Genomic DNA, 52,903 nt, shown 5'->3' with positions numbered 1-52,903 from the left:
TGAGAAAAGAGTGGAAGACATGAGTGAGACCCTTAACACAGAGATAAGGCATAACAGAGCAGAGATAAAGGTCTCAATAAGCAAAATGAGAAACACAATTGGAATGAACAGCAGGATGGAAGAAGCAAAGGAACAAATTAGTGACCTAAGGAGACAGAGTAATGCAAAGTAACCAGGCTGAACAAAAGAGAGAAAAAAGAATTATGCAAAAGGAGAATAGACTTAGGGAACTCAGTGACTCCATCAAACATAGTAACATTCGTATTATAGGAGTCTCAGAAGAAGAGAGAGGAAAGAGGGCAGAAAACGTATTTGAAGAAATAATGGCTGAAAACCTCCCTAATCTGGGGAAGGAAACAGATATCCAGAAACAGAAGGCACAGAGAACTCCCATCAAAATCAACAAAAGCAGACCCACACCAAGAGATATTGTTATTAAATTGGCAAAATATAGTGATAAAGAATTTAAAAATTTTTTTTATTATGTTATGTTAGTCACCATACAGTACATCCTTAGTTTTTGATGTAGTGTTCCATGACTCATTGTTTTCGTATAACACACAGTGCTCCATGCAATACGTGCCCTCCTTAATACCCATCACTGGCCCAGCCCATTCCCCCACCCCCCTCCCCTATGAAACCCTCAGTTTGTTTCCCAGAGTCCATAGTCTGTCGTGGTTCGAATGAACCCCTTCTGTTTACCCCCCCTTCATTCTTCCCTTCCTTCTCCTACCGATCTCCCTGCTATTTCTTATGTTCCAGAAATGAGTGAAACCATATGATAATTGTCTTTCTCTGCTTCACTTATTTCCTTAGCATAATCTCCTCCAGTCCCGTCCATGTTGCTGCAAATGTTGGGTAATCGTTCCTTCTGATGGCTGAGTAATATTCCATTGTATATATGGACCACATCTTCGTAATCCATTCATCTGTTGAAGGGCATCTCAAATCCTTCCACAATGTAGCTATTGTGGAAAATGCTGCTATGAACACTGGGGTGCATATGGCCCTTCTCTTCACTACGTATGTACCTTTGGGGTAAATACCCAGTACTGCAATTGCTGGATCATAGGGTAGCTCTATTTTTAACTTTTTGAGGGACCTCAAAATTTTTCTTATTTATTTATTTCTCTTATACACAAATATATGTATGTTTAAAAAAGCAATATGCAAACCTATGGCAATTATCTGGAGACCATGAGAAATGAAACACATGGGTTCAGTCTCTGGCGATTAAGAAATCAACATTACGTTTTCCTTCACATACTCTAAGACTTTCATATATGCTATCACGTCTCATCCTCTATCAGAGACTTTTACCATGTTACATACAAGAACTCTGAGACCCAGAGAAATAAAAAACTTGTTGAAGGCTACTGAACTAGTTAATAAAGTCGGAGCTGGACCTCTGATTACACCTCACCACAATGCTGCTAATCACCTTTTGAGTTCCACATTTGGAGTTAGTGAAGGCTCTGTCACTTCTTAGATAACTTCAGTGGCTTACTATTCCCCAAGACTCAAGTTCCATCTCAGCGATATTTGAAAAATACTCCCAGTATTTTGTGAACATGTTGAATTTTGTATGTAAAGCACCTGGGCATTGATAAAGAGTAGCTATTACTGTTGTATGTATAAATAAAATGCTGGGCATCTCTGAACATTATATCCATACTGCTCCTGGGGTCACGTTCAAAAGGTTGACTTTTAGCATCTACTAAGGCTGAACACATGCATTCCCTATCATACAGCAATTCCACTCAGGTATATACCCCACGGAAATGCACATGAATGTTCATCAAAACACAGCTTCCTGAATGTTCATAGCACTATAGTCCCAATCTGAGAACGATCAAAAGCCCATTGGTAGTAACGTTGACAAACACTTGTCCTATCACAAAATGGAACACCACTTAGCAGTGATAATAAGTGATCTACCACTACACCCAACAATATACGTGAATCTCACAAACAATGTTGAGCGAAAGCAGAAAGACACTAGAGACGACACAGCGAAGGATTCACTTCCATAAAATAGCTCATTTTGTTGGAATAGGTTAGAGTACCTTTGGGGACAGGGGAAGTGCCTGGAGCAGGAATAAGGGTGGCTGCGGGAGTGCTGGTAATGAGGTTTCTGGATTCCCGTGCTTGGTTACACAGGTATGTTCCGGTTGTAAAAATTCACTGGACTGTACAATTCGGGGTTGCGCGCTTTTTTATGTATAGTTCACTAAAAGTTTAAAAAAGAAAAAAAGTTGCCCTTTTCAGGGAGGGGCTGGAATTCTAGGAATTTTGCCTAAACTCACTCAGTTCTGATTTCACCACGAATCCATTACCCAACTTTCACTCCAAGAACTGAGGCTGGCCTGAGGGAGACAAGCGTGCCGGAGGCGGGTTCCGCACCACAGCCCGTTTTCTGAACGCCCCGCGCGCCCCGCCAGGACTGGGAGAACGACCTGCTGCTTTTACCTCGGGCCGGTCCCAGGTGCGCAGGCCACGGGTCTGAAACGCCCAGACGCCTCCTGACGCGGCTCCGCCACCCACTGTTCCTGCGCCAGGGGACGCCTGACCCCGTCGGGCCTGCGAAGCGCTCTCCCCCGCCTGGACCGCACTTCAGCCGCTGGCGACCTCCGGCTTCCCCGCTCCAGGTCCAGAAGGCAGCGGCGCGCAGCCGGGATGCTGACGGTGATCCTGCAGCCCGCGGGCCGCTGCCGCTGGGACGAGCCCGTGCGCATCGCCGTGCGGGGCCTGGCGCCGGGACAGCCCGTCACACTGCGCGCCTCCCTGCGCGACGAGAAGGGCGCGCTCTTCCGGGCCCACGCGCGGTACCAAGCCGACGCCGACGGCCTCCTGGACCTGGAGCGCGCGCCCGCGCTGGGCGGCAGCTTCGTGGGGGTCGAGCCCATGGGGCTGCTGTGGGCCCTGGAGCCGGATAAGCCTCTCTGGCGGTTTGTGAAGCTGGACGTTCAGAAGCCCTTCGCCGTGGAGCTGGAGGTGCTCGACGGCCACGAGCCCGACGCCGGGCGTCTCCTGGGCCGGGCGGTGCACGAGCGCGACTTCCTGGGGCCCGGGGTGCGGCGGGAGCCGGTGCGCGCGGGCCGGGTGCGCGCCACGCTCTTCCTGCCCCCAGGTGAGTGTGGGGGGGCTACGGGGGCGCGCGTCTGGGGTCGGTGGCGGTCAGAGGTTTCCGGTACTGCTGCAGGCGGAGTTCAACTCCTCTGTAAGGAGGGAGAAGGTGACAATGACTAAGCCAGAGCCAACCAAAATGGAGTATTTTGACGTGTTGGGCTCTGTGTTACGCGTTTTGCTTGCATTATGTCATTTAATCGCCATAATATCTCAATGAAGTGAGGACTGTTATTCTGCAGATTAAAAAAAAAAAACCACAAGTGAGGGTCAGGATGGATAGGTATGTGGTCTGATTTGTCACTAAGAACTACTCTATAGATCTCATCAGCCCTATCCATCAAGGAAGCTATTGGAGTATCACCCTTCCGTAGTGCTGTGGGTACACTGGGCCTCTTCTCCACTTCTTCATGCCCCGTATGTACCACAGATGACACTTTAGACTCCACTGACTTTCTCACCTGAAGCCATCTCTGGATATTTTTCTTTCCTCTCTCTAAATAGACATCTGAAATATCAGTAGACACACACACAAAGCCAAGGGTAAATGCAACACAACATAAAGCATTATTTCAAGATTAATTTTATGTCCAATCCCCTAACAGAACACTATGAATCAACAGTCTAAAACATGAAATTCCTGGGGCGCCTGGGTGGCTCAGTCATTAAGCGTCTGCCTTCCCCTCAGGGCCTGATCCTAGGGTCCTGGGATTGAGCCCCACATCAGGCTCCTATGCTGGGAGCCTGATTCTTCCTCTGCCACTCCCCCTGCTTGTGTTCTCTCTCTTGCTGGCTGTCTCTCTGTCAAACAAATAAATAAAATCTTAAAAAAAAAAAAAAAACCCATGAAATTCCTCTTTGCATGATGTAGTCATTAGTGAAAGACTTTGTTACTCTCCGTGGTAACTAAAGCTTCTTAGAACCTTGTAGATAACTTAAAGAATCGTATGGAGGATAAACTCTTCAATGAGAAGGTACCTTGTAGGTTTTCCTTTCAAGGTACTTGTATTACTTTTGCCTAGTAACTCGGGAAGCTGGTTTTTTTTTTCCCTCTTTGATACATAGGAACCCACTAAATAGAAAGATCTCTAAAAGGAACGCAAATTGTTTAAATTGTATAATGCCTTTCCTTTATATTGTTCTCTTCTCTAGGACTTGGACCTTTCCCGGGGATCATTGACATCTTCGGAACCGGAGGGGGCCTTATGGAATATCGAGCCAGCCTTTTGGCAGGTCATGGCTTTGCCACTTTGGCTCTAGCTTATTATAATTTTGAAGATCTCCCCAAGGAAATTAACAGCATACACCTGGACTACTTTGAAGAAGCCCTGTGCTACATGCTTCAACACTCAGAGGTTCTCCTAATGTCCTTTATTATATCATTCTCTCTAGAAATACATCCAGAGAGGGTGTCACTTTGCACTCACCGGTGCCAGGTGCCTGGATGCTGCGATTCTTCTTTCACAGAGATTTCTTTTGGAGCCTTCCTTGGCTTTAGGTGCCTATTTACACTTTCTCTGTCAGATGGCTTAGTAAGGCAGAATTAATCGTAAAAATCCATGTGAGGTTTTATTTAAAGGAATTACTCAGGAATTTGCATTTGTTATGCAAAATGAGTTTCTAAATTGTTAGTTCTATATGTTTTTATTTTTTTCCAGATTGATTTATTCATTTGAGAGAGAAAGCATGAGCAGAGGGAAGAGGTAGAGGGAGAGGGAGAAGCAGACTCCCTGCTGAGCAGGGAACCCACTACATCCCAGGACTGTGAGATCATTACCAGAGCCCAAGGCAGACGCTTAACCAATGGAGCTACCCAGGCGCCCCTACATGCGTTTTTTTAATTAAGTTTTTTATTTTAATTCCAGAATAGTTAACATACAGTGTTATATTAGTTTCAGGTGTACAATACAGGGATTCAGCAGCTTATCACAAGTGCATTTCTTAAACCCATCACCTATTTAATCCATCCCCCTATTAACCTCCCCTCTGGTAACCATCAGTTTATTCTCTATAGTTAAGAGTCTGTTTCTTGATTTCTTTTTTTTCCCTTTCTTCATTTGCTTGTTTCTTAAATTCCATATATGAGTGAAATCATGATATTTGTCTTTCTTTAATTTCACTTAGCCTATCCTCTCTAGTTCTATCCATCTTGTTGCAAATGGTAAGATTTCATTCTTTTTTATGCCTGAATAATATTCCAGTGTGTGTGTGTGTGTGTGTGTGTGTGTGTGTGTGTATACACACATGTCACATCTTTATTCATTCATCTATTGATGCACACTTAGGCTGCTTCCATAATTTTGCTATTGTAAACAATGGTGCAATAAACATAGGGGTGCATGTATCCCTTTGAATTAGTGTTTTGTATTTTGGGGGTACATACCAAATAGTGTGATTACTGATTGTAGGGTAGTTCTATTTTTAACCTTTTGAGGAAGCTCCATACTGTTTTCCACAGTGGCTGCGTCAGTTTGCATTCCCACCATCAGTTCATGAGTGTTCCTTTTTCTTCACATCCTCACCAACACTTGTTTCTTGTGTTGTTGATTTTAGCCATTCTGATGGGTGAGAGGTACTATCTCATTGTACTTTTGATTTGCATTTCCCTGATGATGAGTGATGTTGAACATCTTTTATTTAAGATTTAAAAAAAAAATGAGAGAGAGTGCACACAGTATGAGCAGGGGGAGGAGCAGAGGGAGAGTGAGGAGCAGACTCCCCTTGAGCAGGGAGCCCAAGGCAGGGTTCAATCCCAGGACCCTAAGATCATGACCTGAGCCGAAACCAAGAGTTGGACACTTAACCCACTGAACCTCCCAGGTGCCTTGGGTGTTGAGTTTTATAAATTCTTTCTAAATTTTGGATACTAACCCTTTATCAGATATGTCATTTGCAAATATCTTTTCCCATTCCTTAGGTTGTCTTTTAGTTTTGTTGTTTACTTTTCTGTGCAGACTCTTTTTATTTTGATTTTTTAATCTTTAATTTCTGGTATCAGTGTGTTCTCAGATTTTGATCAGAACTTGCCCACGTATTTCAGAAGCTAAGAACTACTTAATTTGACTCTGAAGTCTTACGCTGTTTCTATAAAGTTAATCATTTGCCAGGGTATGTAGATGGGGTCTGATGAGTCACTCGCTTAGAACAGAACTTGGTTCCACACAATTAGGTACCTTGGCACACTGAGACTTAGGTCATGCCCACCTGAATGAGGACCTGAACTTGACAGGCTCCTTGACTCAGCATTCTCTAGTGGATGATAGTCTGGAACATTTGTAATCAAGACCCAGACTTGCCAGTGAGTTTACAATTTGTTTGCCACGTGTTCACCCAGATATTTTTTATGTGGATAGAAACTCTTGAGGGCTGAGGTTGATACTCTGTGGCCAACTCACAAATTAAAGTTAGCACCTCTAGTTATGTTTAAAAAAATGTTTTAATAGGTAATAACCTTTATTATTTTTTTTTTAACTAATCTCTGCCCAGTGTCGGGCTCGAAATCACAATCCTAAAATTAGGACTCATGTGTGCTACCAACTAAGCCAACCAGGAGCTCCATTTTCTTTTTTTTCTGTCAACCTCTAAAGGGACAGCTACTTCCCAGCCCCCATTTTCCCTCTACCCTCAGACCCAAAGTATCAACACTCACTAAGAAAACTGATGTTGATGAAAAATATTGCCATCATAGAACATTTTTCTATGAGATACGTTCTTGACTCCTCTTTCTTCTTCTCTTCTAGGTAAAGGGCCCAAGCATTGGACTTCTGGGCATTTCTTTAGGAGCTGATATTTGTCTTTCCATGGCCTCATTTTTGAAGAACATCTCAGCCACAGTTTCCATCAATGGATCTGGGTTCAGTGGAAAGAGAGGCATACACTACAAGCGGACGTGGATCCCATCATTGGGCCATGATCTTAGGAGAATCAAGGTAGCTTTCTCAGGCCTCCTGGATGTTGTGGATATACGGAATGATATTGTAGGAGGGCATGAGAACCCCAGCATGATTCCAATAGAGAAGGCCCAGGGACCCATCCTCTTCATCGTTGGTCAGGATGACCATAACTGGAGGAGTGAGTTATATGCCCAAATAGCCTCTCAACGGTTACAGGCGCATGGAAAGGAAAAACCCCAGATCATCTCTTATCCTGGGACTGGGCATTATATTGAGCCTCCTTACTTCCCCCTATGCCCAGCTTCTGTGCCGAAAATACTGAACAAACCTGTAATCTGGGGTGGGGAGCCCAGGGCTCATTCTAGGGCTCAGGAAGATGCTTGGAAACAAATTCTAACCTTTTTCTGTAAGCATCTTGGAGGTATCCAGAATATAGCTTCCCCTAAATTGTAATGCATTGGTCTATTATTGACATGAGAAAATCAAGGTCAGATTCTGGTGTTTAAGAATCATATGTGAATCCATTGTCCCCTCGATAATGTTAAATTTATGTCGTGGGTATTAATGACTCATTTTAGGTAACATTTTTAATACGTTATGTTTTCATTAATTTTACTAATGTAACACATGCCTATTATAGAAGATTCAATTAGAAGTATACAACACAAAAAGTAAAAAGCATCCCCTCTGTTAAAATTTGTATTTTCTTCTAGATTTTTTTTTACTTAACACTTTAAGCCATGGATGAAATTTAAAGTTGAACAAATACTAGCTTACTGTTTTTTTCTTTAATCACTGTGGGAGAATTGACATCCAGTGTTTGCTACTGGTTCAAAACTGGTGGCAGGATAGAATTTTCATTGGCCAAACATTACAGAGAGGTGTTGGTATAAGGAAGCCAGGCTGACCTTTTCATCTTGGAGATCAGAGAAGAAGCCTTTGGGAGGAGGAGTTGGGGTAAAGAAGGGGAGCATCTCTAGGATAGTTAAGTCCAAACTCTGTTTCAAGGATGAATGATTATGACTTATTTTCCTGCTTCCTGGCTTTAAGAATAGACTTTGGAAAACCATAGTGTGACATTCTTAGAGGCCTCACTCCTCAGTTTCTTTGACATCAGGGCTGCAAAGCATTGCATAAGTGTATCTGAAGAGAGAGTGGTTGAGAATGTTCCAAAACTGATAAAGACATCAAACCACATTTTCTAGAAGCACTATGTCTTAGCTTGAGTTGCTATAAAATGCCATTGACTGGTGGCTGAAACAACAGATAATCATTTTTTCTGGAGGCTGGGAAGTCCAAGATCAAGGTTCCAGCAGACTTAGTTCCTGGTAATGGCCTTTTTGTGGCTTACAGATGGCTGTCTTTTCCCCCATGTCTCCCTGTGGCAAAGAAAGAGAGCTCTGGTTTCTCTTCCTCTTTTTATAAGGGCACTAATTCCATCATGGGGGCCTTGCTCTCATGCCCTCACTTAAACCTAATAATATCCCAAAGGCCCCACCTTCAAATGCCACTGCATTGTGGTTTGGGATTTCAAAATATGAATTTTGAGGTGACACATTCAGTTCGTAACAACTATACACTTCAAACAAGGCAAGTATAAAGAATACCATATTATCACAGAAAAATTATCTGTGGCAGTTTTACAACATAGCCATAAATCCTTTGCCATTTCTCCCACTAAGAGGTGGAAGATCCATATTCTTTTCTCAAATCTGGATATGCTGCTGTGTCAGTCAGTTGTGTAGAGCATAACTGGTACTATGTAACTTCAGAGGCTAAATCATAAAAGCTACGAAGATCCCACCTTTTCTGCTGGGAACACTTGCTCTTGGAGCCCTGAGCCACCTTAAGGAGGTTGACTACTTTGAGGTTGTGATGATGTGAGGAAGCCAAAAATACATGGAGAGGCCAACTATAGACATTTCCTGTGATAGTCCCAATGGAGCCCAGCCTTCAAGTTATTTCCACCCAGGTACCAGATATGTGAGTGAAAAACCTCCAGATGATTTTAGCTCCTAGCCATTTAAAATCTTCCCAGCAAAGGCTTTGGATATCTGAAGCAGAGCAGAATTGTACCTGTTAAACCCTCTCCAAAACGTGTCTTTATAAGCAAAATGATTATTATTTCACATGACAATGTTTTGGGGTATGTTTCAGTTAGCGATTGCTATGTAAAAAACTCCCTCAAAAATATGGTGGCTTAAAACAGTAACCATATGGGGAGCCTGGGTGTCTCAGTCGGTTGAGCATCCAACTCTTGATTTCGGCTCAGGTCATGATCTCAGGGTGGTGAGATCAAGCCCAATGTTGGACTACACACCAAGCATGCAACCTACTTACCATTCTGTCTCCCTCTCCCTCTGCCCCTCCCCACTGTGCTCACACACTCTCTCTAAAAAGGGTGGGGGAATAGTAACCATTTATTTTTCTCACTCACATGGCAGGGAGGTTGGTAGTGGCCATCATCTGGGAATTCAGACAGTCCTATGGGTTAGGAGGATCTCCCAATTTCTCTCCACATGGGTCGTTCCACTGGCTACTTGGGCTTGGATCCAAGAGTGAGCATCCCAAGAGAGCAAGGCAAAATTGCACAGCATTCTTTTGACCTGTCTTGGAAACTACATAGCATCACTCTTGCCATACTCTGTTGGTCAAGGCAGTCCCAAAGCCCCACCCAAGGTCAAGGACAACATAGAGTTCACCTCTTAAAAGGAGTGCAGCAAGGTTCTAGAAGAATATAGGATGGGAAATATTGTAATCAATTTTTGAAAATCTGCCTTCTGGCCACAATGGTTCACATTCCTCCCACAGTTAGAATACATCCATTCCTCTTCCAAGGCCCCTCAAAAATCTCCTTCCATTATAGTCTAAGATTGAATCACCTGTATCACATCCAGGTACAGATGAGGCTCCTCTGGTATACTTCTTTGGGTACGGCTCCTAGAGTATCATTGTCAAAGTGAAGACCTGTGAACTAAAGAAACAACTGCACACACAGAGAATACAATGTGGGATAGGTGTAAGATAACTCTTACATTCTTGTTCAAAAATGGGGGAAGTGGGAGGCACACAACAGTCACTGGCCCCTAGCAATTTTGAAATCCAGCTGAGAACATGTTGCGAATTCTTTGGTGCTCAGTTAACCCTCTGTAAGTTGTTCTCTGTAGCTCTTGGTTCCACCCTCTGAGTGAAAACCTTTTTTTTTTCCATTAAAAAAAAAAAAAACTGAGTTAGCAACGCCAAAGTCTCCTCAGTCAGCTTCTTAGATGAAAAAGATCAGGAGTCCAAAGTTCTTTCCTTCTCTGCATTCTATTTCAGTTCACATTTGTACTGCTACCAGAACAATTCTCTTAAGAACTATGTGGGTTTTCTAAAAACCTTAATGAGGTTCACTTTATTAGGTAAAACACATCAATATAAGTCTATTTGAGGCAAGAACTTCTGTACCTGGGTCTCCCTGTGAGGATGCTGAGGGTAATACCCTTGAGATTCTAACAAGTCCTATTATTTAATAGTTAGGATCTGCTGGGGACACCTTAAAATCTTCAGAGGGCCTTCTGTCAGTCTGAAATGTTCTACCTTGAATCTTTCTGAGGTCTTTACGAAGGATCTCCCATAGACCCACTCTGGATTTGACTTTGGTCTGAGGTCCTGTCTTAATTAAAGACTAATTTGCCATATGGGGAGGCCGGGAAGGAGAAACAGTATTATTGTCAAACTTGGCAAGTCCTGGTTCCTTCACATGTAACAGGTCATTCTTTAGTTTAATTCTTTCTCTTGCATTTTATCATAGGCAGCAGCAGAAGCCAGCTGGCACTGTCAGTACTCTGTTGGGAAATGCCCTCAGCCAGATTATTGAATTCATTTAGGTGTATCTTCCATTTTTCACATTACTGCAAGGTCAGTGTTGCCTTCGGCTTCCAATAAGTTTTTGTTGCTTTCCTTTAGGCCCTCAATAATAGCCTCCATGGGGTCCTTTAGGCTTTCACTAACAGTCTCCTTAAAGCCCTTCCAACTTCCACCAGCTACCTAGTCCTAAAGGCAACTGTGGTTCCTGTGTATATGGGCATGTCCACAGACTGCTCGAGTTTTCTCACAGCATGATATCTGACCTGCAAAATGAATGTCCCAAGAGAGGATGGCAGAAATACGTGGCATTTTTTAGACCTAGCTTTGGAAGTCGCATAGCATCACTTCAACTGTACTCTATTGGTTGAGATAAACACAAAGATGTCAGTGCAAGGAAAGTGGCTACAGAATCTTACCTCCTGATAAGGGAACTGCAAGATTCCTAGAAGAACATCTGAGATGGGAGTTAATTGTTGCAGTGATCTTTGCAATCTGTCCACAGAATTGTTATGCAGGAACACTGCTGAAAAGAAAGCTAAAGATTAAAAAGCCTTCCCAGCAGCCACAGAAAAAAGACAACCTTCAAAGGAACAACAATAATCCAAAAACTAACGTAAAAACAGCAAAATGGAAATGGGAAGCCACTGGAATGATACCTTCAAAGCACTGACAGAAAATATGTGACAAAGTAGAAGCCTGGGCTAGCAAAAGAGATATTTAAATATGAAAGCATTTATTTTTTATAAAGCTTATTGAAAAAAATTAAATCGAAATAAAGTCATTTTCAGAAAAATATAAATTGAGATAATATAGCATATCTTTTTCTAAAGCAAAAACTAACGAGAATTCTTCAAACACAAGGAAAATGTCTCCAGGGGAGAGCATTTACACGAAGGAAGAAGTGGAATATAATGAAGAGGTTAAATGTGTATATGTGGGGGCGCCTGGGTGGCACAGCGGTTAAGCGTCTGCCTTCGGCTCAGGGCGTGATCCCTGCGTTGTGGGATCGAGCCCCACATCAGGCTCCTCCGATATGAGCGTGCTTCTTCCTCTCCCACTCCACCTGCTTGTGTTCCCTCTCTCGCTGGCTGTCTCTATCTCTGTCAAATAAATAAATAAAATCTTAAAAAAAATAAATGTGTATATGTGTATATAAATCTAAATAAATATATTTTTAAATATTTTATTTATTTGAGAGAGAGAGAGAGAACATAAGTGGGGGAGGGCAGGGCTAGGGAGATGGAGGCTCCCGGGTAAGCAGGGAGCCCAACATGGGGCTCGATCCCAGGATCATGACCTGAGCTGAAGGCACTTAACCAACTGAGCCACCCACATGCCCCAATAAATATTTACAAATAATATATTATGGAGTTTAAAATACACATAGAATTAAATAGCATATGTAGGAAGGAAACAAGTGCAGTGGAAATGTTCTAAAACCACTGCAGTTTTCACAAGGTGGTAAAAATATTAATTTTTATTTAATGTTAACGAATCAAGAGTTATTACCACAAGCTAATGCAGGAGGTAAATGGATTAATTTTTATATAGTTTTAATTTATTATTTAGAGAAAGAGAGAGCACATGTGAGTGGGGAGAGGGGCAGACGGAAAGGGACAAAGAGATTCTCAACCAGACTCCACGCTGAGCACAGAGCCTGACGCCGGGCTTGATCCCACCATCCTGAGATCATGACCTGAGCTGAAATCAAGAGTCAGCCACTTAACCAACTGAGCCCCCAGGCACCCTGAATAATTTTTAAAAAGCTAAAAGAAGATAAAAATATAGAATAAGCAGGATAGAAAATAACTAATAATTTAAACTCAGACAGATCAGTAATTACATTAAATGTAAATGGACTATACATTCTACCAAGGAACAAAATATCAGGTGGATTTTCCTAGTATGTTCAATTTTCTGCTCTACAAAATCAGTTTAGATCATATATAGTATTGATTTCCTGTCAGAGAGTAAGAGATGGACATTTTAACCTCAAGTGAGAGTAGGTGTATGTACAGGGTATAAAGTAAATGTAAAAAATAAATAACAGAATTATGACAGTTAAACCTTGTCCTAAGAATTTGTCATCGATGAATAATGAAATAAAATCTCACTGAAAATTAAAGTCAGTTTAACCAATCTGTGTAAACTCTGTATCTCCTATGTATATTCAAAGTGGATTTATGTTAGGTCTTAATTATATAGCATTTATTTTGTCAAGGTGAAAAAAACCTGCTGAGTACCTTTTTGAAAGGAACTCCAAAAGAAACAGAAAAGCTTTTATTTTCTGTTGTTGCTTCAGTATTCAACTTCACTCAACGAATATTTAGTAAAAGCCTGCTATGGGGTAGGCAATGTTCTAAGTTCCTGGCAAAGATGAACAAAGATAACAAAGTCTTTGCTGTCAAGAGCATTTATTCTAGTTTGGAAGTAAGAAAATAAAATGATAAATGCTGCAAAGAATAAAAAAAATAAGATCAGAGCATGATGAGAGAGGTGCTATTTTAAATATTTTAAATCTAAAATAGACTGGTGAGGGAAGACATATTTGAATAGGTAGTCTTTGAGCAGAAACCTGATTGAGGATGAGGAAATGAGTCAAACTTCAGGCTGAGGGAATTTAAATACGCAATACTTGTGAATAGTCATTTCCTCAAGAAAATATACAAATTGCCAATGAACACATGAGAAGATGCTCAGTATCATTAGGCACCAGGAAAATACAAATTAAAGCCACAATCAGATACCACTTCTTACCCACTAGAATTACTATAATGAAAAAGACAGAAGGACAACCAGCTGGCTCAGTTGGTAGAGCATATGACTCTTGATCTTGGGGTTGTGAGTTTGAGCCCCATGTTGGGCAGAGACTACTTTTAAAAAATAAAATAAAGGGGCGCCTGGGTGGCACAGCAGTTAAGCGTCTCCCTTCGGCTCAGGGCGTGATCCCAGCGTTGTGGGATCGAGCCCCACATCAGGCTCCTCTGCTATGAGCCTGCTTCTTCCTCTCCCACTCCCCCTGCTTGTGTTCCCTCTCTCGCTGGCTGTCTCTATCTCTGTCGAATAAATAAATAAAAATCTTTAACAAAAAAAAATAAAAAATAAAATAAACCAAGTTTTGGTGAGGATGTGGAGAAACTGGGTGCAGGGTTTCTTTTGGGGTGATAAAATTGTTCTGGAATTAGTAGTGCACAACCTTCTGAATATACTAAAACCACTGACCTCTACACTTTAAATAAGTAAGTTGTATGGTATGTAAATTAAATCATAGTACATAAAGATGTTTTTCCTTTTAAGTAGAATACACTTGTAAGATTTGCATTCAGCTAAATAAAAATGGTGATCAAGTAAAAAAAGTCAACGTTTTATGTAAGATTCAAAAATTGGTAAAAGTAAAAAAATATTGTTTAAAGGTACAAACATGGAGCCCCTGGGTGGCTCAGTCGGTTAAGCGTCCAACTCTTGCTTTCAGCTCAGGTCATGATCTCAGGATGATGACATCAAGCCCCTTGTCAGGCTCTGCATTCAGAGGGGAGTCTGCTTGGATTCCTCTCTCTCTCTCCATCTGCCCCCCGCCCCCATGCACACTATCTCTCTCTCTCAAATAAATAAAACTTTTTTGTACAGTATCTATTACCATTGCAATTCCTCTACATCTTCTCATTTATTTTATTTTTTTTTTAAGTAATCTCTACACCCAAAATGGGGCTCAAACTCACAACCCTGAGATCAAGAGCCACATGCTCTACTGACTGAACCAGCCACGTGCCCCTACATCTTCCAATTTTACTTCAAGATTTTATTTTCAAGTAATCTCTACACCCCATGTGGGGCTCAAACTCACAATCCGGAGATTCGAGAGTTGCATACTCTACCGACCAAGCCAGCCAGGCACCCATCTTCCCATTTGAATCTCATAAATACATGAAAGGGTGGTGCTCTTGATACAGAATGATTCTCTTGTCTTATGATGCTGTTCACTACTAATTTCCACACACACACACACACACACACACACACATACATACATATATGTGATACAATATCTTGCCCACTACAATTATAATTTCAGACCTTTAAATTTTATTTTTAAAAATTTTGTCCAAGACTTCATTGATTTGAGATAGAGAGAGAGAGAGAGAGAGCACAGGGAGTCAAAGGGGGAGAGGGAGAAGCAGACTCCCTGCTGAGCAGGGAGCCTGCCATGGGGGTCAATCTCAGAACCCTGGGATCAGTACCCGAGCTGAAGGCAGACACTTAACCCACTGAGCCACCCAGGTGCCCCGACACCTTTAAACTTTAATCACATAAAGACATGAGAAGGGATGATGGGGTTTTTCAGGAGTGTCTCCCATATTATGCCATCCCTTCTAAGATCTTCACTGATCACAGAAACGCCAATCAGTGTCTATATATCTACCTTACTTCACGCTCAGAAAAAAATGAAAAGGCTTTGGTCCACTCTAAGGTGAACTAACTATATATAATCTGCATGAAAATATCAAATTTTTTCTGGATTTTCTTCATAATCCCAGGATTCTGGCTATAGCTTTTATTTGGTCTCAGGTATGGCCAAAGCCTGGAACTCTATGAGCTTTGGCATTGGTAAAAGTAAATACTGCATCGTCACTGTGTATCATAAGCGAATACTGATGGTTCTACTAGTTCCCGGTAATTCTTGCTGGTAGGTCCAAGTGTGTACATGTTGTTCTTGATGATTTGCGCATAAGATATTCTTCTAAGACCCAGCAAATGCCATTCAGTTTATCCAAGGATAGTATCACCTCCTAGATAAGTTCAAGGTCCTATGATAGAGATTCCAGATGTCCTAATTAGAGACCACACTCAAGATGCAACAGACCACCAGTGGAAACAATGCGATGTAGTCTAAATCTATGTAGTCCATTGGGTAGGCCAGAATTAGTTTGTGCCACTGGAGGAAACACTGACAGGACATGAGGCAGGAAAGAAAACTCCAGTTAGCAGGACCTGAGTCTGACTGATACTGACAATAGGATAATAGAAAACTGTGATATTATGAGAGGAAAGTCTATCTGGGTAGGAGTCTTGGAGTTTAAAGCTTAGGGTAAAAAGATGAGGGGATGAGAGCACTGTCTCCTGGCTGTTTTTCCTGGGCTTTCAGGAAATCAGAATAGGCAGGGAGCATTCAGCTGGTCTCTTCCCCAGACCAGATTCTCTGACTTTTCTTCTCAGGATGTTGAAGGGCAAATTTATTTAGTCCTCCATAGAGCCCCTCAAACGTACCCAGTAACAGAGGTAAAAGAAGGCTTCTGAGGGCCAGTGAATAGACACACTATTGAGAAGAGACCAGTGACTCCCCAGAAATCCAGCTCTCACTGTAATATACAACCAGACTTCTGGAAAATCTATGTCGGCTCCTAGGATCATAGGATAAAGGCAGAGGACGTTCAGACTGACCAGGCTGAACTGGAGGAGAGGGGGTCTCACGGTGAGCACTCTCCTCTGAATATGATGTTCCAAGAGTTAGCTGCTGTCTCCGTGTGTGGTGAGATTATGCGGATGACCATGATCCTTCTCATGGGATGTGAGAGAGCAACTGCAGTCTTGGAGAATTAGAACGGGAGTCAGGAAAGATTAAGGAGGCCCTCTGAATCAGCCGGAGCCAGGCTGCCCCAGTTGCCCAAATAATCTACTTTTCACCAAAATGCAAAGAAACTGGCATTCCTATTTTCTCGAAGATTTACATCCTGCTCTTCCAAATAGTTGGAAGCAGAGCTGTCGCAGAGCATGGATGGTGTTGGTGGTAAATAGCCAGAGAATTGGGCAAACAGAAAATGGATTTCTGTGGGGTGCCTGGCTGGCTCAGTAGGTACAGCATGCAACTCTTGGGGTTGTAAGTTGGAGCCCAATGTTTGGTGTAGAGATTCCTGAAAAATAAAATGCTTTAAGGGTGCCTGGCTGGCTTAGTCAGTTAAGCGTCCGTCTTTGGCGCAGGTCATGATCCCAGGGTGCTGGGATCAAGTCCCACACCAGGCTCCCTGCTCAGGGGGCAATCCGCTTCTCCCTCTACCCTTTCCCCCTGCTCGTGATATTGCTCTCTCTCATGCTCTCTCTCTCTCAAATATATAAAAATCTTAAAAAATAAAATAAAATCCTTTAAAGAATTTGTTTTTGTGAGCCAGTGTTTCATTCTGTCCGTACAACTGGGTTTTTTTTTTTTAAGATTTTATTTATTTATTCGACAGAGATAGAGACAGCCAGCGAGAGAGGGAACACAAGCAGGGGGAGTGGGAGAGGAAGAAGCAGGCTCATAGCGGAGGAGCCTGATGTGGGGCTGGATCCCATAACGCCGGGATCACGCCCTGAGCCGAAGGCAGACGCTTAACCGCTGTGCCACCCAGGCGCCCCCGTACAAGTGTTTCTTTGTCACACCGTCTGGTCATTGCTTACTAGTGAGTTGATAAAATTACAGCAGTAAGTGATGTAGCACCTGAGAGACTTAACCTCTCAAACTCCCCAGTAACAGCTGCCACTAGGGTGACAGTCTTGGCAAACACTGAACATAACTTCTGTAATTCCGAGATCTGGGAACCCAGCCAGGAGCTGGCTCACCAGGCTAAGAGTAAAGCTGTTTTTGTATCCAGACAGCAAGTAGTTATTTTGAAAACTATGTTTTCCATTTAATGTCTCTGAACGTAGGGAACTTTTCCTTAAAGAATAAGGACAAGGCCCCTCAAAGGGAGAGACATGTGGCCCTGACGTCCTTTCTCTCTAGACCTTTTACACTATCAGATTCCTCTGGAGAAATCATATGCCTGAGTCCAGCTGCTCTGCACAAGGGAAATATTCAAGTATTTCAGGGGATTTAGATACAGGATCAGAGATAATGCAAAGTCTTGGAAACCTCAATCAAATGGGAAAGACTAAGTGTTCAAGGATATGGAGGAGGAAGGGTCTGAGGTGGACCGGTTTTACTAACTCCACAGGTGGGACAGAGATCAAAGGTATCCTTTGTGGTGATTTCATCACTGCCTAATACTGTTTTTTGTTTCAACCTTTTATTTTGAAATCATTTTAGACCCACAGAAATGTTGCAAAACTCGTACAGCATTCCCTATACCATTCATCCCCCTTTCTTAATGTTAGCACCTTACATAACCATATCACAAATATCGAAGTCTGGAAGTGACCATTGATAGGATACTATGTAACCAAGAGAGTATTACTGCGATTAAGTTATTGCTATCTTGGAGAAAGGACTTACTGAAATGGGATGTATACTGGCTGCTAAAAAATGGAATCAGGGAGCTCTCTTGTCCCACCAAAACTGTAAGCAGGAAATAGTACCAGGCCAGATCATGAGTGAAATCATAGCTCATACTGGAGTAACTGGGAATCCATCCCCACTTCCAACCTTTTCCCCTTCAACTCTCAGTTGGGTTACTGGAAAAGTAGATGGATCTCAGATGTCAACTGAGGATTACAGAAAACTAATGTAATGAATCTGTAAATGTTCTTCTATAGGAAGAGCCTTCTAAATCATCCCTGACTGGGGGGTGTCTGGGGGGGGGGCTCTGTTGGTTAAGTGTCTGCCTTTGGCTCAGGTCATGATCCCAGGGTCCTGGGATCAAGCCCTGCGTAGAGCCCCACGTGAGGCTCTCTGCTCACCAGGGAGTCTGCTTTTTCCTCTCCCTCTGCCTGCCGCTCTGCCTACTTGTGCAGTCAAATAAATAAAATCTTAAAAAAAAAAAAATCATCCCTGATTGGTATCCTTTTATTGATCTTACTAGGGCGTTGTTTTTAATCCCAATACTTTTTTTTCTTTCACATTTTAGACTTGAAGAACAGTTTGCTGTCACTTGGTGGCCTTTACAGTCTTGCCTCCAGGATATTTCAACTCTGTAACATCTGACATAATCTGTTAAATTGATATTTAAACAGCTGTCCTAAGCCTGATTCGGATAGTGAAATGACTCATTATATTGATGGCACACTGATCAGGTGACACTGAAGTAACTGTCTCTGAAGTTCAGCCTTTCCATATTGAGTTTATAACTAAAAGTCAGTGGGCTAGTAAGCATGGAAAAGTTCGGGGGCCTTCTCAAACAGAAACCTTTCCGGGAGTGTAATTATCTGGGGGTAACCAGAGAGATTCTACCAACGTCAGGCAAAGGATATCCATAAAGTCCCTACCCCTAAAACAGGGGCACAAAAATTAATTTTTATGTTTAATATTGGAGATAGTGTGCCAAATATCCAGCTACTTCATCAAGTCACTAAACAAACATCAGAATTTGTATGAAGCCACCCTCTTTCTTAGAGCAGCTGATTCTTTTTCACATCATGGGCAACCCACCCTGGTCTGTAAAGTACTTATTTCTCCAAAGGAGATCCTAAGTGCAGAACTCCCCACAGGAAGGCATTTTGAATGGCCCAGCCCGGGCCTCCTCCTCTTTTTTAAAGATTTTATTCATCCACTTAACAAAGACACAGCTCACGCAAGCAGGGGGAATGGCAGAAGGAGAGGGAGAAGCAGGCTCCTCGCTGAGCAGGGAGCCCGACATGGGGCTCGATCCCAGGACCCCCCAGGCCTCCTTAGCTGCTTTTCCCTCATGTGCCTGGGAGCCATTTCCGTGCCTCTTCACAGCAACCTGGGTATCAGGGAAGGGAGAGGGAGAAGCTATCTTTTTCTTCGCCTTTCTGAAATCTGAGTGCAGATTTCATTTTTCAAATTTATTTCTTTTCTTTCCTTCTCTCTCTTTCTTTCTTTAGGTGGGTGGCAGAGGGAGAGGGAGAATCTCAAGCAGGCACCACACTCAGCACAGAGTCTGATGCGGCGGCCTGAGGTCATGAGCCTGATCTCATGACCCTGAGATCATGACCTGAGGTGCCATCAAGACTCAGACACTCAAGCCACCCAGGCGCCCCTGAGCGCAGATGTCAGTTTGTGCTGGTGGCTACAGCAGCACAGGTAAATTCTGTTCAAGCTGAGTGCTCCTAGATTGACAACAGCCTGCAACACTTTATTTTTTATTTTTAAGATTTTGTTTATTTATTTGAGAAAGAACAAGAGAGAGAGCAAGAAGAGGGAGAGGGAAAGGGAGAAGCCGACTCCCTGCTGAGCACAGAGCCCAACCTGGAGCAAGATCCCAGAACCCTGGGATCATGACCTGAGCCTAAGGCGGATGCTTAACCAAGTGAGCCACCCACGTGCCCCAGCCTGCAACACTTTACACAACAGGTACTTTAAATAGCCCACAGCAGTTACTTCAGGAGGTAGAGTAGTCAAAGTTCCCTGAACTCTGAGATATGGGACCTAGTCTGGCTTCTTTATGCTCAGGTTATAAATACGTATTGAGCTTCCACTCGCTGGGTGTCTTCTGTGTGCTCCATCCACCTTGTTGTGTAACCAAGCAGGCAGACCTGAATGGCTGGGTCAGCTAAAGAAGGGCACTGGCAGAAATCTGAAGGGCAGGAGGAGAGTGAGGTCAAGGTATTTACTTGCTCCCCACTCCTTTCACACCAGGGATTGCTTTCCTCCCACCACCATGGCTACAGCCTCCTGCCAGGCAGCCCTTTGACCTTGAGCCTTCAGGGCCCAAGGTTCTGCACCCAACCTTGTTTGTTTTTTAACCTTGCCAATTCCTTTGGAAATAGTCCCTTTATGAAACTCCCCACAAATTACCCAATTGGAACGTGCCACTTGTTTCTTACCAGAACTCTGACAGAACTCAACACTGGCACTGCCAGTGACCAGATTTGTGACTTGAAAAGCAAAACTCTTGGGGCACCTGGGTGACTCAGTCGGTTAAGCATCTGCCTTTGGCTGGGGTCGTGATCCCAGGGTCTTGGGATCAAGGCCGGAATGGGGCTCCTGTCTCCTGGGGAAGTCAGCCTCTCCCCTGCCCTGTCTGCCACTTCCCCTGCTAGTGCTCTCAAGTGTGCTTTCTCTCTCTAAAAAATAAATAAATAAATAAATAAATAAATAATCAAAAGCGAACCTCTTACTGAGCACCTGCTATATAGCTTCACCAGTGCAGCGTTCTTACGTTAGCCCACGTAGCAGCACAATATGCTTTTTACAGACAAGAAGACTGGATCCACAGCCTTAATTACGTATCTTCCTAAGGATCACCAGGCTATTGCGGAGCAGGATCAGACCGGAATTCAGGTAGATCTCACTCCATAAATATCTACCTGCTCTGAAGCCACCCTTGGTATCCTTAGCTCTAGGAAAAAGGCTCGCTAAAGGATTGAGGCAAGGGAAGGATTAGGCTGTTTCTCCACTGATCATCTAATTATAATCACCTGGGAGCTTTAAATTTATAAGCTCCAGATTCTTGGAACTGCCAGTATCTTTCCCAATCTCAACAGTCTTTGTACCTCTCTTCCACACTTACTGCACCAGTTTGCAGAATTAATAATGAACTCTTAATTTAGCAGCTACTTTCTTCCGATCAGACCCTAGTGGATTGGCACAAACGCTAGGAGACCGCACACGGCGGCTTAGAGTGTCTCACGCGAGTCCAGGACTAGAAGCGCAAAGGTTCCAACTGCCACTGCTTCCCAGGGAGGTGGAGAGACGCCTGGCTGGACACGTGACTGGGAAGCCGCCCTCCCCTGTTCCGTAATCAGGATGGCGGCGAGGGTGATCCTGCGGCCCGCGGACCGCTGCCGCTGGGACGAGCCCGTGCGCATCGCCGTGCGGGGCCTGGCGCCGGGACAGCCCGTCACACTGCGCGCCTCCCTGCGCGACGAGAAGGGCGCGCTCTTCCGGGCCCACGCGCGGTACCAAGCCGACGCCGACGGCCTCCTGGACCTGGAGCGCGCGCCCGCGCTGGGCGGCAGCTTCGTGGGGGTCGAGCCCATGGGGCTGCTGTGGGCCCTGGAGCCCGAGAAGCCCCTGGATCGGCTAGTGAAGCGGGACGTGCAGACGCCCTTCGCCGTGGAGCTGGAGGTGCTCGACGGCCACGAGCCCGACGCCGGGCGTCTCCTGGGTCGGGCGGTGCACGAGCGCGACTTCCTGCGGCCCGGGGTGCGGCGGGAGCCGGTGCGCGCGGGCCGGGTGCGCGCCACGCTCTTCCTGCCCCCAGGTGAGCGCCCTGCGTCCCAGGCTGTTCTGGAGAACCGGGTGGAGTCCTGGGACCCCGGGCGGCCTCTTGCTTTCCTGTGGGTACCACATGATTATGGAACTTTCCTAAGCTCGTCCCCACGCTCCAGAGTCTATCATGGAGTCTGGACAGAAGTTCTTCTCTTAAGTTTCATGGCAGCACTTTCTAGAGTTACTGCCACTCCTTAGCTTCGTGCTGAAAAGTGCATTCAGCATACTCAAAACGTGCATTTATTTCAAGTGCCAGCCAGGCGGCTGTGTTTCAGATACCAGTATTAGGGAATGACTTCTGCTGTTGTGTGAGAGTGATCTTTTCCTCTTTTCACATCAAGCTTCCAAGGAAGCTGAAACCCACATAGGCAGTGCTCCATAATCCTAAAAAAACAGTTGATGGTCACCTGCTCTCATCATAAACAGTCTGTCAGTGATTCTTTTTTTTTTTTAAAGATTTTATTTATTTTTGAGAGAGAGAGTGTGCTCACCAGCAGGTGGGAGGGGCAGAGGGCGAAGCAGAGTACCTGCTGAAGAGGGAACCCAAAGATGTGGCACCCAGTCCCAGGACCCTGAGATCATGACCTAAGCCCCAGGCAGACCCTTAACCGACTTAGCTGTCCAGGCAACCCTCTGTCAGTGATTCTTAAACACTTTTTAAAAAATTTTTTTATTTATTTGACAGAGCACAAGTAGGGGGAGTGACAGGCAGAGGGAGAAGCAGGCTCCCCACTGAGCAGGGAGCCAGTGGAACTCAATCCCAGACCCTGGGATCATGACCTGAGCCAAAGGCAGATGCTTAACCAACTGAGCCACCCAGGCATCCCTGTCAGTGATTCTTAATCTGGCTCGATTTCCCCCCACCCCAGGGGACATTTGGCAATATCAGGAGATATTTGTGGTTGTCACAACTGCAGGGGTGGGGTGGGAGGATGTTATTGGCATCTAGTGGGTAGAGGCCAGAGATGTGGCTAAACATTCACAATGTGCAGGGCAGCCCACACAACAAAAAATGTCTTACTCAAAATGTCTATAGTGCTGCGGTTGAGAAACCCTAGTCTACGTAAAAAGGTGCTTACTAGGTAAAAGGGACCTGGAAACAAGACCCATGACCCAACTCTTAGAACCAAATTCCAGACTGAAACCCCTCCTCTATAGAAATGCTGGAGTTCCACATCTCACAGAATCCCTAAACAATTCCATCATTCTCTAAAACAAGAAGCCCTGCTTTATTCTTACAGCTCCTCAGCAATTCACAACCTTAACTAGGGGCTGCACACTCAGCTGTGAACTCCTGCACCTGGAATTGGATTGAACACATCTCTGTATGTCTGTACTCCTAGAGGCTTGCCCAGCGATGCAGGAGGAGCTCAGTAAGTCATACTGACCAATTCAATAAGAATTCCCCCCAGGGGCGCCTGGGTGGCTCAGTTCGTAAGTGACCAACTCTTGATTTTGGCTCAGGTCATGGTCTCAGGCTCCTGGGAAAGAGCCCCGCCTTGAGCTCTGCACTTAGCAGGGTGCCTGCTTGAGCTTCTCTCCCTCTCCTTCTGCCCCTTCCCCTGTTCCCTCGTGTGAGCACTCACTCACTCTCTGTCTCTAAAATAAATAAAAGCTTAAAAATTTTTAGAAAGAATCTCTCTCCAAAAATGCTTTCACCGCCCCCCATGGTATCTGATGTTCCAGTGAAGTCACTCTTCTGTTAACTATTTCAATGTCTACTATGTGGTCTGTTTAAAAATCGTTTTCTGTCTCAAAGAATTTTGTAAATAATGTGGAAGAGTTCAACCATTTAACAAATACGTATTAAGTCAAGGACCATGCTGCATATGGGATAGAACAGATACTCAAGTCAGACATGGTCCTCACTGTGCTTACAGCCTAATAGAGGACCCAGGTAACTTATACATGTGGCAAGTGCTGTGATAGGGGAAGTAGGGACCCAGGGTGTTGGTGGGAACACATAAAGGCTATCTGACTCAACTCAGCCTTGGAGAAGATCTGGGTAGTCTTCTGGGAAGGGAGGTCTAAACTTTGGTTTGAAAACTGACGGGTCAACCAGGTCATAAAAACTAGAGAGGGGAGGAGAATAGTGTATACCACATTCAGGAGCCAGTGAGAACAGAGCACATTTAGGGATGGTGGTATTTAAGGCCGGGGCAGAGAGTGCAAGGACATGGGGAGTATATCTAATAAACCCTTAAGTGTTTAGAACATTTGACAGCTCTCCAAGTATTCTCAAATTGATCCTTTTTGTTGCGGAAAATTTGTGGGAAATGTACATTTCATCATACGCTATTTCTAACTTTGTGTGTGTGTGTATATATATATACACGAAAATATGTGAAAAATTTTGGAAAAAGTAAAGCATTTGTTCCCCCTCCCTTCTCCCTGAAGATTACTAAAAGATAAAAAAAAAGGCAAAATTGTAGAAAGGGTCTTTTTTCCACCCACTCCCCCACCCCCAACCTTCCGTGCTTCAGAAACTTCTCTTTGCTGACTGCCAAAATCTGAAACTCGAGAATGTCTTTTGAGAGTCTAAAACGCCTTATGATTTGTGGTGCTTTCTAGGTGCAGGGCCCTTCCCTGGGATCATCGATCTGTTTGGAAGTGGTGGTGGCCTTTGTGAATACAGGGCCAGCCTCCTGGCCGGACATGGTTTTGCTGTGCTTGCTTTGGCTTATTTCAGATTTGAAGACCTCCCCGACTTTTTGGATGATATGCACCTGGAGTACTTTGAAGAAGCTGTAGACTTCATGCTGCAGCATCCAAAGGTGGGTTCTGGGGCTTTGCCTGAATGCAGAGGAGAGGGGCTAGAGCGGACACAGGACTGGACGCAAACACCCTAGCAGGACACTGGGTGCTAGGCCTATGTCACGAGACACCAAAGTTCCTTCAAAAGTTACTAGGATTATTTTTTTCATTTCTACCCATCTCTCTCCGATCTCTTAAGACTCAACTGTTTATTTCGCTGTAATTCTTGACCATAATTCAAAGAGCTCTACCGAAATGTTACTAACCTTAAATTCTGGTACTCCATCTACCAGCACGTGGCCTTATACTCCTGAATAAGGGAACTGCTTTCTCTGAGATTCCATTTTTCTCATTTATAAGGCTAATGTAAATGAATAGAGGGAAAAATCTGACTATTAAGAGACATTTTTGGGACATTTGAATAGGGACTGTCCGGGGCTTCTGTCCCGGACCTTTTGTTTTAGGTGGCCACACTCTGGGCTTCCTTTGGGCTGCATCCCTGCCCACAGGGTGAGGGGTCCAAGGGACCCAGGGAATGTATCCACCTGGAATTCACGTGCCTTACACACACATGCACACACACATGCACCAAGCCCTTGTGATCTGGAACCCCAGAATTCTTTGCCAAATAGCACTGATCCTGCTTCAGGCCATGTCTCTTCTCTGGTGTATCAATGTGAATATACCTAAGCCTTAAACATGTAGGCCCTGGTGTCCACATACGTGTGTGAGAGACCCCTCAAGGTGCATGATGGAGCCGGGGATGGGAAAAGAAGGCAGGTGGGCCAGGGACCAAGGACTGGGGCTGACTCTCCCCCAGGCCACATTCCAGTACAGAACTTCTCCCAAGCTTTCAAATTTTCTGTTATGGAGGTACATTTATCAAGGTGGGAGAAAAGAACATATTTAAAGAGTTTGTTCATTTGATTTATAACTTTTAAATCTTTAGGTATGGGGTGTATGGGTCTCTGTGTGTACTCTTGACCCAGTCTCCATAAATATTAGTGGAAGGCCTGTGTACTAGGAAATCGATCGATTCGCTTATTAGAAGACACAGTTGCGCTTTGTGGATTGTTGCATAAGGAAAGAAAGCAAATGACATTTAAGAAAGCTACCTAGAGAATATAAAATCACCATTTGTGTCTTCCATTTACAAATCCTAGGCTTATTCTGTTTCTCTTCCTCAGGTGAAAGGCCCTAATGTTGGGCTTCTTGGCTTCTCCAAAGGAGGTGACCTGTGTCTCTCAATGGCCTCTTTCTTGAAGGGCATCACAGCCACTGTACTTATCAATTCCTGTGTGTCCAACACAGTAGCTCCTTTGCATTACAAGGATATGCTTATTCCCAGTCTTGGCAGTGACCCAGGGAGATGTACAATTAATGAATCAGGATTTTTGCGTTTTGTGGATGTTTGGGACAATCCACTGGAGGAACCCAATCACCTTAGTATTATTCCCCTGGAAAGGGCCCAGGGGCCCTTCCTGTTTCTTGTTGGCATGGATGATCATTCCTGGAAGAGTGGCTTCTATGCTCAGATAGCCTCTGAACGGTTACAAGCCCATGGGAAAGACAGACCCCAGATAATCTACTACTCAGGAACTGGTCACTGTATTGAACCACCTTATTTTCCTCCTTGTAGAGTTTCTGTGCACACAGTGTTAGGCCAAGCAGTATTGCATGGAGGTGAGCCACAGGCTCAGTCAAGGGCACAGGTAGATGCCTGGCAGCAAATTCAGACCTTCTTCCAGAAACATCTCAATGGTAAAAAGTCTGTCCCGTCCAGCAAAATATAACGTTGTAATCATAGACTAGATACTATTAATAAAAATCTAATTCATACAACATGTATTGGGTTTTCCAAAGCACATACGAAACTTTTGGTAACAACATAATTATCTCAGCTTCTTGTCAGGCCCTACTGGATTCCCAGGCTTTGCAACCCTCCTTTCTTCACTGCTATCCCCTTCTTCCCTGAACGTTACCCACCGTACAGGCTTAACCCTGATCTGATCCATAGGATCAATGTTAACCTGTGGGAGAAATGTAAGTAAGAGCAATGTAAGAAGCGCTTGCCCAACTCTCAACTGCTGGCCTAGCTTCGACCTGTGCTCTGGTTGTGAAGACGGAGCTGCTGTATTGCTCAGAGTTCCATAACCCCTCTGGACCCTAACTGACCATATATGAGCCTTGGGGACATACCCACTTGAATCCCTTAAGGAATGGACTCTGCTGCTTTCTTGCCAGTACATATTCCTGAATGTGTATTCAAGACTTGTTTCTGAACCCCACTCTGAAGATTGGGGGCATTGATCTTCTTCATATGGTAAGTTTTGCTTTTATCTTACGAATGCAAAGCTTTGCTTTTGTGAATGAAACCTCAATTTCTTCCTACTAATAATGTATCCTTTACAAAATTCAACATTTGTAACATTTACTTCACAAAGTAAAGCTGAATTCTTTACAGCAAAATTTATTGTAAGCAAAACTGTATTGATATACTGATATAACTGATTTTTAAAAAGATTTTATTTATTTGAGAGAGAGAGAGAGCGCTATAGTGCGTGCACAAGGAGGGGAGGGGTAGAGGGAGAGGGAAAAGCAGACTCCCCGGTGAGCAGGGAGCAGGACATGGGAGTCAATCCCAAGACTCCGAGATCATGACCTGAGCCAAAGGCAGACGCTTAGCTGACTGAGCCACCCAGTTGCCCCTCTAACTAATTTTTTCCCCCATTAATTTGAGAGGGAAAGAGGGAGCAGGAGGAGAAGGGGCAGAGGGAGAGGGAGAGAGAATCTCGAGCAGACTCTGCACCCAGTATGGAGCCCAAGGTAGGGCTTGATCCCACAACCCTGAGGCCAAAACCAAGAGTCAGATGCCTGACCGACTGCACCACCCAGGCGCCCCAGTATAACAGATCTTTAAGACTCCACCCTGCGGGCCCCTGCCTTAATCCTCGGATGTCCTTTTATACCTGCCCAATTAGACTTCCTGCCAGCATCATCCGTTCCTGTTACCATCCTGCTGGGAAGTACTGGGATCAGTCTGCCTCACGTCATTACAAGGTACTGAGCACTATCTAGATTCATAAGAGACCAGAGAGAGGGTCCTCCCCGAGTGCAAACAAATTTTCCTGAGACACATCACAGGGTTTGCTGGGCACATACAAAATCTTTGGCTAGTTTCAGTCTATCCAAACAACTGCCCATTAGTTCTTAACTAATGAAAAGAAAGGTTCCTTAGAGGTAACTTAGTTTTGACCAATTGCTAAAAATATGTGTTGAGTGTAGTTATTCATTATGTAGTATAATGATTTACGATGATGTGAGTTCTTGGAGCCTCTGTTAACTCACTGCCAGGTGAGTTACTACACTCACTGCTACAGTCCAGATGCCTTTGGGATGGGGGATGACAGGAAGAAGTTATAAGGAACATGGCTGGGGGTATGAGAGAAGTGAGGGCCAAAAGGTAGCCCCAGGAGCTAAGCATGAGGATTACAACTAACCATCTCCAGGTACTAAATTTCTACGTATACGGACAGCTCTCCACCTCGATTTCTTCCTTACTGATAAAGTAGCCTAGAAATCTCCTGCACTGACTAAACATATTTGGTCACCTTCCCCTGAGAGTTAACTTTATATATAGGCACCTGTTTCTAAGATTTCAAAAGGAATTTCAGGTTGTTGAAAAGCTACCTCAAATATGGTAATTGTGACTTAGAAGGAAGGAAGAGAATAGGTATCCATGAAATGAAGCCAGAAAAGAGGCTAACGCAATAGCCCTTATTATGAAGTCCTATATACTTGCCTTGACTGGGTCACTCATTTAGTCATATGCTTTCCAATGGCTTATGCAAAGAAGGAAACCTAATCAGTTACACGAAATACAGCATTCGTAACATAAAAGCAAAGCTTAGCCATCAATTTCTTCCAAAGGTCGTCACGCTAAGGAACATTAAGTAACGTAAATGGTGGTATCCTCAACGCTGCCTCCACGGTCGATATAAATTCCAGGCTGCACTACTTATTACCTGGGTGACCTTGGGTAAGTTATTAACCTCTCTAAGCGTCCGTTTTCTCACCGATAAAATGGGGATAATATAATGATAATAACAAACTACCTCTCTGGGCTGTTGTGATTAAATTAGATAATCCAGGGGAAACATTTAAAAAATTATCTATTTATCTTTTAAAACACATGACATTTAAATTTCATTACAGAGAAATAATGGGTCTTAGAAAATCGAAGTGGGGATTCCAAGTTGAAAGATCCTAAGAGAGAGGGAAGAAGTGCCTTGTGGGTGCCTTCCAACTCTGAGATTCTCCGAGGTGCTGGATTCCAGAACTTTGTACTTGTACTTGCATTCTGAGGTTGGACGTGAGAGTCACAGATTAAATTTAACCCTCTTAATTTATTACCCTATTCCAGGCTTCTCCTAGGGCTGATTACAGTTATCAATTTGAAGTATACCCTTCCAGAACCATTTTATAGGCATGTACATACAAATATTTGTTTGAATGGAAAAATTATGGTTTTATTTTGTGAGTCCCGTGCCTTTTCCTTGGGGAAAAAAAAAAGGTCATGATGTGTGTTTTTTCTGCATATAAAAACACATTTTTAATACTTGAGCCAGGCCCCAAGAGGTTATTTCCATAGTGTATACATCTGTAGTGCTGCCTCACCTAAAACGTTTACACTTTAACCTTGGCAGTCTTTCTTAGACCCAGGCAAAAATAATTGCAAGGAAGGGATTTGGCAGAAGCCTCTTACAGGTAGCCTCCTTCGACGAGGCTTAGGGAATCGTGACCCCTGGTGGCCAGGAATGGACTTTAAAGAAAGAGACCGGCCAGCATTCCGTCAGATCGGTAACTTCTCTCCCTCGCCGCGTGGAGCGCTTGGCTGGGGATGAGCTCCTGCCTCTTTAAAGAGGTCCCACTACGGGGACCCCAAAACCATGACCGACCCCGGGCCCTCCTACGTCGCCTCTTCTTGGAGCCCTCTGCTGAGTGGCGCCCCCGGGACCAGCTGGGGCCCTGCCCTCACGACCCGCGGAGGCGCCACTGGGCCACGCCTCTCCCGGCGCCCCACCCCGCCCCGCTCGGTCGTCCCGCCCCCGGTCCCGCCCGGCCCCCGCCTGCTCTGCGGAGCGGGGCCAGGAGCTCGGACTCTTGCGCTGGCCGCCGCCCGGCCTGTCTCTTTGGCCGGAATCAAAGACGCGAAGATCCCGGGGCCATGTGGAGGGCAGCCCAGGCCGTGCTCCGAACCCCCGGAATCCCACTCCTGCTCCGGAGGTCGATGTCCACATCGGCCCCTCTCCCAGAACGCTGCGACCCTGACCGTCACGCCTAAGACTGGGCTGACCTAGGAGCTCCTGAACATTCAAGTGGAGGCTTAGGCCCGAGGCAGCGGGTGACCCTGCGGGCGTCGCCGGCAGCTGCCGAGGCCGCCTCTTCCACTCGCTGGCCCCCTACGAGGCGGACGGCCGCGGGGGCTTGGACCTGGCCAGGGACCGGGCTCTGGGCGGCGAGCTTACGGGTCCACGTGGAGCCCATGGGGCTCCTGTGGCGCCTCACGCCGGTCGGCTCGGAGGATCCCTGCTTCAACCAGATGCCGAGGGGCGTGATGAAAAGCCCCCTCGAAGTGGAGGTGACCGTCCACCACGCGCCGCGCCGGGGTAGCCGGCGGTGCCGCTGGGCCCGGCGCTGGCCTCCGCCCAGGTGCAGCGCTGGTTCTCCAGCCCGGAGCTGCGCGGTGCTCGCCTGCGGGCCGGCCGCCTGCGGGGCGTCTTCTTGCTGCCCCCGGTGCCTGAGGTCTTTTCCGTAGAGGGCTTTGCATGGACTTAGAGGATCGATTTAGGAAAGCTGGCCTGCTTTGCCGGCTGATTTATCTGCTGAAAACAAAACGGGCGCCTTAATTGCTTTATTTTGTCGCCCTAGATGCCAGGTGGGACAGTCACTCTCCTAAATGGTGACTGGGATTTAAATTTAACCTGCTCGGGGACCTCTTTTCTGCCAGCTGCCCCCCCCCTTAAAGTCCTAGGGAGGCCGACGCTAGTCCTTGCGAGCATCTTTGCTATGCAAGCATGACGTTGCTGTACAGTTGCCAGCGTTAAGTATTTGTTTGCCTCTGCAGTAGGTAGAGCTTCGTGTTAATTTGACTTTTCCAGTTATTTCTTGTAAAAATGACGAGAATAGTGGATACAAATCTTTTACCCGTTCAGGCTCCAACATAACTGAAGTCCTATTACATACATTGTTCACTTTTTAAATACTGGTTTCACCTTAGGATACCGATGACCTTTTTGATGTTATTTTCTGACATACTCTAATTCCTTGGAGATCTTCATCATGGTGAGGAAACTGTTCTGTTGCACATTTCATAGATCAAAGCACGATTTCTTTATTTGATAAAAGAGAAAACTGAGTCCTGAAGTGTTTTAGCCAAATCACACAGCTAGATGGTGCTAAAATCGGGGTGTATTCAAATTCTTTGAGAGCCAAACTCTGACCACAAACAGGGGCTGAGTGAATGAGTGAAATAGGTTTTTATTTTTAAAAACCAGTCTGGCTTATTTTCTGCTCTCACTCTCAGGATCCTTAGGAACAACTAAGAATCTTTTAAATGAGAGATTGAAAACGTTTTCATAGTTGAGGGTGGGTGGGCTTTTTTTTTTCCCTTAAGAGCCTATAAGGGCCTAGCAAATTTACATACTGGGAATCCAATTACTGACCTGAAACAAAATAAACAGATTCTCAGTTATTTTGATGTGGTAAGCCTGTGGTTGGAAAAATCTATCGCTGGAATAATTTGAGGATCTGTGTGTTATGTCTTTTTCATGGTTTGCTTTAGGCTTTCTGGAAGTAATCCTGAGTCCCGAGATGTTTGAGATTTATCTAATTTCAAAAAGAGCAGCTCAAGATATGCCAAGATATCTGAATGTTAAGAAAAACCAACCTGTACAAATCATGACCTTAATATCTACACCCTGGCTTTCATTTTGGTGACTAGATGTGCCTTAACTTGTTTCTAGATTTGAAAATTTAGAAACGGCCTTTGGTATTGGAATTTTAGATCTCTTAGTTTGGTTTATATTCTAATGTTCTTGCCTCTTAATCCGTTCTTATAGATTAATCTGGGACTTTTATTGGACTAACACGGAAGAACATATCTGAAAAATACTAGGAGGCAATTGGCTGAGACAGTCTTCTCTTGGAATGGTGAATGAATAACGTAATCTACAATCGGAATGTTGAAAGAGAAATAACATCAACATTAGAAGGAAACAGTTGGACATTTTACTCCCTCTCCACTGTGAGGGAGCAAGAATTTCCTGTCCCCTTCAAGGTCCTTCTAGCTGGATTAAGAATCAAATTGACACGAGACATTAACAGGAGAAGATGAAATTTAATTTTCTGTGTACGGGGAATCCACACAAACATGGAAATTCCAAAGACAGGCAAAATGAGGTATGTACGTCATCCTGAACTAAGGAGAAAAGATTAGGGGTCTAGGACTTCGAAGGGAAGGAATGCAATTCACAGGGCAATAAGAAGAGCAGATGGTTGGAAATTAGATGTTTGCCCTGCCGTACAGATGGGTCACTCAGATACATTTTATCTCTGTTAATAACCCTTATTCCGGGAAAGACCCTCAGTTTAGATTCTTCCAAATACTGAAGGGAAGGGCAGAAGTTTCTCTTGAGCCCGCAGGGTCTCACTTGCCTTCAACTCAAAATAATCTAGCCAAAGTGGCCCATCAATCCCTAGGCTATCATCCTCCACGAAATAATCTTTGTGATGATTTTCATGTGTGTCCTTTCACAGATTCTGCTTTAACATGCATATATATAGCAATAAAAAAAGGTGTTTTGTTGTGTAAATGTTATTTTAAAAATAATGATTTTACAAAACAAGTAAGTGGTGGAAAGAGGCAGCTTTTACTTCACACAAACCTGATGCCACAGCAACACAGTGGTTGTAGTCCAGGAAGGAGACCAGCTGGGGAAGGAAATATGCTTCCAGGGCACCAATGTTATGCCAGTCATTTAATCCTCACAACTCTGGGAGGCAAGTGAAAGAATATGTGTGAACACAGCTCTTGTTCATAACCTTTTCTTTTTTTTTTTTAAGATTTTATTTATTTGATAGAGAGCACACTAGAAGGGGGGAGGGGCAGAGGCAGAGGGAGAAGCTGACTCCCTGGCTAGGCAGGGAGCCCCACCCAGGACTCAATTCCAGGGCCCCAGGATCATGACCTGAGGCCAAGGCAGACCCTTAAGACTGAGACACGCAGGCAGGCGCCCCGTTCACAACATTTTAAAGCAAATGTAATCTGCTAGAGTCAGTGATTGCTGTTAACAGTTGTTGAGCCAAAGAAAGATGACCGAGATGCCAATCTAAAGCTCTTCTCCCTAACGATGAAAATTCAGATATTTGCATGTTGGGCATTATACACTAGCAAGGTTGTTTCTCATCCTTAATTAGGAAGGCTTAGAAATTGATGGTTACCACTGAGATACCACCTTACGCCAGCTAGAATGGCAAAAATACTGGGATAGACCGGTGATGGGTAGTAAGGAGGGCACGTATTGCATGGTGCACTGGGTGTTATACGCAACTAATGAATCATCGAGCCTTACATCGGAAACCGGGGATGTACTGTATGGTGACTAACATAACATAATAAAAAATCATTAAAAAAAAAAGAATGGCAAAAATAGACAAGGCAAGAAACAACAATTGTTGGAGAGGATGTAGAGAAAGGGAATCCCTCCTACATTGTTGGTGGGAATGCAAGTTAGTACAGCCACTCTGGAAAACAGTGTGGAGGTCCCTTAAAAAGTTAAAAATTGAGCTACCCTATGATCCAGCCATTGCACTACTGGGTGTTTACCCCAAAGATACAGACGTAGTGAAGTGAAGGGCCATATGCACCCCAATGTTCATAGCAGCAATGTCCACAATAGCTAAATCGTGGAAGGAGCCAAGATGCCCTTCAACAGATGACTGGATTAAGAAGTTGAGATCCATATATACAATGGAATATTACTCAGCTATCAGAAAGAACGAATTCTCAACATTTGCTGCAACATGGAGGGCACTGGAGGAGATAATGCTAAGTGAAATAAGTCAAGCAGAGAAAGACAACTATCATATGATTTCTCTCATCTATGGAACATAAGAACTAGGATGATCAGTAGGGGAAGAAAGGGATAAAGAAAGGGGGGGGGTAATCAGAAGGGGGAATGAAACATGAGAGACTATGGACTATGAGAAACAAACTGAGGGCTACAGAGGGGAGGGGGTGGGGGAATGGGATAGACCGGTGATGGGTAGTAAGGAGGGCACGTATTGCATGGTGCACTGGGTGTTATACGCAACTAATGAATCATCGAGCCTTACATCGGAAACCGGGGATGTACTGTATGGTGACTAACATAATATAATAAAAAGTCATTAAAAAAAAAGAGCAAACTAAACATAAAGCAAGCAAAAGGAAGGAAATCAAAGACTAGAGTGGAAATTAATAAAACAGAGAATAGAGAAAAATCAACAAAACCAAAAATCGTTTTTCTGAAAAAACTGACAGAATTGACAAACTTTTGGCTAGACAGACCAAGGAAAAAAAGAAAGAAGACTCAAATGCTTAATATCAAGAATGAGGAGTGACTGCTAACAGGCAAGACCTTTCTTTTTTGGGTTAATGAAAATCTCTTAAAATTAGATATGGTGACAGTTGCACAACTCTGAGGATATACACTGAATTGTACACCTTAAAAGGGCAAGTTTTGTGGTATGTGAATTATATTTCAATAAATCTATTAAGTTTAAAAAAAAAAAGAAATTGATGGTTACATTCATGGGCCTTAAGATTAAACTTCCAGAGCAGAGATGTCTTCAAGAAAATATTTACAGGGGCGCCTGGGTAGCACAGTTGTTAAGGTCTGCCTTCAGCTCAGGGCGTGATCCTGGCATTATGGGATCCAGCCCCATATCAGGCTCCTCCGCTGGAAGCCTGTTTCTTCCTCTCCCACTCCCCCTGCTTGTGTTCCCTCTCTGGCTGGCTGTCTCTCTGTCAAATAAATAAATAAAATCTTTACAAAAATAAAAAAGAAAGAAAATATTTACAAATAACATTTGGAAACATATTTACAATTATAGAAAAAGAACAGGAAGATTATTAAGATGTAAACATGGCGACTGGATCTTTTTGTTTTTTAAGATTTTATTTGTTTGAGACAGATATACAGAGAGAGAGAGCGAGCATGAGCAGGGGGAAGGGCAGAAGGAGAGGGAGAAGCAGACTCCCAACTTGAGCTGGGAGCTGGACATGGGGCTCGATCCCAGGACCCAGTGATCATGACCCGAGCAGAAGGCAGACAACCATGTGAGCCAGCCAGGCGCCCCTGGATCTTTTTTCTTAACATGGATTATGACTTATATTATTTATATTTCCCTTCTTCTTCTGTTTTATCATGGAATTTTCTAAATCGGGACATTACGGAGTTTCCTGCCTCAGATTCAGACAGCACCTAAATAAATAGCGTGTTGTCTGGAAAAAAAGCTCTTAAGTAAGGTGCTAACTAGAGAGTTGTGGTCTCTGGCTCTGCCAAGCCAGGACTAAACCAGAAGAAAACTGAGAGCCAGAAGAAACAAAAACGTATGAAACAGTCGAAGATTATTTGTTTGTTTTTACATGAAGAAAATGTGGTGCTTATAGTTTCTAGTCTCCACTCACCTGGGTGGGCTCAGGGATGCCTCCCCACCCCTGGCCAAGAAGGGAATAGTGGGTGGGGGGCTTCCTCTCTGTGTACTGCTGATTGTGCTTTCTGCATGCTTTCCTCAGCACATGGGCAAGAAAAACCAGACTGGTTTAACTATACTCCCCAAGGTAATTTCTTCACCGTTTATCACGCTGGAACACTTGGTGTCCTCAACGATTCTAGAGCAGGTTCCTGAGAGAGCCTCAGGACAGACACAAAAATGTTAAGAGCATGGATGACCATGTCCCTTGTAGACTGGGCCTTGCAGCAGACACAGGGAGGAGAGGAGCCCCTCCTTTAATTCCCCCCCCTTTTTAAAAATATTTTATTTATTTATTCCACAGAGAAAGAGAGAGCCAGCGAGAGAGGGAACACAAGCAGGGGGAGTGGGAGAGGAAGAAGCAGGCTCCCAGCGGAGGAGCCCAATGTGGGGCTGGGTCCCAGGACTCCGGGATCACGCCCTGAGCCAAAGGCAGACGCCCAACAACTGAGGCACCCAGGCGCCCCTCCTTTAATCCCTTCTGAACTAAGATGGATGTAGAAACAAGTGGGGGAAATACCATTTCACTGTAGAGGTAGAACAGAATAAAAGTGCCATAGGGACAGTATTATATAAGGATGGGACAAACCACACCTAACTTGGTGGAGAGGTGGGGAGGACTTAAAGAGAAGTGGCATTTCAGAAGGGACTTGAACTACAGGTAGGATTTAAAATTGGTTTATGGCTTTTTCTTTTTTAAGGAAATGTATGTTTATTGTAGAAATTTAGAAAATACTGAAAATTCTAAAGAAGTCAAAAGGCAGGCAGCTCTACTTTGTTACTCGCTACCAGAGTGTACAGTATGGAAAGGGGGACAGGGAGTACCTCTATAATGAAGAAGCGTAACAAACACTACCTTAGCCAGGTAAACATCAGGGATAAATTGTGTTGATACCACATAACCTTGGTATGACCGATGTGTTGCAAGTGGCACTTCTCCTCTGCAGTCTTCCACCCAAGAACCCATAACCCTAGTCTCATCATGAGAAAAGCTTCAAGCAAGCCCAAATTAAGGGACGTTCTGCAAAATACCTAACCACAATACTCACAACTGTCAAGGTCATGAACAACAGAAAGTCTGAAAAACCGTCACAGCCAAGAAGAGCCTAAGGAGACATGACGAAATGTAATAAGGTACCTAGATGGGATACTGGAACAGAAAAAGGACATAAGGGAAAAACTAAGGAGATACGGATAGAACATGGAGTTTAGTTCATACGAATGTATCAGTATTGGCTCATTAGTTGTGATGAATATGCCATATTAATATAGGATACTAGCAAAAGGGGAACGTGGGTGCTGGGTATACGAGAAACTCTGTTATTTTTCAACTTTTTTTTTTTTTAAAGATTTTATTTATTTATTCGACAGAGATAGAGACAGCCAGCGAGAGAGGGAACACAAGCAGGGGGAGTGGGAGAGGAAGAAGCAGGCTCATAGCGGAAGAGCCTGATGTGGGGCTCGATCCCATAACGCCGGGATCACGCCCTGAGCCGAATGCAGACGCTTAACCGCTGTGCCACCCAGGCGCCCCTATTTTTCAACTTTTCTGTAAATTTAAAATGCTTTAAAATAAACTGTTTAAGTATTCAAAAAATAAAGCACAATTAAATGTCCTTCCAGATTTTTTCTATGTATGTACATGTACTCATATTTTAACCATGTGTATAGATTTTTATCCTGCTTTCCTCTGACCTAACATCATACACTGAGCATGATACCAAAACTTCTGAATGTTGACAATATTTCATAATCTATAATTACTTAAGAGGTTTTCTATTTTGGGACATCCAGGTTTTAAAAACAAGTTAGCTGTAATGATTAGTGTTGTGATGATTACCTTTGTAAATTCATTTCTAGATCTCAGACCATTTCCTCGGGATGTTGAAGACTTCCCTGTTAAGACAGAGTAAGGCTGGGAATATAAGTTTTTCCTTTAAGGATAATGAATAGGTTCTGTAGAGTTTAAAAGAAGATTCTAGTTCAGCAGGTTTATAGTTTTAAGGAAAAACAAGTTGCAAACTTAATTTATTTCCTAGCATCTCTGTATAGAAGCTATTGGTCACTACTTGACTAACATTTTGCTTTTATTTTGTTTGTATGTATGTATGTATGTATGTATGTATGTATGTATGTATTTGACAGAGAGAAGGAGAGAGAGAGAGTGCACAAGCAGGGGGAACAGCAGGCAAAGGGAGAGGGAGAGGCAGGCTCTCCATGGAGCAGGGAGCCCAATGCAGGGCTTGATCCTGGACCCTGGGATCATGACCCAAGCCGAAGGGAGATGCTTAACGACTGAGCCACCCAAATGCCCTTAATTGTTTTTTTATTAAAGGTTTTATTTAAGAGAGAGAGAGCATGAGCGGGGAAAGAAGCAGAGGGAGGAGCGAGAGAGACAAGCAGACTCCCTGACAAGCAGAGAGCCTGACCTGGGGCCTGATCCCAGGACCCTGAAACCACGACCTGAGCCAAAGTCAGATGTTTAACTGACCCAAGAACCCGTTTTTGTTTTCTTTAAAGATTTATTTATTTTAGAGAGAGAGAAAGAGAGTACACATGCGTGTGTGTGAGCCTGAGTGGAGGGAGGGTTTAGAGGCAAAGAATCTTAAAACGGGCTCCCAGCTGCGTGTGGAGACTGACATGGGGCTCGACTCCATGACCCATGAGATCATGACCTGAACCGAAACCAAGAGTCTGAGGCTTAACTAACTGAGCCACCCAGGCACCCCACATTTTCCTTTTAAAAGGAGAAGAATTTAGGGGGTGCCTGGGTGGCTCAGTCCATTAAGCATCCAACTCCTGATCTCATCTCAGGTCTTGATCTCAGGGTCGTGAATTAAAGTCCACTGTCGGGCTCCACACTGGGCATGGAGCTTACTTAAAATGTGTGTGTGTGTGTGTGTGTGTGTGTGTGTGTGTATGCCAATTGTTTTCTTTCTTTTTTTTTTAAGATTTTTATTTACTTGAGATAGGGAGACCCCAGTGGGGGGGCGGGGGCAGAGGCAGAGGGAGAAGCAGACTACCCACTGAGCAGGGAGCCTGATGTGGGGCTCAATTCCAGGACCCTGGGATCATGACCCGAGCTGAAGGCAGCCACTTAACCGCCTGAGCCACCCAGGTGCCCCATGCCAATTGTTTTCTTAAATCATACATACAATGCATATTGTGTTTGTTTAATCAATATCTCTGACAATCAATGGTACCTTGTAAACCTTGACATAGTTTTATGGAGTCTCAGTGCCAAATTCTACAATCCTCGATAAAACTTCTTTTAAATTTCTGTAAAGTGAAGATTTTTCTCTGTGAGAACTAGCCCAAGTCTTAGTTGTAGAAATCAGTTCTTGGTGAGGGGAAGATGGCAGACTAGGAGGATCCTGAGATCGCTCCGTCCCATGCTTACAACTAGGTGTCACCCACATCCAAGTCACTGAACCAGAGAGCCATCGAAACCCTGGCAGAACAAACTCCACAACTAAATATAGAGAAGAAGCTGTATCCAAAAGGTTAGGAGTGCCACAAAGGCAGAGGGAGGCTGCCTGCAGCAGGGAAGGAGCTGGGTGTGTAGAGGGGGCAGAGACACAGGCCCTTGCACCGATCCCCATAACGTTTGGCTTTGAGAAACAGAGGGGCTGAATTCTTAGAGTTTGTTTAGTGAGTGGGACTTGGAGCCTGGAGTTTTAAAAGTCAGCTGACTCAGCACCTCCACCCAAGAGGGCAAGGGGTAGCTGGGCTGCTGCCCCTAGAGCGCGGCCTGCACAGAGAGGCAACACAAACACAGCAGGTTATGCAATGCCAGGGAGCAAATGGGGGACAGGTGTATTCACGCTGATTTCCTAGCATGTTGGGGGCCCTGGAAAACGAGGAAGCTGGCAGGAACCATTTTCATGCCCCACCTCCAGCACAAACACAGGACCATCTGCGGGAGGCTGGGCTGCACAGAACTTGCTGCCTAACCTGCGAGCAGCGCACCACACACTCGCCCACTCCAAGCTTACCTCCTTGGCCCTGGACTCAAGACAAATTTTGTTAAAACTGTACACCAGTCCCGCCCAGCCACAGGGTGCACAGCTGCTGCCCTGAGCTGCCTCCAGTTGGTGTGGGGCACCCAGCCACCGCTGTGTGCTGTGCCCAGCTGCCACCCTGCGCCCCCAGCCAATCCTGCACGCTACACCCAGCCAGGCCCCGTCACTGCCCAACTCAGAGCCCAGTCTCACTTCTGGCCACACACACGCCTGGGCCCTAGCCACAGCAGCGCTTCACAGCACTTCAAGGATCTTCCATTGGACTAGTGGCCCAGCACAAACGTTGCTACCACCTCCTCCCGCTCTCGAGTTCCCTGGTGGGCACGCCCCCTCCAGACTGGCCTGCCTGAGTCCCACCAACACTACACAGAGTAAGCACAGCTCCAAACAGGCAGAGAGTCAGGGCAGATGATTACACTGAAAGGAAAAGTGACTCAGACACAACAGCAGGGCAAAAGCAACACACAGCAGGGCAAAAGTGGCAGGTTCTGCTGAACCGGGGACCCTGCCCTGCAGGGCACTCCAGGACCTCCTCTTCATAAAGTCACTACTTTCAAGAACAAAACACACAGCTGACTTTCTTAACGGAGAGAAACAGACACAGAGATGTATCCCAAATGAAAGAACAGGACAAGGCCACGGCCAGAGATCTACGTGAAATGGACAGAAGTAACATGCCTGATAGAGAATTTAAAGCAATGATCATAAGGATACTCACTGGACTTGAGAAAAGAGTGGAAGACATGAGTGAGACCCTTAACACAGAGATAAGGCATAACAGAGCAGAGATAAAGGTCTCAATAAGCAAAATGAGAAACACAATTGGAATGAACAGCAGGATGGAAGAAGCAAAGGAACAAATTAGTGACCTAAGGAGACAGAGTAATGCAAAGTAACCAGGCTGAACAAAAGAGAGAAAAAAGAATTATGCAAAAGGAGAATAGACTTAGGGAACTCAGTGACTCCATCAAACATAATAACATTCGTATTATAGGAGTCTCAGAAGAAGAGAGAGGAAAGAGGGCAGAAAACGTATTTGAAGAAATAATGGCTGAAAACCTCCCTAATCTGGGGAAGGAAACAGATATCCAGAAACAGGAGGCACAGAGAACTCCCATCAAAATCAACAAAAGCAGACCCACACCAAGAGATATTGTTATTAAATTGGCAAAATATAGTGATAAAGAAAGGATTTAAAAATTTTTTTTATTATGTTATGTTAGTCACCGTACAGTACATCCTTAGTTTTTGATGTAGTGTTCCATGACTCATTGTTTTCGTATAACACACAGTGCTCCATGCAATACGTGCCCTCCTTAATACCCATCACTGGCCCAGCCCATTCCCCCACCCCCCTCCCCTATGAAACCCTCAGTTTGTTTCCCAGAGTCCATAGTCTGTCGTGGTTCATTCCCCCTTCTGTTTACCCCCCCTTCATTCTTCCCTTCCTTCTCCTACCGATCTCCCTGCTATTTCTTATGTTCCAGAAATGAGTGAAACCATATGATAATTGTCTTTCTCTGTTTGACTTATTTCACTTAGCATAATCTCCTACAGTCCTGTCCATGTTGCTGCAAATGTTGGGTAATCGTTCCTTCTGATGGCTGAGTAATATTCCATTTTATATATGGACCACATCTTCGTAATCCATTCATCTGTTGAAGGGCATCTCGACTCCTTCCACAATGTAGCTATTGTGGAAAATGCTGCTATGAACACTGGGGTGCATATGGCCCTTCTCTTCACTATGCCTGTATCTTTGGGGTAAATACCCAGTACAGCAATTGCTGGATCATAGGGTAGCTCTATTTTTAACTTTTTGAGGGACCTCAACATTTTTCTTATTTATTTATTTATCTTATACACAAATATATGTATGTTTAAAAAAGCAATATGCAAACCTATGGCAATTATCTGGAAGACCATGAGAAATGAAACACATGGGTTCAGTCTCTGGCGATTAAGAAATCAACATTACGTTTTCCTTCACAGACTCTAAGACTTTCATATATGCTATCACGTCTCATCCTCTATCAGAGACTTTTACCATGTTACACACAACAACTCTGAGACCCAGAGAAATAAAAAACTTGTTGAAGGCTACTGAATTAGTTAATAAAGTCGGAGCTGGACCTCTGATTACACCTCACCACAATGCTGCTAATCACCTTTTGAGTTCCACATTTGGAGTTAGTGAAGGCTCTGTCACTTCTTAGGTAACTTCAGTGGCTTACTATTCCCCAAGCCTCAAGTTCCATCTCAGCGATATTTGAAAAATACTCCCAGTGTTTTGTGAACATGTTGAATTTTGTATGTAAAGCACCTGGGCATTGATAAAGAGTAGCTATTACTGTTGTATGTATAAATAAAATGCTGGGCATCTCTGAACATTATATCCATACTGCTCCTGGGGTCACGTTCAAAAGGTTGACTTTTAGCATCTACTAAGGCTGAACACATGCATTCCCTATCATACAGCAATTCCACTCAGGTATATACCCCACGGAAATGCACATGAATGTTCATCAAAACACAGCTTCCTGAATGTTCATAGCACTATAGTCCCAATCTGAGAACGATCAAAAGCCCATTGGTAGTAACGTTGACAAACACTTGTCCTATCACAAAATGGAACACCACTTAGCAGTGATAATAAGTGATCTACCACTACACCCAACAATATACGTGAATCTCACAAACAATGTTGAGCGAAAGCAGAAAGACACTAGAGACGACACAGCGAAGGATTCACTTCCATAAAATAGCTCATTTTGTTGGAATAGGTTAGAGTACCTTTGGGGACAGGGGAAGTGCCTGGAGCAGGAATAAGGGTGGCTGCGGGAGTGCTGGTAATGAGGTTTCTGGATTCCCGTGCTTGGTTACACAGGTATGATCCGGTTGTAAAAATTCACTGGACTGTACAATTCGGGGTTGCGCGCTTTTTTATGTATAGTTCACTAAAAGTTTAAAAAAGAAAAAAAGTTGCCCTTTTCAGGGAGGGGCTGGAATTCTAGGAATTTTGCCTAAACTCACTCAGTTCTGATTTCACCACGAATCCATTACCCAACTTTCACTCCAAGAACTGAGGCTGGCCTGAGGGAGACAAGCGTGCCGGAGGCGGGTTCCGCACCACAGCCCGTTTTCTGAACGCCCCGCGCGCCCCGCCAGGACTGGGAGAACGACCTGCTGCTTTTACCTCGGGCCGGTCCCAGGTGCGCAGGCCACGGGTCTGAAACGCCCAGACGCCTCCTGACGCGGCTCCGCCACCCACTGTTCCTGCGCCAGGGGACGCCTGACCCCGTCGGGCCTGCGAAGCGCTCTCCCCCGCCTGGACCGCACTTCAGCCGGTGGCGACCTCCGGCTTCCCCGCTCCAGGTCCAGAAGGCAGCGGCGCGCAGCCGGGATACTGACGGTGATCCTGCAGCCCGCGGGCCGCTGCCGCTGGGACGAGCCCGTGCGCATCGCCGTGCGGGGCCTGGCGCCGGGACAGCCCGTCACGCTGCGCGCCTCCCTGCGCGACGAGAAGGGCGCGCTCTTCCGGGCCCACGCGCGGTACCAAGCCGACGCCGACGGCCTCCTGGACCTGGAGCGCGCGCCCGCGCTGGGCGGCAGCTTCGTGGGGGTCGAGCCCATGGGGCTGCTCTGGGCCCTGGAGCCGGATAAGCCTCTCTGGCGGTTTGTGAAGCTGGACGTTCAGAAGCCCTTCGCCGTGGAGCTGGAGGTGCTCGACGGCCACGAGCCCGACGCCGGGCATCTCCTGGGCCGGGCGGTGCACGAGCGCGACTTCCTGCGGCCCGGGGTGCGGCGGGAGCCGGTGCGCGCGGGCCGGGTGCGCGCCACGCTCTTCCTGCCCCCAGGTGAGTGTGGGGGGTTACGGGGGCGCGCGGCTGGGGGCGGTGGCGGTCAGAGGTTTCCGGTACTGCTGCAGGTGGAGTTCAGCTCCTCTGTAAGGAGGGAGAAGGTGACAATGACTAAGCCAGTGGCCAACCAAAATGGAGTATTTTGACGTGTTGGGTTCTGTGTTATGCGTTTTGCTTGCATTATGTCATTTAATCGCTATAATATCTCAATGAAGTGAGTACTGTTATTCTGCAGATTAAAAAAAAAACCACAAGTGAGGGTCAGGATGGATAGGTATGTGGTCTGATTTGTCACTAAGAACTACTCTATAGATCTCATCAGCCCTATCCATCAAGGAAGCTATTGGAGTATCACCCTTCCGTAGTGCTGTGGGTACACTGGGCCTCTTCTCCACTTCTTCATGCCCCATATGTACCACAGATGACACTTTAGACTCCACTGACTTTCTCACCTGAAGTCATCTCTGGATATTTTTCTTTCCTCTCTCTAAATAGACATCTGAAATATCAGTAGACACACACACAAAGCCAAGGGTAAATGCCACACAACATAAAGCATTGTTTCAAGATTAATTTTATGTCCAATCCCCTAACAGAACACTATGAATCAAATCAAAAACATGAAATTCCTGGGGCGCCTGGGTGGCTCAGTCGTTAAGCGTCTACCTTGGGCTCAGGGCGTGATCCCAGGGTCCTGGGATTGAGCCCCACATCAGGCTCCTCTGCTGGGAGCCTGCTTCTTCCTCTCCCACTGCCCCTGCTTGTGTTCTCTCTCTCGCTGGCTGTCTCTCTGTCAAATAAATAAATAAAATCTTAAAAAAAAACCAACAACGGGGCGCCTGGGTAGCACAGTCCTTAAGCGTCTGCCTTCGGCTCAGGGCCTGATCCCGGCGTTATGGGATCGAGCCCCACATCAGGCTCCTCCGCTGGAAGCCTGCTTCTTCCTCTCCCACTCCCCCTGCTTCTGTTCCCTCTCTGGCTGGTTGTCTCTTAGAAATAAATAAATAAAATCTTAAAAAAAACAAACAAACCAACAACAACCATGAAATTCCTCTTTCCATGATGTAGTCATTAATGAAAGACTTTGTTACTCTCCGTGGTAACGAAAGCTTCTTAGAACCTTGTAGATAACTTAAAGAATCGTATGGAGGATAAACTCTTCAATGAGAAGGTACCTTGTAGGTTTTCCTTTCAAGGTACTTGTATTACTTTTGCCTAGTAACTCAGGGAGCTGTTTTTTTTCCCCGTTTGATTCATAGGAACCCACTAAATAGAAAGATCTCTAAAAGGAACGCAAATTGTTTAAATTGTATAATGCCTTTCCTTTATATTGTTTTCTCTAGGACCTGGACCTTTCCCGGGGATCATTGACATCTGTGGATTTGGAGGGGGCCTTATGGAATATCGAGCCAGCCTTTTGGCAGGTCATGGCTTTGCCACTTTGGCTCTAGCTTATTATGACTTTGAAGATCTCCCCAAGGAAATTAACAGCATACACCTGGACTACTTTGAAGAAGCCCTGTGCTACATGCTTCAACACTCAGAGGTTCTCCTAATGTCCTTTATTATATCATTCTCTCTAGAAATACATCCAGAGAGGGTGTCACTTTGCACTCACCGGTGCCAGGTGCCTGGATGCTGCGATTCTTCTTTCACAGAGATTTCTTTTGGAGCCTTCCTTGGCTTTAGGTGCCTATTTACACTTTCTCTGTCAGATGGCTTAGTAAGGCAGAATTAATCGTAAAAATCCATGTGAGGTTTTATTTAAAGGAATTATTCAGGAATTTGCATTTGTTATGCAAAATGAGTTTCTAATTTGTTAGTTCTATATGCTTTTATTTTTTTCCAGATTGGTTTATTCATTTGAGAGAGAGAGCATGAGCAGAGGGAAGAGGTAGAGGGAGAGGGAGAAGCAGACTCCCCGCTGAGCAGGGAACCAGCTACATCCCAGGACTGTGAGATCCTTACCAGAGCCCAAGGCAGACGCTTAACCAATGGAGCCACCCAAGCGCCCCTACATGCGTTTTTTTAATTAAGTTTTTTATTTTAATTCCAGAATAGTTAACATACAGTGTTATATTAGTTTCAGGTGTACAATACAGGGACTGAGCAGCTCCTCATAAGTGCATTCCTTAAACCCATCACCTATTTAATCCATCCCCCTATTAACCTCCCCTCTGGTAACCATCAGTTTATTCTCTATAGTTAAGAGTCTGTTTCTTGATTTCTTTTTTTTTCTTTTCCTTTCTTCATTTGTTCTGTTTCTTAAATTCCACATATGAGTGAAATCATGGCATTTGTCTTTCTTTAATTTCACTTAGCCTATCCTCTCTAGTTCTATCCATCTTGTTGCAAATGGCAAGATGTCATTCTTTTTTATCCCTGAATAATATTCCGTGTGTGTGTGTGTGTGTGTGTGTGTGTATACACACATGTCACATCTTTATTCATTCATCTATTGATGCACACTTAGGTTGCTTCCATAATTTTGCTATTGTAAACAATGGTGCAATAAACATAGGGGTGCATGTATCCCTTTGAATTAGTGTTTTGTATTTTGGGGGTAAATAGCCAATAGTGTGATTACTGATTGTAGGGTAGTTCTATTTTTAACCTTTTGAGGAAGCTCCATACTGTTTTCCACAGTGGCTGCGTCAGTTTGCATTCCCACCAACAGTTCATGAGTGTTCGTTTTTCTTCACTTCCTCACCAACACTTGTTTCTTGTGTTGTTGATTTTAGCCATTCTGATGGGTGTGAGGTACTATCTCATTGTACTTTTTTTAAACAATTTTTTTTAAAGATTTTATTTATTTATTCAACAGAGATAGAGACAGCCATCGAGAGAGGGAACACAAGCAGGGGGAGTGGGAGAGGAAGAAGCAGGCTCATAGAGGAGGAGCCTGATGTGGGGCTCAATCCCATAACGCCGGGATCACGCCCTGATCCGAAGGCAGATGCTTAACCGCTGTGCCACCCAGGCACCCCTATCTCATTGTACTTATGATTTGCATTTCCCTGATGATGAGTGATGTTGAACATCTTTTATTTAAGATTTTTAAAAAAAAAATTCGGGAGAGAGTGCACAGAAGAATGAATATGAGCAGGGGGAGGAGCAGAGGGAGAGTGAGGAGCAGACTCCCCTTGAGCAGGGAGCCCAAGGCAGGGCTCAATCCCAGGACCCTAAGATCATGACCTGAGCCGAAACCAAGAGTTGGACACTTAACCCACTGAACCTCCCAGGTGCCTTGGGCGTTGAGTTTTATAAATTCTTTCTAAATTTTGGATACTAACCCTTTATCAGATATATCATTTGCAAATATCTTTTCCCATTCCTTAGCTTGTCTTTTAGTTTTGTTGTTTACTTTTCTGTTCAGACTCTTTTTATTTTGATTTTTTAATCTTTAATTTCTGGTATCAGTGTGTTCTCAGATTTTGATCAGAACTTGCCCACGTATTTCAGAAGCTAAGAACTACTTAATTTGACTCTGAAGTCTTACGCTGTTTCTATAAAGTTAATCATTTGCCAGGGTATGTAGATGGGGTCTGATGAGTCACTCGCTTAGAACAGAACTTGGTTCCACACAGTTAGGTACCTTGGCACACTGAGACTTATTTTTTTTTTAAAGATTTTATTTATTTATTTGACAGAGATAGAGACAGCCAGCGAGAGAGGGAACACAAGCAGGGGGAGTGGGAGAGGAAGAAGCAGGCTCATAACGGAGGAGCCTGATGTGGGGCCCGATCCCATAACACCGGGATCAAGCCCTGAGCCGAAGGCAGACGCTCAACCGCTGTGCCACCCAGGGGACCCGGCACACTGAGACTTAGATCATGCCCACCTGAATGAGGACCTGAACTTGACAGGCTCCATGACTCAGCATTCTCTAGTGGATGATAGTCTGGAACATTTGTAATCAAGACCCAGACTTGCCAGTGAGTTTACAATTTGTTTGTCATGTGTTCACCCAGATATTTTTTATGTGGATAGAAACTCTTTGAGGGCTGAGGTTGATACTCTGTGGCCAACTCACAAATTAAAGTTAGCACCTCTAGTTATGTTTAAAAACATGTTTTAATAGGTAATAACCTTTATTTTTTTTTTAACTAATCTCTGCCCAGTGTCGGGCTCGAAATCACAATCCTAAAATTAGGACTCATGTGTGCTACCAACTAAGCCAACCAGGAGCTCCATTTTCTTTTTTTTCTGTCAGCCTCTAAAGGGACAGCTACTTCCCAGCCCCCATTTTCCCTCTACCCTCAGCTTAACTCAGACCCAAAGTATCAACCCTCACTAACTGAATTGATGTTGTTGAAAAATACTGCCATCATCATAGAACATTTTTCTATGAGATACGTTCTTGACTCCTCTGTCTTCTTGTCTTCTAGGTAAAGGGCCCAGGCATTGGACTTCTGGGCATTTCCTTAGGAGCTGATATTTGTCTTTCCATGGCCTCATTTTTGAAGAACATCTCAGCCACAGTTTCCATCAATGGATCTGGGTTCAGTGGAAAGTGTCCCATACACTACAAGCAGACGTGCATCCCATCATTGGGCCATGATCTTAGGAGAATCAAGGTAGCTTTCTCAGGCTTCCTGGATGTTGTGGATGCATGGAATGATATTGTAGGAGGGCATGAGAACCCCAGCATGATTCCAATAGAGAAGGCCCAGGGACCCATCCTCTTCATCGTTGGTCAGGATGACCATAACTGGAGGAGTGAGTTATATGCCCAAATAGCCTCTCAACGGTTACAGGCCCATGGAAAGGAAAAACCCCAGATCATCTCTTATCCTGGGACTGGGCATTATATTGAGCCTCCTTACTTCCCCCTATGCCCAGCTTCTGTGCCGAAAATACTGAACAAACCTGTAATCTGGGGTGGGGAGCCCAGGGCTCATTCTAGGGCTCAGGAAGATGCTTGGAAACAAATTCTAACCTTTTTCTGTAAGCATCTTGGAGGTATCCAGAATATAGCTTCCCCTAAATTGTAATGCATTGGTCTATTATTGACATGAGAAAATCAAGGTCAGATTCTGGTGTTTAAGAATCATATGTGAATCCATTGCCCCCTCGATAATGTTAAATTTATGTCGTGGGTATTAATGACTCATTTTAGGTAACATTTTTAATACGTTATGTTTTCATTAATTTTACTAATGTAACACATGCCTATTATAGAAGATTCAATTAGAAGTATACAACACAAAAAGTAAAAAGCATCCCCTCTGTTAAAATTTGTATTTTCTTCTAGATTTTTTTTTACTTAACACTTTAAGCCATGGATGAAATTTAAAGTTGAACAAATACTAGGTTACTGGTTTTTTCTTTAATCACTGTGGGAGAATTGACATCCAGTGTTTGCTACTGGTTCAAAACTGGTGGCAGGATAGAATTTTCATTGGCCAAACCTTACAGAGAGGTGTTGGTATAAGGAAGCCAGGCTGACCTTTTCCTCTTGGAGATCAGAGAAGAAGCCTTTGGGAGGAGGAGTTGGGGTAAAGAAGGGGAGCATCTCTAGGATAGTTAAGTCCAAACTCTGTTTCAAGGATGAATGATTATGACTTATTTTCCTGCTTCCTGGCTTTAAGAATAGACTTTGGAAAACCATAGTGTGACATTCTTAGAGGCCTCACTCCTCATTTTCTTTGACATCAGGGCTGCAAAGCATTGCATAAGTGTATCTGAAGAGAGAGTGGTTGAGAATGTTCCAAAACTGACAAAGACATCAAACCACATTTTCTAGAAGCACTATGTCTTAGCTTGAGTTGCTATAAAATGCCATTGACTGGTGGCTGAAACAACAGATAATCATTTTTCTGGAGGCTGGGAAGTCCAAGATCAAGGTTCCAGCAGACTTAGTTCCTGGTGATGGCCTTTTTGTGGTTTACAGATGGCTGACTTTTCCCCATGTCCGCGTGTGGCAAAGAAAGAGAGCTCTGGTTTCTCTTCCTCTTTTTATAAGGGCACTAATTCCATCATGGGGGCCTCGCTCTCATGCCCTCACTTAAACCTAATAATATCCCAGAGGCCCCACCTTCAAATGCCACTGCATTGTGGTTTGGGATTTCAAAATATGAATTTTGAGGTGACACATTCAGTTCGTAACAACTATACACTTCAGACAAGGCAAGTATAAAGAATACCATATTATCACAGAAAAATTATCTGTGGCAGTTTTACAACATAGCCATAAATCCTTTGCCATTTCTCCCACCAAGAGGTGGAAGATCCATATTCCTTTCTCAAATCTGGATATGCTGCTGTGTCAGTCAGTTGTGTAGAGCATAACTGGTACTATGTAACTTCAGAGGCTAATCATAAAAGCTACGAAGATCCCACCTTTTCTGCTGGGAACATTTGCTCTTGGAGCCCTGAGCCACCTTAAGGAGTCTGACTACTCTGAGGCTGTGATGATGTGAGGAAGCCAAAAATACACGGAGAGGCCGACTATAGACATTTCCTGTGACAGTCCCAGTGGGGCCCAGCCTTCAGGTTATTTCCGCCCAGGTACCAGGTATGTGAGGGAAAAACCTCCAGATGATTTTAGCTCCTAGCCATTTAACATCTTCCCAGCAAAGGCTTTGGATATCTGAAGCAGAGCAGAATTGTACCCGTTAAACCCTGTCCAAAACGTGTCTTTATAAGCAAAATGATTGTCATTTCACATGACAATGTTTGGGGTATGTTTCAGTTAGCGATTGCTATGTAAAAAACTCCCTCAAAAATATGGTGGCTTAAAACAGTAACCATTTGGGGAGCCTGGGTGTCTCAGTCGGTTGAGCATCCAACTCTTGATTTCGGCTCAGGTCATGATCTCAGGGTGGTGAGATCAAGCCCAACGTTGGACTACACACCAAGCATGCAACCTACTTACCATTCTGTCTCCCTCTCCCTCTGCCCCTCCCCACTGTGCTCACACACTCTCTCTAAAAAGGGTGGGGGAATAGTAACCATTTATTTTTCTCACTCACATGGCAGGGAGGTTGGTAGTGGCCATCATCTGGGAATTCAGACTGTCCTATGGGTTAGGAGGATCTCCCAATTTCTCTCCACATGGGTCGTTCCACTGGCTACGTGGGCTTGGATGCAAGAGTGAGCATCCCAAGAGAGCAAGGCAAAGTTGCACAGCATTCTTTTGACCTGTCTTGGAAACTACATAGCATCACTCTTGCCATACTCTGTTGGTCAAGGCAGTCCCAAAGCCCCACCCAAGGTCAAGGACAACATAGAGTTCACCTCTTAAAAGGAGTGCAGCAAGGTTCTAGAAGAATGTAGGATGGGAAATATTGTAATCAATTTTTGAAAATCTGCCTTCCGGCCACAATGGTTCACATTCCTCCCACAGTTAGAATACATCCATTCCTCTTCCAAGGCCCCTCAAAAATCTCATTCCATTATAGTCTAAGATTGCATCACCTGTATCACATCCAGGTACAGATGAGGCTCCTCTGGTACACTTCTTTGGGTACGGCTCCTAGAGTATCGTTGTCAAAGTGAAGACCTGTGAACTAAAGAAACAACTGCACACACAGAGAATACAATGTGGGATGGGTGTAAGATAACTCTTGCATTCTTGTTCTGAAATGGGGGAAGTGGGAGGCACACAACAGTCGCTGGCCCCTAGCAATTTTGAAATCCAGCTGAGAACATGTTGCGAACTCTTTGGTGCTCAGTTAACCCTCTGTAAGTTGTTCTCTGTAGCTCTTGGCTCCACCCTCTGAGTGAAAACCTGTTTTTCCATTAAAAAAAAAACTGAGTTAGCAACGCCAAAGTCTCCTCAGTCAGCTTCTTAGATGAAAAAGATCAGGAGTCCAAGGTTCTTTCCTTCTCTGCATTCTATTTCAGTTCACATTTGTACTGCTACCAGAACAATTCTCTTAAGAACTATGTGGGTTTTCTAAAAACCTTAGTGAGGTTCACTTTATTAGGTAAAACACAGCAATATAAGTCTATTTGAGGCAAGAACTTCTGTACCTGGGTCTCCCTGTGAGGATGCTGAGGGTAATACCCTTGAGATTCTAACAAGTCCTATTATTTAATAGTTAGGATCTGCTGGGGACACCTTAAAATCTTCAGAGGGCCTTCTGTCAGTCTGAAATGTTCTACCTTGAATCTTTCTGAGGTCTTTACGAAGGATCTCCCATAGACCCACTCTGGATTTGACTTTGGTCTGAGGTCCTGTCTTAATTAAAGACTAATTTGCCATATGGGGAGGCCGGGAAGGAGAAACAGTATTATTGTCAAACTTGGCAAGTCCTGGTTCCTTCACATGTAACAGGTCATTCTTTAGTTTAATTCTTTCTCTTGCATTTTATCATAGGCAGCAGCAGAAGCCAGCTGGCACTGTCAGTACTCTGTTGGGAAATGCCCTCAGCCAGATTATTGAATTCATTTAGGTGTATCTTCCATTTTTCACATTACTGCAAGGTCAGTGTTGCCTTCGGCTTCCAATAAGTTTTTGTTGCTTTCCTTTAGGCCCTCAATAATAGCCTCCATGGGGTCCTTTAGGCTTTCACTAACAGTCTCCTTAAAGCCCTTCCAACTTCCACCAGCTACCTAGTCCTAAAGGCAACTGTGGTTCCTGTGTATATGGGCATGTCCACAGACTGCTCGAGTTTTCTCACAGCATGATATCTGACCTGCAAAATGAATGTCCCAAGAGAGGATGGCAGAAATACGTGGCATTTTTTAGACCTAGCTTTGGAAGTCGCATAGCATCACTTCAACTGTACTCTATTGGTTGAGATAAACACAAAGATGTCAGTGCAAGGAAAGTGGCTACAGAATCTTACCTCCTGATAAGGGAACTGCAAGATTCCTAGAAGAACATCTGAGATGGGAGTTAATTGTTGCAGTGATCTTTGCAATCTGTCCACAGAATTGTTATGCAGGAACACTGCTGAAAAGAAAGCTAAAGATTAAAAAGCCTTCCCAGCAGCCACAGAAAAAAGACAACCTTCAAAGGAACAACAATAATCCAAAAACTAACGTAAAAACAGCAAAATGGAAATGGGAAGCCACTGGAATGATACCTTCAAAGCACTGACAGAAAATATGTGACAAAGTAGAAGCCTGGGCTAGCAAAAGAGATGTTTAAATATGAAAGCATTTATTTTTCATAAAGCTTATTGAAAAAAATTAAATCGAAATAAAGTCATTTTCAGAAAAATATAAATTGAGATAATATAGCATATCTTTTTCTAAAGCAAAAACTAACGAGAATTCTTCAAACACAAGGAAAATGTCTCCAGGGGAGAGCATTTACACGAAGGAAGAAGTGGAATATAATGAAGAGGTTAAATGTGTATATGTGGGGGCGCCTGGGTGGCACAGCGGTTAAGCGTCTGCCTTCGGCTCAGGGCGTGATCCCTGCGTTGTGGGATCGAGCCCCACATCAGGCTCCTCCGATATGAGCGTGCTTCCTCCTCTCCCACTCCACCTGCTTGTGTTCCCTCTCTCTCTGGCTGTCTCTATCTCTGTCAAATAAATAAATAAAATCTTAAAAAAAATAAATGT

The 52,903-nt window shown here is 44.4% G+C and overlaps 3 protein-coding genes and 2 non-coding genes across 11 annotated transcripts; 3 read left to right on the top strand and 2 right to left on the bottom strand.

Moving 5' to 3' along the window:
* Window positions 1-465: 465 nt before the first annotated feature.
* Window positions 466-12,005, top strand: LOC113250106 (peroxisomal succinyl-coenzyme A thioesterase). Its single transcript, XM_026491488.4, has 3 exons — window positions 466-3,130; window positions 4,279-4,481; window positions 6,867-12,005. The coding sequence occupies exons 1-3, from the start codon at window positions 2,677-2,679 to the stop codon at window positions 7,470-7,472; spliced, it is 1,263 nt and encodes a 420-aa protein (XP_026347273.3). The 5' UTR covers window positions 466-2,676; the 3' UTR covers window positions 7,473-12,005.
* LOC113250107 (small nucleolar RNA SNORD56) lies at window positions 6,747-6,817 on the bottom strand. The gene has a single exon (XR_003313951.1). It is a non-coding gene; the product is annotated as a small nucleolar RNA SNORD56 (small nucleolar RNA).
* Window positions 12,006-19,587: 7,582 nt separating the features above from the next.
* On the top strand, window positions 19,588-32,579 carry LOC125282858 (acyl-coenzyme A thioesterase 6-like). Of its 7 annotated transcripts, XR_007190262.2 has the most exons (7): window positions 19,588-21,943; window positions 24,523-24,725; window positions 27,687-27,765; window positions 28,636-28,744; window positions 28,921-30,346; window positions 30,986-31,050; window positions 31,827-32,579. XR_007190262.2 is itself a non-coding variant. In XM_048220125.2 (4 exons), the coding sequence occupies exons 1-4, from the start codon at window positions 21,487-21,489 to the stop codon at window positions 31,829-31,831; spliced, it is 744 nt and encodes a 247-aa protein (XP_048076082.1). In that variant the 5' UTR covers window positions 19,588-21,486; the 3' UTR covers window positions 31,832-32,579. The 7 variants fall into 7 exon arrangements, 3 of the variants coding, with proteins under 3 accessions (XP_048076082.1, XP_048076083.1, XP_048076080.1); XR_007190261.2 differs by having other exon boundaries at window positions 27,687-28,744; XR_008961346.1 differs by lacking the exon at window positions 30,986-31,050 and having other exon boundaries at window positions 27,687-28,744.
* Window positions 32,580-38,436: 5,857 nt separating this feature from the next.
* Window positions 38,437-52,900, top strand: LOC130544778 (peroxisomal succinyl-coenzyme A thioesterase-like). The gene is made up of 3 exons (XM_057318349.1): window positions 38,437-43,381; window positions 44,728-44,930; window positions 47,773-52,900. Exons 1-3 carry the CDS (start codon window positions 43,156-43,158, stop codon window positions 48,376-48,378), a joined length of 1,035 nt encoding a protein of 344 aa, XP_057174332.1. The 5' UTR covers window positions 38,437-43,155; the 3' UTR covers window positions 48,379-52,900.
* LOC130544848 (small nucleolar RNA SNORD56) lies at window positions 47,650-47,720 on the bottom strand. The gene has a single exon (XR_008961500.1). It is a non-coding gene; the product is annotated as a small nucleolar RNA SNORD56 (small nucleolar RNA).
* Window positions 52,901-52,903: the final 3 nt, after the last annotated feature.

Source organism: Ursus arctos, unplaced genomic scaffold, assembly GCF_023065955.2.
Source record: "Ursus arctos isolate Adak ecotype North America unplaced genomic scaffold, UrsArc2.0 scaffold_25, whole genome shotgun sequence".
NCBI lineage: Eukaryota > Metazoa > Chordata > Mammalia > Carnivora > Ursidae > Ursus > Ursus arctos.
Note: the sequence above shows the minus strand (reverse complement) of the source record. Positions and strands in the feature narration are given on the sequence as shown.

Coding starts and splice junctions, on each gene's coding strand:
- LOC113250106 (XM_026491488.4), top strand. CDS start 2,677: ATGCTGACGGTGATCCTGCAGCCCGCGGGCCGCTGCCGCTGGGACGAG. Junction 3,131..4,278: donor CACGCTCTTCCTGCCCCCAG/GTGAGTGTGGGG, acceptor TCTCTTCTCTAG/GACTTGGACCTTTCCCGGGG. Junction 4,482..6,866: donor ACATGCTTCAACACTCAGAG/GTTCTCCTAATG, acceptor CTTCTCTTCTAG/GTAAAGGGCCCAAGCATTGG.
- LOC125282858 (XM_048220123.2), top strand. CDS start 21,487: ATGGCGGCGAGGGTGATCCTGCGGCCCGCGGACCGCTGCCGCTGGGAC. Junction 21,944..24,522: donor CACGCTCTTCCTGCCCCCAG/GTGAGCGCCCTG, acceptor GGTGCTTTCTAG/GTGCAGGGCCCTTCCCTGGG. Junction 24,726..25,892: donor TCATGCTGCAGCATCCAAAG/GTGGGTTCTGGG, acceptor TCTCTTCCTCAG/GTGAAAGGCCCTAATGTTGG.
- LOC130544778 (XM_057318349.1), top strand. CDS start 43,156: ATGGGGCTGCTCTGGGCCCTGGAGCCGGATAAGCCTCTCTGGCGGTTT. Junction 43,382..44,727: donor CACGCTCTTCCTGCCCCCAG/GTGAGTGTGGGG, acceptor TGTTTTCTCTAG/GACCTGGACCTTTCCCGGGG. Junction 44,931..47,772: donor ACATGCTTCAACACTCAGAG/GTTCTCCTAATG, acceptor CTTGTCTTCTAG/GTAAAGGGCCCAGGCATTGG.